General features: G+C 39.2%; 2 protein-coding genes across 2 annotated transcripts in view; both read right to left on the reverse strand.

Annotated features, from left to right (window-relative positions):
• Window positions 1-1,603: 1,603 nt before the first annotated feature.
• Window positions 1,604-27,359, reverse strand: LOC139742664 (gametogenetin-binding protein 2-like). Its single transcript, XM_071653192.1, has 14 exons — window positions 27,060-27,359; window positions 19,850-19,994; window positions 18,164-18,259; window positions 17,014-17,126; window positions 16,599-16,745; window positions 15,636-15,734; window positions 14,322-14,432; window positions 12,106-12,309; window positions 10,344-10,518; window positions 9,358-9,600; window positions 7,673-7,913; window positions 5,649-5,800; window positions 5,075-5,182; window positions 1,604-3,015 (listed from the first exon to the last, which is right to left on the reverse strand). The coding sequence occupies exons 1-14, from the start codon at window positions 27,092-27,094 to the stop codon at window positions 2,800-2,802; spliced, it is 2,085 nt and encodes a 694-aa protein (XP_071509293.1). The 5' UTR covers window positions 27,095-27,359; the 3' UTR covers window positions 1,604-2,799.
• A 29,120-nt stretch (window positions 27,360-56,479) lies between these two features.
• Window positions 56,480-72,089, reverse strand: part of LOC139742658 (peroxisomal acyl-coenzyme A oxidase 3-like) — a 16,216-nt gene continuing 606 nt past the window's right edge. The window contains exons 2-15 of the mRNA XM_071653186.1: window positions 71,787-72,011; window positions 70,153-70,227; window positions 69,167-69,256; window positions 66,634-66,866; window positions 65,369-65,465; window positions 64,039-64,221; window positions 63,367-63,489; window positions 62,223-62,343; window positions 61,249-61,371; window positions 60,183-60,287; window positions 59,396-59,550; window positions 58,649-58,784; window positions 57,961-58,115; window positions 56,480-56,599 (exon numbers count right to left, since the gene is read on the reverse strand). Coding sequence (XP_071509287.1) covers window positions 56,480-56,599; window positions 57,961-58,115; window positions 58,649-58,784; window positions 59,396-59,550; window positions 60,183-60,287; window positions 61,249-61,371; window positions 62,223-62,343; window positions 63,367-63,489; window positions 64,039-64,221; window positions 65,369-65,465; window positions 66,634-66,866; window positions 69,167-69,256; window positions 70,153-70,227; window positions 71,787-72,011 — 1,941 coding nt within the window. The remainder of the gene's footprint in view (window positions 56,600-57,960; window positions 58,116-58,648; window positions 58,785-59,395; window positions 59,551-60,182; window positions 60,288-61,248; window positions 61,372-62,222; window positions 62,344-63,366; window positions 63,490-64,038; window positions 64,222-65,368; window positions 65,466-66,633; window positions 66,867-69,166; window positions 69,257-70,152; window positions 70,228-71,786; window positions 72,012-72,089) is intronic.

The following is a 72,089-nucleotide window of genomic DNA, read 5'->3' on the forward strand; positions in this document are numbered from 1 at the left end:
TCGTGAGAATGACAAAATGCCAAACTTGCTTTTAAAGCCTGAACACTATTTGGGAGCTGCCACTGAGAGTATCTGAAATATCATATCTGAAATATCAAACTTGCATATCACAATCACATGCAGGGAAATCGATGTTAGGTGATGTGTGTTGGGGTAAGGAACTTTTCTTTGTTGTTGACTACATCATTTTTTTTTTCATAAACGTGCTCTTTCCATTAAGATCATTTTCCTCTCATTGCAATGTATTAGTGTGGCTGTGAAATTGCAACAGTGATTTTTCATTGTATTTTGTTTTTTTCTGTGCCTCGACAGTGCCATGGAAACTGAGGACTTCTGCCACCAGGAAGGGTACACTTCACCCTGGATGAAAACTTGCATCACTTCATCCCCACTGCTGCTAAAAATGCACAAAAGATGTTGTCCCTTGGAGGTCCTGAAGCATGCATCCAGTGTATGCTACGTCAAGTTTTCATTCTGCCCCCCCCCCCCATTCCAAGTTCTCATTACATTACAACACAGACGACCCACTGACAGAATGACTGTGATGACTTCAAAAGGAATCAATCTGCTAATCACATAACAATAATCGACAGGCTTGCAGACAACTTTTAGTCCAGCTAGTGCAAGAATACTGCACAGTGTCATACCAACTATAAAAAAGTATCTGTTATGTGTTCCCTATCACTCTGTGGCCCAACTGCATCAAGGCTTACTTGACGAACGAATCAAAGGATGCATCATCTGAAGAATGCTGCTTTCTGATTGGTTGATTGAGGAGACAGGAATGGGCTCGCAGGCCATGCAATGATTGACACAAGAACTGTGCCTCCTCTACAAGTCGATAATGTGCTTCCGATTCTGACATCACTCATATTGACTATAATACTGTAAAACACAATATCGTCGGCTGAGAATGAGAAGGGCGTTAAGTTGTCTCGAACACTATGGGTACAGTGGCAACTTAACACTCTTCTCATTCTCACCCGATGACACATTCGCGGCACGAAATTTTCGCAAATAAGCCAGTTCGTAGTTCTACTCTGCGCATGAGCAGAAAAAGGTCATTGGTACCAAAACGCATGATGGTTTTTAAATTCACAGAGATAAGCATCTGTCATATAATGATTATTCATGCAATCCTTGTAAATGATACTTGCCATTACATCCACCTGACTGCAAACCTGGTATTTGGCATTACGAATATAAACATGTTTTAATGCATTCAATACAAAACAAAGAAATGGATGCTTCCCCCGAGGGTTGTTAGACGGACCATTCTGGTCACCTGGTCTCGCTGTGCAAGATCATTTTTTGTTTAACACGAATTCCATAAATTGTTACGCCGGGCAAACTCACTGGTACGCATTATGTTGCTTTGAATATGAGTGAAATGCCTAACCAACTAAGAAAATAGAAAGGTCATTTGTACCAACATGCACATGAGCTAACCACGAACTGGCTTATTGCCACTGGCATTCAATGCATACAGTGTAAGCAAGAACTTTCGCGTGCATTTTAATTTCATGAATCTTGGCTCTCGCGAAACTAAAATGCACGCGAACATTCCTCATTTTACAGTAATGTCTTGATGCTTGATGGTAACCACTGTAGACAGTTCAAGAATGCTGTGTGCGAAATATGCAGTCTGTCAACCTCATCTGAGTATACAGTGCACTCCCATTATAACGAAATGCTCGGGACCGGCAGTTTCCTTTCGTTATAACGAAATTTCGTTATAACCGAACAAATACAATATATAACGAAAACAAGGAAGCCACGCTTATATCAAATTCGGTATGTTGAATACTCGTCATACACTGGAAAGCTACGTCAACAATAGAACAAATAGTTATTCAATTTCAGATTATTGTATTACAATTTTAAACGCAAGTTCCCCTCGGAAACTGTGCGTGACACACCAAGCGAACACACAGTGATGTGACGCGTTCGCCCATGCAGAGACGCTATAAATGCTTGTTCCGCTACGTATTTTCGAAAGCGATCCTCATTTCGTTATAACGGAGCACATTTCTTTTGTTTTTCTTTGTCAGTGGTGCTCGGAAAAGACTTCGTTATAACGAAAATTTCGCTATAAACATGTTCGTTATAAGCATATTTGTAACATAGACTTTAATGGCGATAATTTTGGGACCAGAAGTTTTACTTCGTTGTAACGAAATTTCGTTATAACCGTGTTCGTTGTAACGGGAGTGCACTGTACCAATACCACATCATCTGTGAATTTCAGTTAGCATGAACTGCAACAGTGTTATCTGTCTTGGCACCTCCTGTCGAAAAGAAGTCTTTCCATTTCTGTTATTTTTTAATCATTACCATGGATATTCAGGGCTCTTTTCGTTGTATATACTGTGATGAGTATATCTTCAGAGCAGTCAGTATTTGTATATTACGGTGCCAGGGAGTCAGCTTTACAGATTCCTGTGTATTATCTACCAGGTAGTTGCTTTCTTTGCGAAGTTGTTTGCCGTTTGTTTTTGTTTTAGCTTTTTCACCATCACAGCAAGTCTTCAATGCAATTGGGCCATTGAGTTTTTTGTGCTGTTGTGACATAATACTTGCGACCACACTCTTTTCATTATAGATGATTGTGAGGTTACCTAAATCTGTAGACAATAGTCATTAGAGAGCAAAATAGTAGGGAAGGGAGAGAGTGCAAAAATCTCCCCCTTGATGTGACAGTCTACTGGATTGGGAAGAGGAAAGTCCTTGTTTGTGGCGCGCTACAATGGATCAAGTCTCTCTCTTAAAGCGTTTGTCCGGCAGTGGGTGTGTGGACGTCTAGTCGATGGAGATGGCTAACTGGCTGAGGCGGTAGTCCACAGCACAGTTGCCCTCCAGTCCCTTGAAGCGGCGGTAGAAGCGCTGCTGGATCTGGGCCCGCAGCTGCTGCCTCTCGTGGCTCACTGTCTTGTGCTTGGCCTGGAAGTTGCGGATGTCCTCCTGAGAGATACGGAGGTCCTCCTCCTCCTCGTCTGGCTGGTGACAGTTGGGTTGCTAGGCAACGGAGACAAAGGGAAAGAGTGAAATAAAGGAGAATCTCTTGACAGTCAACTTCCTCTTTTGTTCAATTAGACTCAAATAAGCAGAACAAAATCTAATAAACAAACCAGTCACAATTTCCATTAAACTTTTACAGTATATGTGACCGTGCACCTCAAAACGAACATAAAGTCGCACACACTGATTTTGTGTGAGGACTGAAAATAAGTGAAATGGGTCAACCTAGCCAAACTTGACTTTTTCATATTTTCTGAAAGAGCGGGTCTTCTTTTACATTATGCTAAAATTTGGTATCATAAGACGGGCAGGAAAGTGTGCTTTTTTAGCAGTTTATCTCGAACATTTTTGGTAGAATAGTGTGATTAGGTGTGTATTTAGAATCCCTTTTTCATTTCTGAAAAACCTTGTCCACACTCTTCACTTTCAACTCTCATAACTTTTGAAAGGATAGTGCTACTGCTTTGAAAGTTGGCATTAATTATGGACAGAATGTGTTAATGAGGCATGCTTAATTTCAGTTTAATCTGATAATCCCTTCATTGTTGATACTCTGGTGGTTTACTTCCTGTTTTTTGTCCCATTCATCGCACAGCCAGCACGGTTTGGTAAAGATTAAGCGCTTGAATAGACACTGTACTTCAGAGCCTCTTTTCTCAGTTCACACTTTTCCTGAGTTTGTGCTTTCTCTCCAATATTTAGATAGGTTAGGAGAGTCCATTTGATTTGAGTTAAACATCATTTCAAAGCTTAAAATCTGCTCTTTCAGAATATGGTCTTAACTAAAAATTCATGTCTGGCGACTTTTTGTTTGTTTTGAGGTGCAGGGTCACATATAAGAAGTAAACTTTTCAAATTTGTCCATATCATATTCAGAGGAACTCCTCATTTCATGACCGTTTGTTTGATCCATAAAGTTTTCATTCTCCCGTTTCTTTAATTTTACTCTGTAATTAATTGCATATGGAGTGGATATATCAATGATTGGCAATATGCAAAGCTTGATTTTCAAATGGTGCCTGCTCTGTTCTGTGTAGCCAGAAACTTCCTATGAAATCATCATTTTTCTGACATGTATGCATTTACAGACTTGAAACAAGAGCTTGCTCTGTTGATGAATCACAATATTTAGTTTGCAACATGAAACTTGAAGGAAAATCAGTTCCTCCTGCATCCCTCCACATATGTGCACATGTTACTTGTAACAGATATTAGATATTCATACTGAATTGTAATACTGTAAAACCACAAACACTTGCGACATCAAACTTTTGCTAATTGGAGACATCCGCCATTTTCACGGCACGAAACTTTCACGAATTTGCAACTGGCATTTGATGCATTTTGTCTAGACAAAAAAAAAATTCCTATGCATTTTTCTCAGCAAATCTTGGCTCCCTGTGAAATTCCTGAAAGTATCGTGCATGCAACAAATTTCTGGTTTAATAGTACTGTCAAGGAATTGTAAAAGTATCAGGTGAACTCTGCCATCGGTGGTGGTACTGTATACGCTATAATTTTTGCGTACATAAATTTTCGCGAATTACCGCTGTCACACATTTTCGCGAGTGGCTAAATTCACGTTTGGGGGACCAGAGAAAATATGAAGTGGCAAAGAAAGTGAGAATTTTTGACTTACAAGCAAATAAGAATGATATTAGTTATACACTGATTGAAAAAAACTTACCAAACTCTGCGAACTACTAAGTTAGAATTCAACATTTTTGAAGTGGTTAAGTCCATCGCGCTAGATTTCTGACGAGTGGTCCCCTTGCGATAATGGATTGGCTCTCTACAGTATTCGTAAGTAGATGTGGACGTGCGTAAACAAGCTTAGCCAGTATGGTCTGTTCGGTAAGCCGTGACATGGTATACTAGTACTGAAATGTTCATATCATCAAGGCAAGGGATTCATTTTGGGAGGTAATATTTTCGCGTGTTGTTAATTTCACGAATAGCTCCTAACTCGCGAAATTCGCGAAAATAAAACCCCCGCGAAATATATAGCGTATACAGTAAGTAACTGGACCAAATCTAGATGAAGCTTGATCCTCACCTCTGTCAGCATGTCTTGTAACCGGTGAGTCCATCCCACCGCTCTCCGCAGCTGGTCTTCATTCGCACACTGACATATCTTCCGAACCTGTGAGTTGCCCACGTCATCCTGATATTGGGTATGGTGGAATTTAATAAGAAATAATAAAGCAATTTGAACTGGATTTAGAAGTAACTGAGAGAAGGAGAAAGAGTGAGACAGAAACAAACAAGCAAGAAATACAAGACACACACTACAGACAAAGATATTCTTCTAGACTCTTTTGTATCAGATAAACACGCTTGCCAATCATCTGAAAACAGTGTGACTAATACATCAGGTGCAATATAATCATTGACAGTCATAATTCTGAGAAATGGGCATCAACTTCTGCCCCCTGTCTTTTCATGTCAGAGCAAAAGAAGCATAAGTGAAACATTTTTTAATATGCCTGCTGACTTCTGACCATTACAATATTTCCACATCTCTCCCTGGGTCACTCAAAGAATGTTCCTCCACATAGTCTTGCAAACTGAAAAGAAATGAATTGAAAGATGTTAACTTTACCAACGACAGCTGCAATCTAACAACTCACCTCGCCGTTGTGCTGCAGTGGTTTCGCAAGTGGCTGACCCCCGCTGCATTTCCCCCTCCCCGTCCGCACAGAATCCCCCTGGCCCTCTCCCTGCGACACCTCGCAATCCGCACAGATTTCGTCTACTGCTGCAGAATGATCTACATCCTCGCCTGGAGTAAAACAACAATTTTGTATTTTGGTCATCCTCATTTCAAAATTGAAAGGTTATGAAGGTTACTATGGCTCACAAAGTGTATTTGACGTCAGTTCGTCAGAACTGCCACAATTGCTCAGTCATCAACAGAACAAACAATTTGCAAAGTCTGCCAAAATGGAATGCCTGTCTCTATCAATGTTCATGCATATATTACGCATATGAAAGTTTGAGGCAAGACAAACAAGGGTAAGAGACCTAAACATTTTTTGTCCCACATCCTTTCGCCTCTGTTTTTGGTGTGAAATGTAAAAATACTAGGAGGTGAAATAGTTTAGGCTGTAAGAGCACAGTCGATAAACTCCTGTCTTGCAGTACAGTACTCTCCGCATAATCGGGTAGGCTCGGGCAGAGGGTTTCTTACCCGATTAAACGGAGTACCCGATTAACAGAAGAACACGTCTCATTCACAATTGACACACACAATGTGTATTTACATGCATTGTATACTGCACCAAACACCTACACTGTATGCTTACCCGTTCTTGCACGGCACATTATAAATACCTTACACTTGCTCAGTCACGAGCAATATAATTTACTCTCTTTTTTATGGACAAATATGTCTTCAGAACACTTTGTCCTTTGACTATAGCCTCCTCGCTAACACACAGACGTTTTCCGAAATGAACACGTCTCTTTGCGTGCACAAGTCACGTGGAAAGTTGGGTTACTTTTCAAGAAGTGACTTGGGAAAAGCAAAATTATATGGAGCTAGCCAGATGGTGCATGGCCTGATTTTCGTTGCAAACTTCTCGTATTGTGAGTGTTGTTGCGGAGCAAGGCAGGAGCGCAAGTGTGCTCAACTCCTGTCTGTCTATGCAGTTGTGAGTGCCAGCTTCATTTGTAATGTTCGTTTTCGTGTAGCAAGTCGGTATGTGTACAAGTGTTTGCATGTTTAATTACTCCCAAAACGATCGGTCTTCTTTGCAAATTAAGCAGAAAATGTGGTTAACTGTGAAAGATTTGACATGCATGATTTCTTAAAGTGTTATATCTTATAATTATATATAAAATGTGGGTAGAAATTAGATTACAAAAAAATTTTTTACCCGTTTATGCGGAGAGGCAACCCGATTATCAGGTAATTTTAATGTGCATTGGAACTGACTCTGACAATACTACCCAATTAAACGGAGTACCCGTTTAAGCGATACCCGATTACGCGGAGAGTACTGTACTTCCATTCTGAAGCAAAAGCTTCCTCTAACAGTATTGATTCATTGGACCCAAAGTTATCAGCATTGGACACACATGTCAAGAAAATGCAAAAACAGACTACACAAGTGCGATATAGGCAAACCTTGTACAATTATGCGTTCATAATTGGATATCTGTTGATGTATGCTATGTGTCATACCCATATAACCCAATCATGATTTACATAATCCCTGGACTGACTTACACTGCCTACATGAACTCAGGCTATTCTGCCTGGCTCAGTTCACACTTGCAATTTCCAAAATTTAATCAAAAATCCAATGCCTTATAAACATGTAGACCATCACACTTATGCCATTTTGTCATGACATGACACCTATGCCCTTTTGTCACAGTATTACACTTATGCCCTTCTACCATGGCACAAAGGGGGAGAATTACTGTAAAAGTGGCTATTTTAGCACAAGTAATTTTTTGTGCTTGGCCGGGCAAGATGGATTTTGCGTGTTTTTAATTCTGCGGAATCAGGACATTAACTACTGGAATATATGGCATGCAAAATATTCGCATGCCTTTATTTCCGCGCAAGCTTCTGGTTGCGCGAAATGCGTGAAAAATTTCCACTTATACAGTTACACGATGGGAGACAAGTCAGCGAGGAACTCACCTTGCATGTCATCGTTCTGGCCCCAGTCGTGGTTGCACATACCCTCTGAGCACGCCACCTCGGAGCTCTCCCGTGAGCTGTGGTTACACTCCTCCCCACACTCCACTCCGCTGGAGTAGTCCCCATCACAGCGGTCTGCCGACACGAAGGCGTGGAGCACAGAGCCGTCCTCAGCCAGTGAACACTCATTGCATGGAAGGACCGCCTTGTTCTCGTTGAGATCTGCCTGTTGCTCCTCACACTGCAGTGAGCAAAATGTTGGCAGATACACGTAAAACAAAAAGTGTTTAATATAACACATTCTGGGATACCTTACATCGGAGAACTTTCAAGTACATCATGAAATAACTAAGTCCAAGCTCTTGTCCAACCTAGGAAATATCTAACTGACATTAGATTTGTTTTTTTTTCTCTTAATTGAAATCTAAAACCAATCATCTTATGACAAACTGAAAATACCTTTAGTACAGACTGAAAAGAAAATAACACTCATTGCCAAACCCCTGGGTACACTGATCTGATAATTCTTCGCACTGAACAGTTCAAAAAGATATTTGCGGGTTCTTGAATTCGACCTGCGCAACTGCTTTACACTGGTATGTTTTCATCCAATTCACAGAAAAGACCAAATATAATTTTACATTTCCCTGCATAAAAATTGTTGCCTGATCAATTCGAATGCATATTACTTGCATCTTACTGTAGAAGGTGGTAGGAGAGCACTCACAGATGGCAGCCCCTGACACATCACTCAAAAATTGCTGAGTCCTTTTCATAAACACTCTGTTTTTCAAAGCCATGTTACGTTTATGGAAGCATTCATGCTAGCAAAGCAGCAAGTCATACAGAAAATGCAAACTTTGCTGTGATGTGAATTTTTCTGACAACGTTATTGGTTTGACAGTTTTCGTGTGCTTTGACATATTACAATTTATTGAGCGGTTTGTATGCGAGTGTGTGGATTTGTGAAAAATATGCAAAGTTGGCAAGAGTCAGGCATGCCAACCATGTCACACAAAGAGTCAAAAGAAAACCAAAGCAATATGCATCATAGTGCCTTATAGGACAAGTTCACCTTCATATACATGTGGATTGAGTGAATGCAACAATATTAGTAGAACACATCAGTGAAAGTTTGAGGAAAATTGGACAATCCGTTTGAAAGTTACGAATTTTTTAAAGTTTCTGCGCAGTCACCGGTGGAAGAGAAGACTACAACTGCCTATGATGTCACAAGTGTAGAAAGACATAAGGAAAACAGAAAGAGAATTTCACAAAATTTCATTTTTTGAAAAAAATTACACATTCCCTCAACTTGTTCCCAGATGTATGTTATGAATAATATCATTCTCCATTCCTTCCGAAAAAGCAGAGAAAAGTGAAAATATGTTGAATTTTCTATCTTCTTTATATCACTCTACACACATGACATCACAAGCTTTAGTAGTCTTCTCATCCAGCGATGATAGCACGAAAACTTCAAACATTCATAACTTTAGAATGCATTGTCTGACTTCTCTAAAACTTTTACTGGTGTGCTCCGGTATTGCTGCATTCTCTCAATTCACATGCATGTGAAGGTAAACCTGCCCTGTAACTCCAACATAGCCAAGGGCAAGACCAATAAATGTCTGTGGCATGGAATTCTAAGACTTTGGCGTTTAGAAGGCTAAAATCAGACTGACCTCACAGACGTTTACTGGTGACCTCTCCTTAGGAATGACCCTGACTTCCACCTCTTCCACTGCGGCCGTCCTAAAGCCGCCGGTCCTCCCGCTGTCCGGTGGACTGCCGGCCTTGTTCTTCTTTCGGGCTTTCCTCCTCTGCTTCTTCTGCTCCTTCTTCTCCCGCTTGGCCCGGTCCGCCTCGTTGATCTCCTCGCAGACGATCTCGAGTTTGGACATACCCTCCTTGGACTCTAGCGCCATCTGGGGAATGGGTATCAGTTTTTACAGCATTTACACTCAAGAACGTTAAAATGATGACAGAGTTTGACGTAAAGACATTGCATAACACTGGCTTTTAAATCATGGGTGGCAATACACAGAAAATAAGCCTGTACGCCAACTGCAATCCTAATCCTATCCACACTTTTAACTCTACCTGTTTCCATATCACTGAGACTTATGTCTGAACTAACTCTTTTATAATCCAATAAATACCCATAACATTACCACCACCTATATCTCTGACCTGAACATTACTCTAAATGAGTAATAATCAAACACAAAAGCCTATAATTTTGCTCTCTGTTACCAGAGATCTCATCAAAGCAGCAACTGCCTCTGAAACAAATGCCAATCAGTCGGGACAGGGAACTCATGAGATTTCTTTAGGATACCCCCAACTCTCATTCCAAGATACCGTAAAACCAAAAATTTTGTATGCATGAAACTTAAGCAAATTTTGTGAGGAGCCAGGATTCCTGAAAGTAAAATGCATGCAAAATTGTTTTTCGACACAATGCATGGAATGTCAGCCGCGATTGGCAAAGTTTCATGCTGCAAAACAGGCTGTAGGTTCCAATCAAAAGTTTCACGCTGTGAATTCTTCTGCTTTAACAGTATGCAATCACTTAAACGCAATCACTTAAGTATCAACCTCTGGTCAAACTAGATACATAATCACCATGGCAACCGTATCCTGAGTGTACAAACATGACAACACTCACCTCAAAGGACTTCTGGAGGCGGTTCATGCCGACGTAAAGCAGCAGCCGCCATGTCTGCTCCTCCGCCATCAGCTTCTGGTGGATCTTCTGCAACCGGTCATAGAGGTGTAGCCCCAGGCAGGTCAGCACTTCTTCCTGGGCAATGTCCACTGTCTTGGCGTGACGTTCTCGCCTCCTGCAGGTTTTGGTGGGGGGGGGGGGGGGGAACAGGGAGAAGAACAGTCAGAATCTGAATGAGGTGTACGTATGGGGAACTTTCTTTCTCTGTTATGTCACTGTCACATACTGAGTGGTAGTTCAATCTATCTTGCAGGTTAAAAAACAATATCTGTTCTTTAAAAAAGACATAATAATCGAAGTTTTTTCTACCACATCATAGCACCACGGTGCTACATACATAACAGAAAGTAACATTTCAAATAAACTGCACTCTGGTCATGTCATATATTCACAAGTACAAAATTTAATAGGCTCTACATTTGCAGGGACTTGTAAGACAGCTTTGCAAAAGGTTGAACTCTTGAGAACCCCACATATGGAATGAAGAAAGAAGTATGATCACTATGCAAAAGCAAAGTATGCGCTTTCCCACCTTGCAGAGCATATACATACAGTGTGTACAATGCATTTTTGTTACAGGAGGCAATATATCTTTGTGAAATTCAGAACAATTGCAACACTGTACAATATACAATGCATTTGTGTTACATGAGGCATTATACATGTACAACACCTCAGAGTGATGTTGAATTGTGACTGGCTAAGAACATGTCACATGACATTCAATAGAAAATACCTATCAAACTCATTGACAGTGAAAGCCGTGCATTAGGCCCCTGGCATGGGCCTAATGCACGGCTCCCGCAGGTACTAATGCACGGGCGCTCGACTTCACGAGCAAAGCGCCTTAACCGAGCAGCAAACTACATGCTGGCTGCGCTGCGGTAAGTTCATTCACACAGCAGGCGCGGCGCGGCGCGGTTGTCGGGCGTGTTACGTACTGCAACATTACGTGTACGTGTACGTGTGCGCCCAGCTGTCTTACCCGGCCTGTAGCTGCATGTATTGCGTATTATATTACGGGTTATGGCTGTGTTTTTACTTTTGACTGGCATCTGCTACATGGACTACAGTGATCTCAAAATCAAGACTTCAATTCAAGTTGAGAAACTGTAATTCGATTAGTTTTCCGTGTTTTTATACAAAATCATAGTCGGAAATAGACATAGTCTAGACCTCTAGTCTCTAACGTGGGAGATCTGTAGTCTAGATCTACTGACATTTCAGATCGGCCTAACGTTAGGCCTAACATTAGAACGTTCTCGATCTAACGTTAGTGTAGACTGGGTACAGACCCTGCAGAGTTTGCTTTGATTCCTGTGTGGTCGAATCATGGCGAGTGTTTGAATACACTGGGTGGTTTAGAATTCTTGGCCTGATTGTTACATTTATTTTTGGGCCTTCCCGAGTTGCTGGTCATTGATTTACTGTGATTATGGACAACGTGTTGTATAAAACGAATAATTTATGAATTTGGTCATGCATTGAGGCACGTAATATCGCACTCAGCGCGAGATTTGCCACTGGTCTATTCAACGCGGCGCTACGCGCCTTGTTGAATAGACCAGTTGGCTTATCTCGCGCTTCGTGCGATATTCGTGCCCAATGCATTCACAACTCATAAATTATTCGCATAATATCATTGTGAAATTCAGAAAAATTGCAACACTGTGCAATATCCCACATATGCAGTCATGCTTACACGCCATTCAAGTCGGGCTCTGCCCGGCTTATGAGCCTGGCGATGAAGTCAGTCTCTGTGGAGAGGTGCACGTGCCTTTCTTCACGGCACAGCCTGAGTCCCTCATACACCACGGGGTTGTAGCCTTTCTCGCAGCAAGGGTCAATGTCTCCAAACAGGATGCTGAAGGCAGTCATCACCTTGGCCTTGCAATCCGTACAGAACCTGCACAGAAAGTGAAGCGAAGCATAACGACAGTATTGCTTATTGATTTCTTTCTTGACTTTAACGATAATCTATTGCTACTGATTGACAAATTGCCCTACATCGACGTAAATAAGCACTGAACGATGTAGGGCAATTTGTCAATCAGTTGCAATGAAAACATCTCGATGGAAGAATTTCATGAATTTGAATAATTACGCACTAACCGCTGCATGCTATAAGGATTAGAACCAACACTTGCTGTCTGGCGAAAGCTTGGTGGTCTAGTGGAAATGACGCCTGTCCGGTGATCAGGAGGTCATAGGTTCGAATCCTGCTCGAGTATGTACACCCATGATTTTTTATCATGGCTACTACTAAAACACTGATCAATTCAGTGCTTATTTACGTCGATGTAGGGCAATTTGTCAATCAGTTGCAATGAAAACATCTCGACGGAAGAATTTCATGAATTTGAATAATCTATTGCTAATTTGAAACCTTTTACAGCATGAAATCTTGAAAATTTGCAAATAATCATAATGACCTCATGAAAATCTGTAAAACAATCACAACAAGGTCAAAAGCATGAACACCTAAACCTATCACACTTTGTCATGTAGGGTGATATAACTTATTGTAGAGTCACTTCATTCTTTTCATACAAAAGAGCAAACCCTTCTTTTTCCGTATGTGTTCTCAGAAATTCAATTTCTTGTGTAGATTGTTGACACCATGTCCTCGACACATATGAAAGACGATTAAAGAAGTATTTTGTCTTTTTCTGAGAAACAAAAATTTTAAAATTTTCTTTGTGCATAAAAATTTACGACTAGAGTCACCTATGTGACATTGTACTTTTGTGACTTAAGCCTGATTTCAAATTCTTCTGAGCTGCCATTAATTACATACTAACATTCACTAACACTCATACTGTCCAAACTATCTTGTGTATGAGTCTCGACTTCACTTGATTTTGCTCCAACCACGGCAGCGTTTCATGAAACTTGTCAGTCACTGACAACTGTTCTAAGCTACTGAAATTCTTGCATGTGATTGGCTGGGATAAAATTTGTCCATGAAAAAATCTGACGAAAAGTGGTTGAAATGCTCCTCCTGGTGAGTTCACACTACAGTGGACTCCAGTAACACCAAAGTCCTCGGGGCTGGCAGTTTTCTTTTGTTAAAACCATACAAATAAACAACAAAAAACATAAAGCAGATACTGTTATGGTCTGAATTTTTACTTCAAAACTGTAACCGGATTTTTGTTATAACAATGTTCGCTATAACGGCAGAGCTGCCAACTTTTGTAGAAGCCTTTCAGTACTTTGATGGCTGAAAATCAGTAATTTGCACCTTTTTTGAGTGAAAATAAGTAATCCTTAACAGTGTTATAGAATTTATCACAGACAATGATTTCTAAAATCAGTAATTTGCTTGTAACCTTCAGTATCCTTGTCCAATTTCAGTAGAAATTACTGAAAATCAGTACTAGTTGGCAGCTCTGTAACGGGAGTGCACTGTACTCCCATCCTTCGAAAAGAGTTAAGCCATTCGGGGAAGATGTTTGATTTGTAACTTTGTGTTTTACATACTGTGCACCCTGTCCTCACATACAAGGAGGACAAGCTGTCTGCAGAGCTACCAAGTCTCACGCGTTCTGCGTGAGACTCAAGCATTTAGGGTCTGTCTCACGATCTCACGCATGGCACCTATTTTTCTCATGCATCTGGTGAAGTCTGCAATTTGGGCCAAAAATAAGGAGCATAGCTCAAAGGATTAGAGTGATAGTTGCAATTGAAGGTATATTTCCCTTTTGCCTTTCAAAATTAGTAAAAAATAGTCACTTAAGTATGCACCCGATTGCATCATTAAAAGCTAATAATTGAAAAACGCTCCTTATCATGGGAGGAGGACACCCTCCTCGTTCGCGTGCGCATGCGCGTGAGCGCCGAGACGCCGAGTCATAAAAATCTCACGCATAAAAGTTTTTTGAACTTGGCATCTCTGTGTCTGCCGAATTCTCTGACCTGTGTTTCTGGAGATATCCCTCTGTGGTCTGCATCAGACCAGCTTCCGGTACGATGGTGATCTCTTCCCGACATGCTTGCTTCATGACCTGCCACACGTCCATCCACACTCTGCAGCGGGTGACAGGATACAACAAAATCCCACATCTCAGGCAATTTACACGATAATGCATGATAAAAGTGTCTGCCAAAGGACCCACAGAAATTGCTCTATTAAAGGGGCATTCCAGACTATTTTCATAATTTCACATCATGTAGTACATAAATCAACAGCTCCATGTATAGATTTGTAGAATTTATTGTAGTCCTTGAGCTGAGAAACCAGTACTTTGAAGAACCTCAAGCAAATTACACTGAACAATGATGGTGACGTAGGAGGCTCACATATTTCAGAAATGAAGCAGTCTAATACCATTACAATACCGCTTGCTTAGCAAGTTCACTTGTGTAGAATCTATGCATGCCTTCTTCTTTTGTTCTGCTTCTTGAGCCCCAACTCATTCATTCTTATGGTGAGGCTGCGAAGTCATCATCCTTGTTCATTGCAATTTGCTATAAATTTTGAAAACATTCTTATTCTTCATCCAAATCACTATAAATTCTGAATCTCTGTACTCAGTATGACTGCTTTTTGCTTGTTCAAATGTGAAAGTCTGAAAATCATCCAGAGGTCTCCTTTAACACATGATCGACTTCAATTCCCTTCAGCATTAGACTCGTTGTCTTGCAGGCCTACCCAAAATATCGCAGATGTTGTCGTCTATTGATCAGTACGGGTCAGATGTGAGAACGCATCACACACACCACGAAGAAGACAAGAGCATTGGTTTGGCAAAAAATGTGAAGAAGTTCCTTGAACTATTGGTACATCTCTCTAAATTAAATCCTGGAGATTTTCCATCAAAGAACAGCATATTCTGTATTTCTCCTGTCCACTAGACATGAAGACTGTATCTTCACTGCCTCAAATCATTCGTTCTGTCCATCTCTTTCTACTCTCCAACAATGTACCATCCACTCCTTCCCCCTCTCTGGACTCTTCTCTATCCTGTCTATAGTCACCTTGTGATTCTGTTCCCCTTTTCCACTTCATCTGTTCTCTTGCTTACTTGTGCATTCTTCTCTGGCATCATGTTAACTTCATTTTGATAAAAGATTTGCTTCTTCTTCTTTTTTTTTTAAATCAAAATCACATACTATGCCCCCATGCCCCTACTACCCATGCCTCCAAAAGCTGTTACTGCAACAAAAGCAACAATCCAAATGGGATCCTCTAAATTTAAAGCTCACTCATGCAGCTGGTACAGTACTTACGATATCTGCTTGGTCTTGTGGCTATCAAGTGAATGCAGCTGACACCGACGACTCTTCTTATTTTTCTGCAAGGTCTCCAGGATGTTATCCAGTTTGGTCCTAGGAATGCCATGAGCAAAACATGTGGAGTTTCACATGAAAATTGGTGCACATTGCTGTTGTAGGCTCTCACACAATTTAAAAAGGCTGAGTGAAAGCTTGACAAATGGTTTATGGTCATCTGGTTGAGTAATGTTCCATTCCAGAATATAGCAGTTTCCCATTATCGTAACTTTCTGAATACTGTTTGGGACTTCCCAGACAAAGGTAATGACATTACAAGAGCTGCTTACAAATGTAAGCAACCTCTGAATATCAACACACTGATACACCATAACCACACATACACACGCACATATATTTCATAGTTATCACGAAAAATTAGATATTTAACAAATATCAATTTTTATGGGAAAATCACTTTGGTTCCAAATGGGAAAGAATGCATTTATCATGCTAAATCAATAGAAAATAAAATCACTTCAAATATGTTTGTTTTTAATTTTGAGGAAGAAACATATACTAATCCAGTGTTCACACTCCTCAAAAACCATAATGTGAATGCTCGCTTCGACTTGTCCCCTCAAAGCAAGTCGGGTCTGGGGACAAGATTTGGAGGGGGGCAGTGACCTTGGGGCAAAATTGATAGCATCCAGCTGTATTCATGAAATGTGCGCATGCGCTATGCCTGGTTTAAAGTGGCAGAGCTTGCCCCATGCCCCAATTGCCCCCACAGCTTGGGGACAGATGAGATAGCAGTGTGGACGGTCAGTCGCAAAAAATAAGATCTCTGGTGACTATCCCCGCAACGCGGAGTCTTATGTGAACGGGGGTAAATATTTCATAAACATACTATTTGGCAGCTCTCCATTACTCAAGGGGGTGTAATATATTTATTACAGCGAGGTAAAAAACTACACTGACCTGTGTGTATAGAGAATGTTGTGCAGCAGTCGGACATCATACAGGGTGCAGGATGTGACGGAAAGTTCTGAATTGGGTGTGATGACCAATGGCTCAAGCACCCGCACATGTCGCTTGTTTCGTAACCTGGTAAACATCTCCTCCATACTGTTTGAGGTAACATAGAGAAGATAAAAAGATTGTCAATGATTTCAACGTAACATCACATTTTCAAGGACGAATTTAAAAGAGCATTATTCGGATATATGGGAGCTAAGCCTAATTGCTAGATGTAGCATGTCATCTCTAATGTTCACAATTTCTACAGTTCTACTTTACATTTAACTGACACTACTTTCACTTGCAACTGTGTTGTTTTCAGCAATGCGCTCTTGACCATTTACTGATTGCCATGTTGGAGAAGCATGTGACTTACCTCCTCCTGCAACCGACACAAGGCACACAGTCCTGCAGGGACTGGCCAAACATTTCCTTGCTTGGAACCATGAGGGCAGCAGCCAGCTCATCACGATCTAGAACACTGCATTTCTGATTTTGGGGAAGAAAAACAAACCCATGGATGTGACTGTCATATCACAGAACTTTTCAATCATACCATCTGACAAAGCTCATGTATCACAGGTAAGTTTAGTTTAAACATTTTAAGGTATATGAGCACAACAATCAAGAGGACTTGAAAACAGAAATTCAGTGAAAGAAATAAATTCCATGTACTCAGAACTCTGCCTATTTCTGGATGTAAGCTGACCAAATATGAGCTCATATACTCAGTAAGTAGTATCAAATATACGGTCTTGAAGAGTATTTTTTTGGCTTCAAAACCATGACTGCACATCTGAAAACAAGCTAAGTTAGTGGGTCATGCAAGGTGAAGCCTGAAGTCACATTGAACTTCGTGGTTTATTGTCTCTAAGAGACTACAAGCACTGATAAGTAAATAGCTATTAAATCTTAATGTTGCCCGCATACACACTATCCATGTATCTGCTGTGTGTAAAAACACCTAATAAATTACTCTCCCATAAAACACTGCATTTTGTAACATTAATAAACAATAAATGGACAACAAAAGCTTGCAAGTCCAGCTTTCTCTTTCTCTATGACCCCTATATTGATGAAATGCACTAACAAATAATGTCACTCACATATCAACATTTAGTGTAGATCACAAATTTCACATCATCTTTTACATCACTGAAAAATGCTAAAAAAAGAAAGCTGATTCAATGCACCTGTTTCGTCTCTTTTTTTTTTTTTTCTTAAGCAGATGTAATTCCAGTAGAACAAACCCTTTCACTATCACAGTTTATCTTTTGGACATCTTCACATTATATACTGTTTCTGATGACAAGGAGGTTTGCCTGACGTAAATGGGTTAACAAACACAGAAACGACTACATGTGAAGTGTGGGAAAGCTGTGCTGATGTGTTGAAACACAAAAATGAGGACAAATTAATTGAATGACTTGTTTCCAACTTCTCAGGCGGTTGGGGGTAGGACAAATATGCATAAATTTGAATACATTACCAAAGGTCTATTTTGTTTCTCAATGAATCTGACTTACCTCCCGGAAGGCATCTACAATGGCATGCTGAGACTTGCTCTTTCCCTTGGAATGATCACATGTTGGTTGTTCCACGTCGGGAAGCTCCAATACCATCTGAGACATTTGAAAGAGAGAAATCAAAACATGCATTTACAGACCCGACAAAATTTGTTTGCTTCAGCAAGTAGTATACCTGGTATGCTGATGACTCGCTCCATAGTCCTCTTTCTGATGGGCTTCAAATTTTTAAAGGAACTACAGTGTATGCCTTCAAAAACTTCCTGTTTTGCGGTCCGTTAAATCCACATACGTGTATATGGTACCTATATGCATTCATTAACCCATAAAGTTTAAGTCAAATTTTTGTGGTCCATTGCTGCATCTTGAATCTTTTTTTTTATTTCCTATGCTCACACTCTGAAATGTAGGATAGAAAGTGGTCATGCAATTGAGCACTTGTTTGGTAATTGATATCAATGTTCATATCGGACGCAGAATCATCGAAAAACTTTAGTATATATTCCAAATTTACAAAAGTAATTCCAAAACTGGCAACACGGTTTTCCTGTAATCAGTTATTTCCTACATGATATGATAAGCTCTATTCCTGCAGCACCTAGCAGAAGAAAGAAACAATGAATTTTAAGTCCTTGAAAAGGTTGAACTCACTGTTTCTCCCTAAAACCTGCATATTTTGTATACTATATGCCATATTTAGTGAGTCTAAATTTTAGCGAATCAGGACTTCCCAACGATTCTGCAAGTGGTTAAATTCACAGTCATGGAGTACAGTACGGAACAGAGTATATCTACATGTACATCGTACGTGTGTGTCACATTCATATTGGGATCAGAGTCAATATTTTTTGAGAGTCATTAAATCCACAAATACATGTAGCACCTGACTCGCAAAATTTGTGAAAATAAAAACCTTGCAAAATATTCGGCGTATACAGAATTCTATATAGTTACAGTATGTATATACATAACTATTGAATCTGTGGAGATTTCATGAATTTAATCAGTCTCATTTAATCTTTGTCCAGTGGAAGATATGGAAAGAGTTCCGAGTTGCCAATTTGAGGAGGCAAGATGATGACTGCTGCAACAGAATTCCCAAGAACTTGATGGGTTAAACTGACTCATTGAGGCAAACATATCAAATAAGACGGTGAAGGACACAGTGTCTGCAAAAGTCAATACACCTTATATAGCCAGCCTGTCGTTTCAAAAAAGTAAACATTCCTGTTCACACTTTGACAGGACATAAGTAACCAGTACTCATTGAATGAGGAAATATTCACATGCACACATTTCCGTTTATTTTGTTGAACACATTACAGTGTACAAAGTTTTGAAATTTCTATTATTGCTTCTTCCTTCTTTCTTGGGTGCTGTGTGCTACAGGAACAGAGCTTATCATCTCATGTAGGAAATTACTGATTAAAGGGCTTCATTCTGCAGAGCTTTGGGGCAAATTGTGTTTTGAGTGCTTCGAAGGACTTGTATGAAATGACAAACAGACAAAGTTTCAAGTTTTCTTGAAGTGATCTTTCTGCCTCCAAGAGTGATAGGTGGACCACAATGCATGAATACATGGTGCATTAATAGATGAGTCTTGAACAATCTTCACGATTGAGGCAGAACTGAATGCACAAAATATACTGATCATCAAAAAAGCAAGGAACTGAAAGAAGAACTCACCGTAATTTTGCCCTCCACTACAAACGGCATCTGCCTCCGTTGATACTGGTAGATGGCCTCAGAGCCTGGAGGGACAACTGCTACAAGTTGTGCCATTTCTTCAGTCGATGCACCTTTGGCGCAGTCAGACTCAGGGCACCTATGACTGAATATCACAATTCAAATTGGGTAAACTAATTATTTCATAAATCAATTTGTACATTGATCCACATTCATTTTGTATTTATTTGCTTTTTTATAATGCTGTAAGTCCCGAGTTCAATGGTACTGTTTTTTTGTTTGTTTGTTTGTTCGTTTGTTTCTAACAATCAACATTAACAACACACACTTCTGTTAATTGACCTGTGGGCATTTCATGAAGGAACTTGTCGGATAAAATGTCTGACAAGTCAATTATATCCGACAAGTTCAGAGAAATCAGCCAATCAGACTAAAGAATTTCTCAAAACTTGTCAGATATAATTGACTTGTCAGATATTTTATCCGACAAGTTCTTTCAAGAGATGCCCCCCAGATATGTAATGACGGCACAAAACTGCCGACCTTATCATGCAAATCATAGCAAAAAGGGATGGTACAGTATTGGTGAAGATGAGAATTGGGCTTTTAACTCTTTGCGAGATACCAAGAAACCACTTACATTGTATGACATAGTACAGAACATACCATTCTAAGAGGAATTGAAAGTTTATTTGATGAAATTGAAAATTGAGTTTGGTATGACTGAAACACCAAAAAACAAAGTAAAACAAAGCGATCGTTAAAAAAGTGTGGGTCCAACACTTTATTAGAATTGCTCTGTTTTGGATATCTCAGCCATTTCAAAACCAATTTTCATCAAATAAACGTTGAATTCCTCATGGAATTACATGCTCTTTCATATTTCATAAGAGGTTTCTCATCTCACCAAAAAATGTTAGAAACCTGACATTAGGTCTCAACCAAAACTAAACAATCCCTTTAAAAGAATGCATGCCATACCATATACATGTACACCAATTGTAATGTATACTGTAATTACACTCTAGAGGTATCCTTGTCCGTGAATATTTAGATGCAAACTACAAACTGTATGAATTTTAGCTTTGGGGCATTAAAAAAAAAGGGGAAAAAAAGATGACTGCACCAGTTAACAGTGAAAAGGTCATTACAGAACCTGCAGAACTACAGAACTTGTGGAGTAAACATGGTCAGAGTCTTGCAATATGCTCAGTAGGGAAGTCATGACAAACAGGATACTTCACGCATTCCTGGAGAGATACACAAAACACACTGAACTCTTCCACACCTAGTTTTTTCATACTCACAATTTAAGTAGTACGATTATATTTCTGTGTACTTGTGTTTGCTATGCCAATCAAGCTAAAATCTGAGAAAACTGAAAGTGGGCCTCAAGAATACTACTGTACATGTGCATTCTTTTACAGTGTACAACCAGGAGGGGATTTCTCTCACTAGAACAGGCTTGCTCTCATAATAAACCAACATTTAATTCCAAATCCAATTTATCCCTCACTGAGGTCCACTCCATTCACACAAGATTTCTCTGTTAAATATACCCTTTTCGACCATCAATACATTAAATTCATTTCACAGTTGAATCTCAGAAAACTAATTTGGTTCTAATCTAATTTGGTAAATTTTAGTGTTTTACTGATGCTACCATGTAGATGCTGACCTTTTCTTTGAGAAAGAAAAGAGGGAGAAGAAAGTTGATATGCTCTTGTTCTGTTCCTTGTTGACATAGACGCTTTGAAAAACACAAATGTAATGTACAAATATGTTCAAATGATACCATACCAGGAAACTTTCTGTAGCATGAAACTTTCGTGAAGGGGAGCCCACAGATTTGGGGGGGGGGGGGGGGGGGGTTTGGTGGCATGAAATTTTTGTGAATTGCCATTGCATTCAATACATTCTGTAGACAAGAACTTTCACATACATTTCACTTCTGCGAATCCTGGCTCCTGCAAAATTCAAAAAAATTTCATGCACATGTTGTGTATGTACGTGTAATGAAATTTTCTGGCTTTACAGCAATCTGAGTATTGATGTGACAGCACTGGTTGTGATACTCTTGTAATTTGTATGACCTGTAAAAATGTACATTCACATGGGAAAGAGGATTGTACAGTGTACATGTATTGTACAGTAACCAGGTACAGCATCCTTGCTATTTTTCAACATGGTTGAAAGAAAAATGATAAAAAACCCTACATTTGTTATTTTGTTTTCCTGTCCAAGGGACAAAGGCTTAACACCCCTACCTTTCAGGCATTGTGTAATAGGTCACATGAATGCATGCATGTTCAAGCTCTTGAACAAAGCATAAAATCATAACAAGGAACTCCTTAGACATTAACAACGAGAATTTATGATTCAACTTTGGACTCCTGAGTTAGTCACAAAAAAAAACCAACTCCTATTTCAAACAGTAAAGAAAGGGGGTATTATCTTTCATTATTCATTTAAACTAGAACTATCACTGAAGGTGATTGATACCCTGCTCCAGCTGGCATTGCTACACTGACAGTTGCTACATGTAGTCAACTGCAGGTATACCACAAGGGGTCAACATCAATTGCCAAGTTTGTGGTGTTCAATCACAAACACACAATTGTACATTGTATGATAATGTACACGTGTGTGTGTGTGTGTGTGTGTGTGTGTGTGTGTGTGAGTGTGTGTGTGTGTGCACAGCAAAAACTACCCAGTATTGTACTTTTGCCTACAGAGCTCTCATTTCCTACACCATGTTATATTTCTAAATTGCCATGCATGGGACTAACTTACTGTATACGCTATAATTTTCACGTACATACATTTTCGCGAATTGCCGCTGTCACACATTTTCGCGAGTGGTTAAATTCGCGATTGGGGGACCAGAAAAAATATGAAGTGGCAAAGAAAGTGTGAATTTTCAACTTACTAGCAAATAAGAATGAATCAATTGATACTAGTTATACACTGCATGCAAAAAACTTACCAAACTCTGCTAACTAGTAAGTTAGAATTCAACATTTTTGAAGTGGTTAAGAGTATATCGCGCTAGATTTCTGACGAGTGGTACGAGGGGTACGAGTAAATTCAGCGGCAACCAGCTGGAGCATACGAAGCCCCGGCCCCTAAAGTTGACATACAGTACTTGTAAAGACGTAGCGGCATGCAAACGCATGAGCTATAGCGCACATGACTGTAATCAAGGGTGACACGCCGCGCGTTTGTAACGTGGTGGCGCAATGAAAAAAACAAAAACAAAAGAAAGTGGAATTTCTCGCAGAAATAGTATTGCGCCGTCTACTGTGTGCTGTGCGAATGCTACTTACAGCGACTGGGCTGTGTACTAGTAGTTCGACGTGGACGTGCTATATGTACGTAAACAAGCTTAGCCAGTTTATATGGTCTGTTCAGTAAGCCATGACATGGTATGCTAGTACTGAAATGTTCGTATCATCAAGGCAAGGGATTCATTTTGGAAGGCAATATTTTCGCGTGTTGTTAATTTCGCGAATAGCTCCCGACTCGCGAAATTCGCGAAAATAAAACCCACGCGAAATATATAGCGTATACAGTACACTTTTGTAACCATACTATTAATGCCCATGGATCGACATACTGTATGGTTGCGCAATACCTAGGCCTACACTCTACTCAAAAGCCGTGGGCCAACACAAGCATAGAGATAACTGTATATAAGCTGTAATTTTCTCGCACAGATATTTTCGCGAATGAGTAGGCCACAGACATTTTTGCAAGATGTTGCTTTCACGAATTGACACCGAGGTTTGGAAATGTGCACTGGTAGCCTATAGCACATGGCGACATTTTCACATGTTGTTAAATTTGCCGTCCAACAGTGATTTGAGAAAGTCGCGAAAATTAAACCCCCGTGAAAATAACAGCTTATACAGTACAGTAGGTTGATCTAAAACATTATACAGTGTACATTCTTGTCCCGTGTTCCTGAATGACACTGCAATGTGGTGGGTACACCATATACTTGCTCATGATATAAAAAGAACATCACGAAGTGATGTGTAACTTTTATGCTGGAAGTACACTTGCATGCACTGTAAATGTGGAAATTTTTGTGGTGTCGAAATTTTTGCGCATTTTGCGCAACCAGAGATTAGCGCAAAAATAAAAGCACATGAATATTTTTGCTTGCCATATGTTCCAGTAGTTGATGTCTTGATTCCATGTAATTAAAGGTCGCTAAAGCCCGCCTCACACTGCAGTTTTGACTGGTGACGGCTTGCTACGAGTTTCAACAAAATACTGAGCAAAATGGTATGCCGTTGCACTCTGTTAAGGATTATCTAGCTTCACAATCACATGCCATCATATTATTAACATAATAATTACAAAAAATTTGCCTCACGCTTTCGATTTCTTGCAATAAACCCAATGTAACTTTGTAGAAGATTGACAGCTGTTGCACAGTGTGAGGTCTTCGATACGCTAACCTGTAATTTTTGAACATCCTAGCTACAATGTGTAGCTATGTACCGGTATGCCTCCTTCATTATTCATCTGCTGCCGCAATTCACATAACCCACTGCAGGCAATAGTGTGTACAGTGGTGTATGCTGACAATTGTGTGTGTGTGTGTGTGTGTATGTGTGTGTGTGTGTGTACATGTGGTTGCTGCCTGCACATCCAGATGATAGTCACGTTTATGTTTTTTTTTTTCACTACCGGTATTTCAAAGAATAATCTTGCCAAGGACAGTAGACATACATTTGTATGTATGCCCTTTGCAATACAGAACGTGGAATCATCTCCCCAAACTCTCTACAAGCAAACTCTCATCTTATTCTTGAAAAAAAAAAAATCATCTAAAAAACACACTTGTTTTATTCAAAGGCATAATTCACCATTTGCAGATAAAACAAAAACCCAGCATTAGTGCTTCAAAATAGTTCTAAAATGTGAGTTCGGGATAGAAACAACCAATGTAAAGATTTGAACCAGTATAATTGATGTTTATTGTTAAGTATTTTCAACCCATTCCATACTGAATTCCGGATTCCCCATACCTGCAGGTTCCCGTATGGAACAGGTTAAAATCCAAAATGTGAACAATAGTTAAATAATAAAAATGTTTCCAGATTAAACCTTCTACAGTTATGGTTTAATGAGAAAAATGGTGAATATTTCCCTATATTTTAGGCTTTATTGCAATAATTTTATGTGGTAGGATGTTTTGTGATACATCTACATATGTAACAACACATTCTTATGCATCAAAAGTGATATCTTCAACATTTTTTAAAGCACTGCTCCCAAAGGTAAACAGGACATTTGATGATCCAATAAGGCAACGCGCATCCAAGAACATGTGTGCACACATAATGGAAAATGCCCTATATATTATATGTAGATTAGTCAGCCAATAACTTGAGACATAATCTACGACTGTATTCTTTACGAGTCTAGGTCTATATGAAAGTGTGCACTGCATTGCATTGTTGAGTTGCATTGAGCTCCACAGCATCCTATTCCTAGAACTAGATCCTGTCCCTGCTCATATAATGCAGCATGCGACACATGGCCCAGCATGACATGGGAAGGCATTTAGAGCAAATGCGCAGCATGTACACACATAATGCACATACAGATTCCATATCTGCCAACATTTCAAGATGAAATATCTTACTCGTGGATTGCAAAAATCTTATTTTATATGCAAACTGAAGTTAAAAATCTTACTTTCAGTCAAATCTTCAGAAAATACACATGAAAGGTATATCTAAATATTTTTAAAAAATCTTATTTCTCTGACAAAAAATCTTATTTTGCTATTTTTAAATGCAAAAATCTTACTGAATCTGATAAAATCTTATTAGTCAGCAAGTATGAGATTCACACTGACACACGTGTACACAAATTACACACACTACATCCCAACATGAACTGACAAACACACTCATACAAACTTGTATCGAACCCGCGGTGACTGATGATAGAAGGTACTCAAATTCACATGGACTGATTGTCGTGCAGGCCTACCGATACGTGTTGTAGGCCCTTGCTCGACTAAGTTTAATCACCGCCGCCAATGGGGGAGGTTATGTTTTCGTTACTGTTGGTTTGTTTGTTTGTTCGTTCGTTCGTTTATCCGTGCGCAAAATAACTAAAAAAGTAGTTAACGGATTGGGATGAAACTTGCAGGAAAGGTTGAGAATGACACAAGTACCAAACGATTAACTTTTGGTAGTGATCCGAGAATTTGGGGGGAATTTATGAAGGATTTTTGATATTTTAGCAGGTAGGGTCAATGAACTTGCGAGTTCAGGCTGCGCGCATTTGAGGTTTGCATACGCGCACTAAAGTGCGTGCTCTAGTTTCTGTTAGGGCGAGGCGCGCCGTGCAGCTGAGTGTTTATGACGTAACAAAGGCTTCTATATTGGGATTCGGGCGACTCTGCACACAATGCAGTACGTATGGGTGGAAATAATAGAAGAACAAGATCAGTGGTGGAAATGAGCTGCATGCTTGGCGGAGGTCTGCGCTCTCAGAGTGCTTTTCTAGTTTACACTGTCACTCAAATGTTAAGTGCGCAATGCATGACTGCTAATGAATGTTACACCCGCCTCTGCAAAGCAGAGTAGTGTCTTGACTGAAAGATCGGTCTGTATCTGGTCGTCGGGGAAATGTTCCGCGGAGACTGCGTCTGGCTTCATGGATCCCGTCCTTATACAGAGGAGAGCGATAACGTCAAAAAAATAAAAGACTTCTCCGGACAAACAGATCAGTGTCATCATGAATGGTCATGGTTATCCAGGATTGCCCTGTAGAAGTGCTGCCCCTACACTAGCTCAATAGTCGAATATAGTCTGGCTGGTGCAGTGCCAGTGGCAGTGGTCTACATTTCAGTACACAGCCCTGCCCTGCCTGTCACTGATGGAGTGGAGTGTGGCCTAACACAGAAATGTAAACTTACCATAACATTAACAACATGTCATTGTCCATTGACATTTCAATTTGTAACACTTAACACGCTAGTTAAGTAGGAAGGAAACACGGTAACACACCATCACACTAGTCACAGTCATGCCTCCTTCAAAACTCACTGCCGCATTTAGAAACCGTGAAACAAAACCAAGACATGGCTGTACATCCTGTAGAGATTAATTAGAAGATTCTAACTGTTAAATAGTGTTAGTGTTAGGCCGAATTCTATCATTAAAGTGAAAGCGCCACTCACTTGCCACCACAGCTTGCACACGTTGCAAGAGGCATGATGATACACAGTCACACAGATCACAGACAGAAGACTTGTTGACACTGTGAGTGTTACACTCAGTGGACAAGTCCGGTACAGAAATTCTCCGAAGGCTTCCGTTGCAGGGACTTTCCCAGCTTCTCTGAGAATTCCAGCTCTCCTTTAAGTCTCAGGTCTATCACAGATATAGACTCTAATCTGTCAGTGCAGTATGTGCTGTTTCTTCTGGCAGAGAAAACAAGACTGTCGGTATTGACTAGATCAGCAAAACGGACGTCTGAATGGCTGGGCCTACGTTAACGAGATCAGAGTCGAGTTTGTACGTACACAGTGCAGAGTGTACAGACAGCAAGTTCGCTACGCTGTGTATACGTACGTATTCAATAGCCAGCTACTAGCTGGTCACAGGCTAGGCGCAGGCTGCTGGTCCAACAAGCAGTGTAAAATCTTTATACGTGCGTGTGTGCGTTGCGCCTGCGTTGCGTATTTTGATTTTGTTCAAACTGTACAGAAGTCTCGTACGTACAGTCTAGTATGGCGCTCTAAGGATAAATCATAGATATTTACGTGCGTGCATCATCAATTCTTTAGACCGCGCACGCACACTACCAAACCGGGGGGGGGGGGGGGGGGGGGGGGGGAGGAACTCTACTGGAATCCATGAATTGTGCCCTAGAAAGATGAGATGAATTACAACAACAAACTTTGTAGGCTACACAGAAATGTAGTGTATACAAGTGAAATAACACCAATCAGAGAATTGATCACACATAGATTGTTCCTCACGCGGCCACGCTTACAAGATGGCCGCCAGATGCGCGATGTCCACTGAGCTCTAGCATTTACTTACCATCGATAGTACTAGTACCTGGATGGGACGCTACTGTATGCGATACATGCACAACGAGCGTGCTTCGAGATAGCCTTTTGTCAAGGCCCTCTCGGTGTAACGGGCGAGCGAAGCTAGAGTTCTCTGAGCTCAGCTGAGCGAAGCGAGCCCGGCCAGCCAGGCGCGACAGCGCAACCCCACTCGGCTGGGCTCTCTTCACCATACAGCGAGAGGGCCTTGACAAAAGGTTAACTCTGATGTTGTCCCATAGAGCTGTATTTTTTGTTTACCATTTTCTTATTTGTTGAAATGTTTAAATATGTATATGCATGTAAATATATGACATCTTTTCATTTTTGAAGCGCCATTTAGCCACTATTATTATTATTATTATACGATAATTATGTTATTGCAGCCCTATATGTTGTCCCACCGTGGTGTTCTAGCCAGTTCAGTGGTTATGGCTGGTTGAGAGCTTATGTACGCCTGTATGCGAACGGTCTAAACGCACACTTACTGGGCGTTGATAACAACCGGGGGTAACAACATAGACCTACAAGTCTGTAGTAACAAAGACAGCTCTTCTGCATTCCCAGTGTATTACAAACGTACGGGTATCATAAATAGCCCTAACCATTGGTACTGAAGGACAGAAATGCCGAAGTTTGTTAGGTGTAAATATTTGGTTAGCACTTCTGGTTGTAAGTGGAGCTGGCGCTGGCCTGGGAATCTAGCCAGCGAAAGTGACCGCTGGGAAATGCATTCATGTCACAATTTTATAAAACAAATATTGCACGTAACTTGGCCTGGCATAAGTACTATAAACACTTTCCACTCTCCGTAAATCTGGAACCTTCCAAAACACACTTTCCTTCTCTCACGTGTCAATTTTTCCAAGCGCTACATTGTTGATGGGTGGACAATATTCTAAGCAACTTCGCCCTGTGTATATAATGTGAATTAATTTTGCAGTGAAATTCCGTTTAGTGGGCGGGCCCCGGGCTGGGGTCAGCGCTCATTTCTTGGGGGACTCAAAATGGGGGACATTGCCCGTCCGTCAGCTTCATCCAGCTGTAGGACGACCACTCCACGTCGATAACGTTAAAAGAGTTCATGGTGGCTCCTGAATTGCGGGGGGGGGGGGGGGGGGGGGTAACACCCTCTTTTAGGGAGCTTTTGCTGTGTTAGAGTAAACTCATAGTTCGGAGTTTCCTCATAATTTTTCATGGTACATTGAATATCCTTTCTTTTTTTCCCCCAATATTACTGACTGGCACGCATTCATTTTCAAAGCAACATAAAATGCATAAAGCTTGCTCCGACCAAAGTAAGGAGGTTCAAGAAATGGAGTCACAACAGTCTTAACTAGAAAAGCACTCTGAGAGCGCAGATCTCCGCCAAGCATGCCAATCGTTTTCACCACTGATCTTATTCTTCCGTAGAGATATCAGTGATTTCCATCCATACGTACTTATAGTGTAATGTATAGTTGTGTATTATTTCCAGAGAGGTACTCGCAGTAAAAGATGAGCTCGTACAACATCAAGTTCTTCGTTCTGAAGAGAGCTATTGCTCCTTTATTGAAACGCAATGTGTATAGCCGGTGTATAGAGAAGGGAGCAACTCAAGAGAGCTTGTCAGACGGTGATTGAGAAAGGACCGCTCTCCTGAGTTGCTCCCTTCTCTATACACCGGCTATACACATTGCGTTTCAATAAAGGAGCAATAGCTCTCTTCAGAACGAAGAACTTGATGTTGTACGAGCTCATCTTTTACTGCGAGTACCTCTCTGGAAATAATACACAACTATTATACATTACAATAGCATTGTGTGCTGAAAGTTGCCAGATTTCCCAATATAGAAGCCTTTGTTACGTCATAAACACTCAGCTGCATGGCGCGCCTCACCCAAGCAGAAAAGCACTTTAGTGCGCGCAGGCAAACCTCAAATACGCGCAGCCTGAACTCCCAAGTTCATTGACCCTACCTGCCAAAATGTCAAAAATCCTTCATAAATTCCCCCAAAATTCTCGGATCACTACCAAAAGTTAATCGTTTGGTGCTTGTGTAATTCTCAACCTTTCCTGCAAGTTTCATCCCAATCCGTTCACTACTTTTTTAGTTATTTTGCACACGGACAAACTAACTAACAAACCAACGGTAACGAAAACATAACCTCCTCGAAGCCGCCACTCAAAAATATTTGAAGTATAATGTGTCAAACTGGAGCTGTCTCACAGATAGGGAGACAATTGGTTCATGTGGCATTGCATCATGACTCGTCACTCTCAATGGAAGATTATGTCTTTATGATGGTAATTACTTTTCGCTATCCCTACTTACGAAGGATGGGCGGTAGACAATGGTAAAGGCTCCGGGGTGCGCGAATAGAAATATATTGCTCAAATATTGCTGAATAGATATCCAAATTACTCGACTGTACGTGTCTGTACGCTAATCTGACATATTGTTATTCATAAAGAACTATACTTGAAGATGATATACCATATTAGTTTCATTTGGCGGAAATAAGGAGAAATGTGATAAAACCGGCTTTCCATGAGGGTAAAATTTGAAACACTTTCACAAAATACAGCTCAGATTTACACTTTTGCACATATTTTCGAACGGAATTGACTTTTGTTTCATATGCTTTATCATTAGGTGAAATTTCATTGCATTGATAATTATATAACCGAGCAGCATATACCCGATTATGTTAGCATTAAAAATGAATCTTCAGATTGCTCAGAAAGATGGCGGCTTCAAGCATCAAACATCAAAGGCACAATGCACTTGTGGAATTCTTTTGTCCATCCATAGAAAGCTGACAGCTATAGTCAGTTGTAACTCCATCTCTCGAACCTCCTTGCTCCGACTTGACATTTTTTTTTTTAAATTCATGTTCAAACAAAGAATGAACTTCGGGGTACCATCGCAGGTGACCAGAATGCATGTCCGTCAATCAACAGAATCATCTACTCCATTGTTTTGCATTGAATACATCAATTGACTTTTTCCATTAAAATTTCAAATGATAAATAGGCCTATGTGGCTTGGTGTCCGATGGAGGAATATTATTTGTCGATATTTCATGAATAATCATTACATCACTGGGAATGCTTATATCTCAGCGAATTTAGAAACAAAATATGCCCGATGCAGTGGCGGCTCCGCAGGGGGGAGCACATCGGGCGCGCGCACCTTTATCCTTTATTTTTTGTTTAAACAAAATGTTAAATTTTATTTTGTATGCAAAAGGCGCCCCGGCCTCTTTACGGAATTCCTGGATCCGCCCCTGCGTTGGTACAACCCCCACCCCACCCCACCCAAAAAAAAAAAAAAAAAAAAAAAAAAAAACTCCTTTTCTGCTCATATGTGCAAGGTGGAACACCGAACTTGCTTTTTTTTTTTTTTTTTTTTTTGATAATGTGCACGACCTGGTGCACTCTTGCTGTGGAGTACCGGTTTTACATGAAGTATATACTTTAGAAGTAGGCCCTATATGCATTATTAGCTATAACGTTCCCTGATTGGCCGTTTGTTTGTGTTCAGCATTATAGGCTTGTATTCAATTTCTGTAAAATATTCATATGTTTCTGTTGGAAATGAAAAAAAGGATGAATGAATGAATGAATGAATGAATGAATGAATGAATGAATGAATGAATGAATGGATGAATAACTGTATTATAGGTTTTTGCGGTATATTTCGCTATAAGTTCGCCAGTCAAATTGATGTCATGATATTTCGATCATTCAATTTCGAGGGTTTCGGCTATATACGCGGCCGTTTTGTCTTTCAAATTCATTTCCGATCAGTCGAATCAGCATTCATGAAAATGTCACTCAAATCTTGAAATGTTGTCATTCAAATTCGCATAAAGTAGGCCTTCTCCAACTTTGAGAAACAGACAATCAAGTTCATGAGAAATGATGGAATGACGCTGTGTTGCGCAATGCCGCTTTATAAAGCATTCAAATTCGTTTCGGAAGTATTTCGAGCAATCAAACTAGCTCGACAGCAGTGATAGTCCTATCTCATAATCATAAACATAATGATGTGTTTTCATCTATTATTTATGCTTTAAGCGCTCGCAGCCATGTATTTTTAATATTTTCATTTATTTTTGGATATAGGCACATGTAATCTTATATATTGTTTAGACCTAATGAAATGGCATCCCGTCAGTATTTACATTTTTATTCACAATAATTGAATAATTGCAACAAAATAAACAAATGCTCACTGGAAGTTTCGCGCCGTATCAGGGTATCCCCCGACAGATGCCCGAGGACGATCCTCCGGCTAAATACTGGTAAGTGATCTAATAATGTTAGAGTAAAGATTGGGGTTAGGGTTATGTTTAGCACTTGTTTATAGTGTTAGGATTAGGGTTATGTTTAGGGTTAGAGTTTGGGTTAGGGTTAGGATTACGTTCAGGATTAGGATAAGGATTGGGGTCTGGTTTATGGGTCAGGGGAAAATTACGTCTGTGGCGCCGGCGTAAATCTATACCGAGGACTGGGGGGGGGGGGGGGGGGGGGGGGGGGGGGGGGGGGGGGGGGGGGGGGGGGCTGCAGCCCCCGCCCCACTTTTTTTTTTTCACAAGATAAAGGGATCGAGTGTTTGCCCCCCCCCCCCATTTTTGTTTTGTTTTGTTTTTTTGGTTTTTTTTTGCATGAAAATACGGTGGGAGGGAAGTGGCAGCAAAAATATGAAGACTTTATTTTCTTGTCAGCCAACTTTCGGCGGAAAATCACACCTCAAAAATATGAAGACCTTTTTTGTTGTTGTTTCTCTTTTCTTTTGCTTTTCTTTCTGCTTGACAGACGGTTTTGACACTCCCCACTTTCAAAACGTATAATTATATTAATAGCGTCGCCCTGCATAATGTGCAAATGAAGTCAATGGTAATTTGGATATCCATTTCTCTGTGTGTAATAATGTAGTAGATATATCCTTGATTATTATAGTAGCCATTGCGTTTCTCAACTTTCTTGATTTAAGCCAATTTAAGAAGTCATCCCAGGGGCATCGTTCCGTGTTAATGATGTGGGTGGGGCAAAATATGGAAAATATGTGCGAGAGAGCGGAGCGACCGAGAGGGGAAGGGAATGGGAGGGGCATGCAGGGGGTATAAGATCAGTTTTCACGATTGTTAGGGGGGACTTGGAGTTGGACTATCTGACGAGGGAGCGGAGAGCTGGGAGAGTGAAGGAGGGGGTATCCCCTACCCTCCTTCACGAGGAAGATTTTGCATCTTTTTCAGACCTGAAATTCAGCGATCTGGTGCATATTTTGCTGAAATTCTAGATTCGTTTTCCTGTCAAAAAAAGGGAGAAAATATTCACAGATAATTAATTGAACGACTAAGTCGCGGTATCTCGGCTCTTGTTTCGCTAGGAGTGCGACATCATTGTGTAGAACTACAATGATACATAGAAGTTGTTAGGGGGAGGGTGTGGGAGGGATAATCCCCTTCCACATGCACGACGTCCATGCTTTTGCATCTTTAGGTTTGACATAGACCTATAGAACGATCTGATGCGCATTCTTGTGGGATAATCGGAAATATTGTCAATCCCCAAAGTGTGCAGAGTCTAAATGAATTGATGGGCGGGGGAAATGTAAATTTAAAGAGGATGAGGAAACTTTTAAATTTATTAGAATTGAAGTGAGAGATCTTATGCACACTTAAATGAAACATTTTGAAATCTGTAAACCTTTCTTTTATGTAATAATATACAATAATAGTAAGGTCTTATTTACCCAGGGCAGCCTCTTCAGTGTAACCACTGCTCTACCAGAGGGCTCTGCTATTATTATTACCCTATAGCATTGCCAGGTACCCATTTATACACCTGGGTCGAGAGGGACATAGTGGGTAAAAACATCTTGTCCAAGGACGTATAAGCACTGGGCGGGATTCGAACTCGGGTCCTCCGATCAGGAGTCGAAGTCTTATCCACGTTATGCCACAGCGCCCCCACATAATAGGAAAAGGACCGAACGGGATGCGGGAGAGCCTATCCCCCTCCCACACAAGGGAGATTTTGCACTGGGTATCAGGTATCTGAAATTCAGAGATTTTATGGTGCACACTTTTAGTGAGATATTCGAGTTTTGTTTCGATGAAGAGAGTAAGAATTGCAAAATGTAAAGTAGAATAAGGAGAATGGGGGGGGGGGGTGACTGTGGTGACTCCCACAAGAGAGAGATTTTGCACTTTCAGAATTGAAATTCAAGGAATAATTGATGCATAATATTGGTGAAATATTTGACAGTTTTCTATCAAGAAAGCAGGAAAATGTTCCTTATTTCGGGAATTATTGGGGTCATACTGAAACGTTTGCCCCTAGCCCTCCAGGATCGACAACCCTGCATACAAGGAAGCTTTTGTATTTTTAGAATTAAGATGAAAATATCTCGTAAATAAATGTATGATGGAATTAGGTAAATTTTCATTCCCACAAGGGAGTGTACTATGGAGGGAAACCCTCCATTTATCAAAGTATCTATCTCCCACCCACCGACGGAACTTTCGTCTTTTTTCACCGAAGTGACAGACCTGGTGCACATTGAGATGAAACATTTGAAAATCTGTCAATCTAAGTGCATCAAGTAGAACGAGGACCAAACGGACAGGGTATGGAAGGGGTAAGCCTATCCCCTCTCCCTCTCACGCGAGGGAGATGTTGTATTTTCAGAATTGAGAGTCAGCCATCTTTGGCTGAAATATTTAGACAGTTTTCTATCAAAAAAAAAAAACAGCAAGAAAATTTCCACATCTCACAAATTATAAGAGGGGGAGCAAAATGACATGTTTGCCCCTAATACTTTAATGGGGGAACCACCCCCTCCCCACCCCCACCCCAATCGACGCCTTTGCATTATGAGGGAACTTTTGTAAGTGAAAGATCTGCTGCACACCCTTTGATAAGATATTAGGAATTATTACCCATATTATAAGGTAGTTTTGCCGGGCAATTGTACTTCGTATTTTGAATGGCCGGGAAACCACCAGTTTCCAGGGGGCTGCACACTCTTTGATAAATACAATGTTAGGAAATACGTCAAACTCAAAAGTGCTCATATAAAGAATGTCGAGAGGGACCTGTAAGGAAGCTTTTGCATTTTTACGATTGCAATTCAACGATCTGGTGCATAGGCCCCTATTGTACTTCTGGTGGTATTTTGACAATTTTCCATAAAAAAGTTTGAGATTTGTCCTCATCTCGGGAACAGTTTGGGGGGGGGGGGGACACAATGATTTGTTTGCCCCAAACACCATTTCCATGGGGGCGGGACAAATGCCCCTTTGCCCCCCCCCCCCACCCCCTCCGTAGGATGACATGACTGTTGCAGCTGCCCGTCGCTGACCCTTCGCTGCTAAATGCCTGTCACACCTTTCCGTGTTAGCTACGCGGGCTTGTTGCGAGTAGGGATTTTTCAAGCACGCAGGAGAATAATGTTGGTGAGTTCCGTACTTGCGTTTATACTGCTAGACGCGTGCTATTCACCTGCTACTTGCGTGTATTCCGTGTGACCTGCGTGAGAGCTTTGAAACCGATCCATTTCACAGCTACGAGTGACGTATACGGGGACTGCGAAGTACCTACGTTACAGCTGCGAAGTACCTGCGTGGGAGTTGCCTGCGAGGTACTGCCGCTAAGGCCTCCATACTGGTGTTCTGCGTGGAACTCTGAAACCTCTCAAACCCCCGCGATTCATCCGGAACGAGTTTTGAGCATGTTCAAGGCCTTGTCACACCGTGTCTTGGGAAGCCTAGCGGGTTGACTTGCGGGGGAAAAATGTTTGCTACCCGGACCTCCCAGTATAGTTGGTCCGCGTATATCTCGCCTGTAGTTGCCCGGGTCGAGGTGCGCCCGCAAGTCCGATTTACCCGCACCCAAGTTTTGAGCATGATCAAAACTCGTTCCGGGTGAGTCGCGGGGATTGCAGAGATCCACGCAGAACGCCAGCAGGAGACCCTTAGTGATAGCAACTCCCACGCAGGTATTCGCAGCTGTAACGCAGGTATAGGCCTACTTCGCAGTCCCCGGGATGCAGCCAAGATGATAACATTCTGTGGGACTTCTGCCATTCCTTCAGAGGGATTCCATTCCTTCAGAGGGATTCCTTCACCGAGTTGTCAGACCTCACTCGCCACCCATGCGCCTGACACGCAGGTTACACGGAAGTAGAAAGTAGCACGGGTCCAGCAGGCAAGACGTATGCGACACTTGCCCAAATCCTTGCACGTCCACCTACAAAAATTGTCCTGCGTGTCGGAAAATCCCCTAACGCAACAAGCCCGCCTATAACTTGCCCGGAAAGGTGTGACAAGGCCTATGATGGCTGCGGGTGAATAGGACTTGCGAGAGCAACTCCGGGTAACTACGGGTGAGATACGTGCTAGGAACTGTCACGTGCGGGTCATCTGTTTTATGCAGGGACCTCCGGGTAGTAAAAATTGTTCTTCGCAAGTCGCACGCAAGGCTTGCGACCTATTATCATTATTTTATTTCATTGCAAACCGCTAGAATTACGAAGGGGGGGGGGGGAGCCGACAGTTTCTGCAGGCGTATGAAAACTGTTATGAGCTTGTGGGATTATATTCTTGTGCGGCTAAAAGCACATGCAGTATACCCCCCTCCCCCCCCCCCCCCCCCCCTCCAACACCCCCCGATCCGGGAAACCAACTATCGAGTTATTACTAAAAGTACTAGTGCTGACTTCCGACCGAAATCAACATGATGGAAATCACAGGTAAACATGTACAATATAGGGCCTGTACAATCGAAAGAAAGCGTTCAGATGAACACAGCCAAAACTAAATTTGTGCCAGAAGTGCCTACATTACACCAATCAGAGAAGAGACCACGCGCATCAGTAAGTTCTTTAATAGCGTACATTAATGTACCTTCTTGCTTACATTCAAGATGGTGCATGGTCAAATGCCGGCAGCTTGGAGCTGCTGCTGGCCTGAGATTCTTGCGGAAATGACTATCGAGAAAGTTCAATCATTCACCATTTTATAAAACAAATAATGGGCATCGATTATTTGGCCTGGCGTTCGGTGGAGATCGCGGTGACTTGGGTCAATGCCCACCCAATACCCCAATTCCACGGCTCCTATAAGACAGACACAGGAGGACAATATCGATGGGAATCCCTGGCTAACCCCTGGCCCCTTGTGCGCTTTGAGCCGATTGGCACAGATGAGCATACTGTCCAACACTAACTGTCCGTCCCTATAGCACAGAAAGGGTTAAGGGACGGGTTTAGGCAGGGATGTTGACTGACAAGAATATACAGAGTTATCATAGATATTGAATGGATGCCCTTCATAATATGGCACATAAATCTTACAGGAAGATTGATCATTTTCCACACACACACATGACAAAATGGGTTAAATTACAGTTAATCAAACATGATGTTGAAGTTACCTTTGATAGTCTCGTCGAAGACGGGCTTGGCAAATTTGACAGTACATGTAGGATCATAGATCTCCACGTTTGCTGCTAGACCTCACACTACCCAGATCCGGGGAACCTGTCTATCGAGCTAGCTGACTTCCAACCAAACTCAAAGTGATGTACAGTACACAATCATGTAGCCTACAGTAAAGAATTAAGAAGGTCAGATGAACAACGGCCACAAACTTTATACCCCAAATTTAGACATCACACCAATCAGAAGTGATCACACTATACTAATTGTATAATAGTTCTTCAAAGCCGCGCGCGAGCTTACAAAATGGCTTCCCAAGTAACGTGAGCCATCCATGCACTAAACTCTATGGTACCAGTAGCTGTATAAGCAGGGAGGCGAAAGGTTCTCCCCGGGGGCCTTCCTGCAGGAAGGCGCTACCCATTGTACACGCTGTAAAATAGTGATGAATTCCAATCATATGATTGGATGAGAGCTATCAGGTGACCATCCTTTCTTTTTTGCCTAATCGTCCAACGCTATGCTACGTACTTTTCACCGGGCGTTGGTATCCGGTACTACAGTAACTATTGTCTACTTACAACATAACCTTTTGTCAAGGCCCTCTCGCTGAATGGTGAAGCGAGCCCAGCCGAGTTAGGTTGCTGTCGCGCTCGGCTGGGCTCGCCTCGCTTACCTGTTACAGCGAGAGGGCCTTGCAAAAACCCAAGTACAACGAAGCTCTATGTGTGTGGTTCTATGAGCTTGCGTGCTCCTGCATGCTGGCCTGGGAATCTCTAGCGAAAATAACCGCTGTGGAATTTCAGACTCGTCACCGTACTATAAAACAAATAATACACATTACTTGGTCAGCGTTCTTAAAATTATCGATCCTCCGCAAACTGTTACAGCCATATGATAATTCTCATTGGCTTCGTCTCATACGCCTGTTCGCGAGTGTTCCAGAGTATCTGTCATGTCTGTGGGGGTTATTATCTTACACGTAATACCTATGTGTATAGTGTGCATTGAACACTATAGAGTTCATACTCAGGTCAGAGGGCTGGGCTTGCAACGCGCCTTTTCTCAAAATGGCGGACAATGGCGCGCGTTCGCTAGCTTCTTCACTGAACTCAATGACGACATTCCATCACAGAATTATAACTCTGCATTCCACGTTGGAAGAGTTCGGTGATGGCGCCCTGTCTCTCCTGTATATAGCCGTCAGAAGGCTCTGACACATGTAATGCATGGTTTCCTTACATCTATGGTTATGCTAGTCTGCGTTCGCTTACGATTACTAGTAAGTTGGTAATCCCATATGGGCAAGAGACTATAAGGAAGTACCGGTAATGACAAAATTTTTGTTTCATGATTAATGCAAAATTGTCCAAGACCTACTTAGTAATCAGGGGCGGATCCAGGAATTCTGTAAAAAGGGGGGGGGGGGTGACTAATATTTCTGGTGCCACTTCCGGGTCTCATTCATTTTTTTTTTTCATTTTTTTTCCTTTTGTTTTTAGCGAAAAATAAAGGGGGGGGGGGGTGCGTGCGCCGGTTGCGCCCCCTCTAGATCCGCCACTGGTAATTGCATTATAAATTAATTTGAAATCGCTGCTTTACTACGTATTTCACTCTGGAAATACACACCCTGCACGACCCGCAGAACAATGAATGAAGGAAAGTTAGAGTCTTTACAGATCACAGTGAACCAAAGAGCTATTCTCAGTTAGTATACTATACAGTGTCAGCGTCAGCGTACCTAATTCTATCATAACACACCCATAAACTCACACATATAAAACGCATACACACACACACAAAAAAAAAAACCCCGTTATTCCTATATTTAGGGCCTACACTAAGCTTATTTCACTATTTGGTAATATATGGAAAGCTATTGTCAAATATAAAATTTGAGGCTGGTACATCAAGGCTATGGTCCTTAAAACACGTTAAATACAAAATTAGTGATGTTGATAATTGATGTTTAATAGAACGAACAGACCGCTTTTTTTTGGGGGGGGGGGGGGAGGGGGTATATTATGAGTCTTTGCCTTTTCTTTTGTAAGTTTGTTCACCTCCTCTTTTTCTTTTCCTTGCTCTGCTTTTCTCTACCTATCTCTGACTATTATTGACTCTTATACTGTATCAATTCGGTATATGATTTTCATGATTTTTCTTATGTTTTGTATATGCATTGTAATTGTATTATTTTTGTATTGTATTGTAAATTCGGGACCCTGTGGAAGAACAGACATATTTTGAAAATATGACTGAACAGGCAATTCCCCGTTTCCTCTGTACGTATATGTAATGTTATATGCAACTTGTAATATGTGAACTTTTATATGCAGACGGAAATAAAAACAAACAAACAAACAACCGCTATGATCTTTGGTAGCAATGCAAAAATAATATCACTGCCGCGGAAAGAAATTCACTCAGAGAGAAAGACTGTATAGATAAAAACGTATTTGACATGCATTGTATTACAAGACAGGGACAACGAAACATTCTTTTTTTAATCATTCCATTTTTTTAGCGTATTGTGTGGGGTAATGTGTGGGTTGAAGGTGTATATTGCTCGTATATGGACCATGGGGCTGGGCTATACGCTTCATGTATGGGCAACTACCTTTTATAGGCAAACCTTATAAGGTTGTGAAAGATAACTCTTGAGGTGGATTTTCGATTCACACAGAACATGAATGAACAGTTTAATCTCTCATAATTGAAAAAAAAAGGATCACAATTATGTACAACCTAAAAATAAGTAATATTTCTATGTCAATGTTGGAACCTGCATTTAGGAAATAGCGGCATGTATTATGAATAATATGTCAAGGTTCGACACAAGTCATGGCCGGTGCCACGTTTTCAAAGTGGGGGGCGGGGGCACTTCTGGGTTTCATTTCATTTCATTTTATTTCAATTTATTTTCATATTTCTCACATTTTACATTAAAGTATATAAATACGAAAATTATACAGAACATAATTTAAATGGAACTTCACCGAAATGTTCAAAAGTTTGTCTTGGTATAAACACAAGGTCTGTATACATGCGAGTTAAACTAAGGTCATAATGCGAAAAATATGATGGGGCCTTTGTAAAAGCGAGCTTGTAGAGCCGCAGGTCCCGTGATAGAATCAGATTCGGGGAAGTATGAAATGCAGTTTGGTTTTTTTTTTATGTGTTTATTGGAATAAAAAACAAATCAATACATGAACATGTAAATAAGAACAATCATCGGGAAAGAGAAAAAAATAGAAAGAAGAAAAAAAAAGCAGCACTACTCAAGCAATAGCAAATGGTTCTAGATGTGATTTAAAAGCAGCCACTTTGTCTCATACAAGATATTATCTATGTACAATGTATAACAAATATGATACGATATACATTCTTCAAAAAAATTTAAAGTAGATAACACAAAAATAACATGGATTATAAATTTGTGTTACGTACAATTGATAAGAGGAAATAATTATAAAATGCCAAGAGAACCATTAAACAACACCAACAGGAGGGCACGGGACTGATTTCTATGCACATTTTATCACAGAACTGAACAATTATATTCAAAACACGATTAATTCTAATACATTTGGATATATAAATGTGTAACTGAAAGAACAAAACAAAACCCATATCACTTGAAAGGAATCTCAGCCCATACACCCCCACGCGTGGTGTCCCTTGGTACATCAATTCAAATAAATAACAAATTGAACAGCGTAACGATTATCATTATACATATATTCAAAAAACAAATCTCCATTTCCGAAATGAATAGGGAGCTTATTATTTTTCTTTGCGATACAAAATTCAAGTTCTTTATTGGTCATAACAAGGCATTTATATCCTTCGAAGCTTAATGGTTTATTTTGAAATTTACATACATAAATATAATATTTAAGTAAAAGAAACAAATAAGTAATAAATTTATCATGTTCAAAACCGAACATTTCTTCAAAAGTTGAAACATTTAGCGGTTTTTGAGTTTTCTGAATAATGATGTCTATAGTTTCATTCCAGATGGGTTTAACTAGAGGACATTCAACAAAAAGATGTACATAGGTTTCAGGGTCAGTGTTACAAAATGAACAGTTTGGGGAGTCATTTCTTTTAATTTTATACAGAAAATCATTCAAGGCAATGGCTCTATGAAATAACTTGAAATAAAAAGAACGCATTCGAGTACTTATTGTGCATTTAAAGTTATTTATATGAGTCTTTTTCCAATCAACTCCATCATGTTCATGGAGGGTATTCCAAAATGAAATTTGTCGTTCTGGAGTACATGATTCTAACATAATATCATATGCATATTTCGAAATTTTGGGAGTTTTCAAGAGCTTGCTTTTAGCGTCGTCAAATATATTGTCAGGGGTTAAGTCGGATGTGACTAGCCAATCATCTGGTATATTTCGCAATAGGAAATTGTATTTGCGCCTGTCTTTTTTACTAATATCATAATCAAGAATAAGTTCTTCAAATAATTTGTAACCAGGGTGGGGAGGATTAAGTAAATCACTAATATATACAATTCCTTTGTCTAACCACTCTTCATACAAAAAATACTGCTTAGACTTAGAGGAAATATGTTTATTAAACCATATGCACTGACAAGAACCAAGTGCAGAGAAAACTGTATCAAACTCGTTTTTAACAAAATTTTCTCTAAATATGTACCATGTTTGAAGAGATTCAGCTAACTGAGTTGATCTTGCTTAAGGCACTTGTCGGAGCATGTGATTTCCATAATATATATTTTATAGTAGAAAAATTATTTAAACTTGACAATTCAATTGACTTCCACATGCTTTGAAAGTTGTCATCAAGAAGCATTTTGACCCATGACATTTTTTGAGCAACTGAGTATGTGTATGGATCAATCATTTTCAAACCTGCTAAAGAGTAGTCATTACACACCAGTTGTCTTTTGACCCTATCACTGCCACCATTCCACACAAATTTGTACAGTGTTGTATTCAGCTGTTTAAAAAAATTCTTAGGAATTCTAGTACACAGCACTGAAAATAAATAAAGAATTTGTGGCAGCAATAGGGTCTTTATGACACAGATCTTCCCAACTAGAGATAAATTTCTTGCGCGCCAACAATTTTAAGGTATTTTCAATGGATTTGAGTTTTATCTTATGGTTAAGTTTATATAACTGGTCTGAATTTAAAGAAAAATGAATGCCTAAAGTTTTAAAAGTAAATTTATTCCACTTAAGTCCTTTCTCAGAAAATGGAAATCTTTGAGAACCTTTCGTAGAGCCAATCCATATTGCTTCGGATTTAGAAATATTAAGTTTACAGCCAGAGCACTCAGAAAATACAGTAATAGTGTCAAATAATGCTCTAAAGGAGTTATCTGAGCCATCAATAAAACAAGTAGAGTCATCTGCTAACAAAGATATTTTCAGTTCGTTTTCTATAACTGGGATACCTTTGATATTGGGGTTCTGACGAAGAGCAAGAGCCATACATTCAATAACTAACAAAAATAAATATGGGGATATGGGACACCCTTGGAAAATACCTCTTTCCATATCAATTGGTTTGGTCAAATATCCATAGTTTGAAACATAACTTTTTCTATCTAAATAAAAAACCTTTATCCAATCAATGAAACCATCACTGAAATTAAATTTTCTAAGTACATGAAAAAGGAAATTATGGGAAACACTGTCAAAGGCTTTTTGGATATCAAGGAGAAGGATTCCACCAGGAATTTGATTCAATTCTGTATATTCAATAATATCGATAATTAGTCGGATATTATTTCCAATATGCCTTCCTTTCAAAAAACCAGATTGGTCTGGGTGAATCAAGTCTGAAAGATATTTTTTGAGGCGATTTGCTAAAGTTTTGGCTAAGATTTTATAATCTACTGTTAAGAGAGATATTGGTCTGTAATTTTTCAAATAGGAGACATTCCTGTCTTTTTTCGGTATCAAGGTAATAACACCATTTCTTTGTGAGCTGGAAATTCGTCCATTTTGTAAAGAAAAATTAAATGTGTTAACAAGCATATCAGAAATATCTTTCCAAAACACAATATAAAATTCTACTGGTAATCCATCTAAACCTGTTGATTTATTGTGTTTCATTTTTAGAGATGGGTTTATCAAGTAAGACCTTATCGGCGTCACACAGCTGGGGGAATTCAACAGAGTCTAAAAAATGTTCTATTTTATTACTCTCCTGATCACACTGTTTTTTGTACAGGGTTTGATAAAATGAATTAATTTGTTCTATTATAGTGTGTTGATTAACAATTATATCATCATCATCATTCTTTATTTTAAAAATACCTTTTTTCTCTCCACTTCTTTTTTCTAAGTTACAAAAATATTTGGAGCTCTTTTCCCCATCTTCAGCCCATCGTAGTCGTGAACGGACAATTCAACTGGCTTCAACTTCTAAGATATCATTCAAAGCATGTATCAAAGATTCTTTTTCATTAATAAGATCATTGTTATTTAAATCAGTACTTAATTTTTTCTCCACATCTTCTATTTCTGCCAAAAGGTGTTTTTTTTTTGCAAAGTCCTTTTCCTTCTTTTTACGTGTACAGTATTCTATACATGTACCAGTAATAGTGCACTTTAGAGAGTCCCATAATACATTCGGATTGCAATTGCTATTAGAATGAATTAATTTAAATTCTTCTATTTTGTCCTTAACCATTCTACTAAAATTTGCATCGTCATGTAAATATTTACAATTTAATTTCCAAAATCCTGGACCCCTTAGTGGTTGGGCTCCTTTAAAATGCAGTGTAACAGGGGAATGGTCCGATTGAATTCCTGGGATTATTTTTGATTGCAAACAATTTGTAACAAAATTATCTGACACTAAAATAAAATCAATCCTGGACAGTACTTTAGGGTTTTTTTTTGATGTCTTGTATATTGCTTTAGGTTTGGATGAAAACTGCGCCAAATGTCACAAAGATTAAATTCTTCCATTAGTGTTATTAATGTTTCTCTTGCTTTGACATTTGAGTGTGTTTCCCTACCCCCCCCCCCCCCTTATAATCCAAGGGCCCAAGAACTGAATTAAAATCCCCGGCACATAAAATAGAGGTATAATCGAATTTATCCATTTTACTAAAAACTTCAAGAAAAAAAATTTTGATCATCACTATTTGGACCATACAGATTTACTAAAATTACAGGTACATCATTAATGATAGCAGACACGATCAGGTATCTACCGTTAGGATCAATATAAGTAGAGTTAACGACCAACGACACTATGTTTCGAATTAAAATGGCTACTCCTCTACTATTTGATGTGTGGCTCGAGAACCATGCTTTTTCACCCCATTGTTGTTTCCAAAAATTTTCATCAGATTTAGAAGAATGAGTTTCTTGAAGAAATATTATGTCACTTTCAATACTTCTCATATAATGAAAAATTTTACGTCTTTTTACATGATCTTGAATTCCCCTGCAATTAAATGTAATGAATTTAAGATTTGATTTGCTATTCATATTTTTTGAATGGGGAATAAGACCAACATATTATCAATGTTGTAGACAAAACTCAAACAACAATGAGCTAGCGACAAAATAAGAGATAAAATGACTGCCACTAAGTGATCATAAGTTTCAATGTAGGTTACCATAAAAGTAAATAAAGGCTGCATAACATTGGAGGCTGCAATAGCATGACTGAAATAATAATAATATTAAAAAAAAGAAAGAAAGAGAGAAAGAGAGAGAGAAAAAAAAGATTAGAAAGCAAGCAAACAAGAGCGCAGGTGCACAAAAACGCAAAATCCAGGGCTTCAAATCACAACACAGCCCTGGACAAAAAGTGCAAAAACCAAATGCAAAAAGCGCAGCATTCGGCCAAATTTCACATGTATAAGTTTTGAATTGTGACATCAAAAAAAAAAAAAAAAAAATCTAACCTTCTTTCAAACATGGATAAAAATAATAATAATAATAATAATTAAAAAAATGATGAACTAATAATGAAACTATACAACTTGTAAACCAACAACATACTAACGTGTAAACTGTCAACACTCACACAGTGGAAAAATGTGTAAGTGATCATAGTAAGAGTTCATCTTGCCAGAGTCACCTATAGATAAAACTTAAAATGGAAATGTCTATCATCAGTCACCTCATTTGTAGGGAAGAATAATAATAAACATGTACATTTAGTAGCTACTATGATTAATAAGAGAGACTATAAGTAATAATCATTGAATATACTAGTACATTATAAAGCTTAATGAAAATGGCTATCACCAAACCTCTAGAGTTCAGGATTTATGGTAATTATCATCTGAAAATACTCAGATCTCTTTTAAGGAATGTTCTTGTCCGCTGACTACAATGTAGGGACTGTAGTTTAGGATTTTCATTTGAGTTTCTCAACTTACTCCTAAATTTTTACTTTAATTACTAAATAAAAAAAAATTCATACTCTCTAATCATCTACGCTACAACATCAATAATATATCATCTGCATAACTACATCATTTCTTGTATAAACTAAACTGATATAGGAAAAAAACAAACAAAAAAACAAAAACAAAAACAGATTACTTCATACAAAAGTAGTTCTCTGTTTTTTTCACTGTAGCGTCTTTTATGCTCTTGTGATATCTGAGTTCTTGTATCCACAACTCAATCCTTTTCCTTTTCCAGAATTTTACTTTACTTGAATGAGTTTGCCAGCAGGACTTCTGAAGCACAGATTGTCAGGGTATGTAAAGAAGGGCTTCTTGCCCTCCTCTTTCAGCTGTTGAAACTTTGTTTGCTTCTTTTTTCGGAGTTGGAGCACTCTCCAAGAGCGCCCTCCCTCATGCAGTTATTTTTTAAAGACCGTACTATAACTAGGGGAACCGATTAAAACGAACAAAATCAGATAATAAGTGAAAAAGATACACAAAGACCATATGTTGCAACTATAACCTACTATACAAGTAAGGACATTGGGACAACAACGACTGAGATTGTAAGGATGCAAGTGGGTGTGAAGGTATAGATGATGGCGTAACAATTTGGCATAAATACATAAATAGAAAGTGGGATAATAAGAAGTTTATCATGAATGTTTAGACAATACAAACAAGGACAATAGAGCTCAGGAGTCAAATTCCAGCAGGGGTCGTAATCCATACAGGCCGTGTGACCATGGTAACAGACAGCTGCCACGCGCAAGAATTCCGATAATCTATCGAGTGTAACAATAGTTGATAGAGAGCGCAACAGGCAGACTGATAAAAAATAATGTACATGGTTAGGATCCCGTCGGACTTCTAATAAAAGATAACAAGACAAGGGGGAAAATACAGAGCAACAAGTACTTGGTACACTATGCATGCCGTAGCTGCTTAAAAGATATTGCTTCAATTTTCGTTTGAATGAGGTTAAAGTGGTGCAACTTATAAGTTGTTCCGTATAGGGAGTTCATTCCAATGCTTATATATATATATATATATATTTTTTTTTTTTTTTTTTTTTCGCGAAAATTGTTCGGGTACGTGGAGGGTGATACGCATGACGTTGGTGGGTTGGATAATCATGACTGTGTGATTTCCTATAACCTTTGGGAAAATACATCTGGTAATTGCCCAGTTAAGAATTGAAACATAAACAGGACAACGTTGTAAAAAATATCTCAGAAATTGTCAAATTTTATTACTCACAAAAAGTCCATTCGTGTGAGATCCCAGCGTGGTTTACAATTGAAGACCTGAATAGGCCTATAAGAACGACCCAAGTCCAATTTTTGGCCACATTCAGTTTGACATGGGAAATTGTAGCTTATATGCATTGACTCATCTTGTGTATAAATGATAAATCCTAATTACCACCGAAAGTGCCTGAAATGAATGAGTGAAATCTTATATGAATGTAAGAATGACCCAAGTCCAGGACTTGGGTCATTTTTTACATTCATATTATAGCGCCCTCTATCATCGCTTCTCTCATCTCATAATAGCAGCCTATCATGTATATATGATTCAAAGAACGACCCAAGTCCATCACATAAAATGGCCTCTCCACAATTAATGTAAATGTTAATTGTCATCACGATATATATGTTCTAATTTGTATGTACAATGTTGCCTTCCCATCACAGTTGAAAGGAATATTATTGGACAAATAAAAAAGATATGAAGTTTTTTTTTTAAAAGTTTACTCGAAATGGCCTTCCATGGACTTGGGTCGTTCTTCAGGCATATATTCAGATACTCAATTCTAATAGCGCGTTTTTGCACAATAAATAAAGAATCGATAAGGTTTTTAGAAGCATTTCCCCACGCCAGAATCCCATGATTAAGATAGGTAGATATAAAGGTTGAATAATGTATACTCTGCCCGTCCGTAGAATATTACATGGAAAATAATAGCTGAGTTTCATTAGAACCCCTGTATTTTTAGCAATAATTCTATACTTTATACATATTTATACTAACATGGGTTCTCCAAGATAAATCACTATAAATATAAAGACCCCAAAATTTCGTACTATTGGCCTGTGGCAGATCAATGTTGTTGATATTGACAGAGATAGGTAACACAGGTGGGGAATTACTAAACAAAATAATGAGTTTTTTCAATGTTTAAGGATAGTTTATTTGCAAAAATCCAAGATTGAGCAGAAACAAGTTCTTCATTTATTATGTTTATTATAAGCGCATCAGGATTTTGATGAGAAAAGAACAAATTTGTATCGTCCGCAAAACAAACGAAGGAAAGGATCTTAGCTGAGTTCTGAATATCGTTAATATTATACAAGATAAAGAGACGTGGACCTAACAGGGAACCCTGAGGAACACCGCAAGCAATCAGTTTAGGTTGGGAGTCGTGACCGTGGATACTTACAAATTGTTTCTATTTGTCTAATAATCAGTAAACCATTCTAGCGCCTTTCCCCGAATTCCGTAATGATTTAACTTATAAAGTAAATATCATGATCTATTGCATCAAACGCTTTTGATAAGTCAGGTAAAACACCAACAGTATGAGATACATCATCTAATAGCAAGAGCTATCTCACCAATAGACTCATGAGTAATGCGTGAGTTGTACTATGTCTTTTGCGAAATCCAAATTGAGAATCAGTAAATATTTTTGACTGAAGAAGAAAATTGAGGGTACGTTTATACACAAGTCTTTCGAGTGTCTTTGAAAAGGAAGTGAAAAGAGAAATGGGACGATGATTATTAACAAAATCTTTCGCCCTTTTTCTTTTTAAATGGGAGCAACTCTGGCTACTTTAATATCACAAGGAACTTTACCACTAGATAAAGATTGATTTAAGATAAAAGTAAGAAGTGAAAATATTTCATGAATCACATTCTTTACCCAAAAAAAAAGTAATTCCATCATACCCGAACTTTCATCAGCTAACAAGCAAAAGAAAAAAATGTCTTTCGACTTGTGGTGCCACTTCCGGGTTTATTCAGCTGACAAGGAAGGGAAAAAAAAAGGCTTTACAGCGCAAAAACAAAGCCCATACCGTGCTTACACTTCAAGTTGCATGGCATTCTATTTCTAGTGCCACTTTCAGGGTTAAAAAAAAAGTGGAAGGGGGGGGGGGCAAAGTGGTAACACCCTATCTATTCCTGTGGCTTGAGAGGGCTATGTAGAGTGGACTGATATTAAAGCAAACGTAACAAGCATTTTTTTTCCGAATAAATGCTGTCCAATAGAGCCACAGACCAAAAGACACACATTTTTTGTTGTTGAAAATTTGGTGGTCCAACATCAATTTTAGTGTGTAGCACACACACCCATTACTCATGCAGTTCGTGAATAGAAATGTAAAAAAAACAAAACAAAACAAAAATATATTTGCTAGTATAGTATTATGTTGATGGTTCAGATAAAGGCCCTTATGCTTGAATAAAGACGCATCTATATATTTCATGTGCATATGAATTGCTATGCGTGTACATTGTGTGCACGTTTGTGTTGTGTGTGTGCGGGTATGTGTGGGTGTATGTGTATTTACAAATGTAATTATGTGCACACGAATACGTATAATTCAGAATGTACGAAAAAAGTGATACAATAAAGTACAATTCATGTTACATAGTATAATGTTTATGGCTTTTGATGTTACTTATAGCATCTCGAGTCCGACATATTAAACAGCCTCTACTAGCATCAACATTTTTGCGCCATCAACGTTGAAAACTTTGTATTCACACCTCCACACTACCCCCACAGAACTCTCAGTTCAGTGACTATACCCCTTTTCTTTTCTTTTTTTCTTCCAAACACTCCAGACACACAGACACACAGACACACACACACCACCACCACCACAACCACCACCACTACCACCAACAACAAAAACAACTACTACTCAAATCAGCCTACACTTTCCCAACGCCCCAAGCAAGACAAACAGTTTGCTTAGTTAAGCCGTGATTCAATTACTTTTATACTTTGATATTATTTCATTGCAATTACCACCATGGATTTATGTTATATACCGTAGCTGTTTATTGGTGTTGTTGTGGCATGTATACTTGCAGCTGTGCAATATGAACAATACACAAACACACACACACATACACATCTATCCTCACTAAAGTATAAATGACATGGCATGACATAGTTACAACACTGGTCGAAAGCGAATAGGTAAATGCGACAGTGCGAACGGTCAATGGCGCCCCCTGCCACGCCCCGCCGATTAAAAAGGCAAGGGACCTCCAAGCAGTACCCCAAAGGGCGCCAATCAACAACCACGTGACAGAGAGGCGCCACGCTTCTGACTGCATAAATGAAACAATGAAACACGATCATCATCGGCATACATACTTGGGCGGCTACATGTCAAAGATTAGATTTCAATAATTTGCACGACACTGTACGGCATGAACACTTGCCAAAACTTTTAATTGTCTTTGTATTTTTTCGTCTCTGTACAGCTGAAGAGAAACTTTGCAAAGTCATGATATCCTCAACATCAATTATGTTGCAAAATGCATGCATATCTTAATACGTAGAGTACGTACCATAATAATTTTGAAATTACAATAAGTTCTGAAGTATTTTTTCTTCAGATTACTGGATACGCCCACGAAAAACAAAACAAACAAACTAAGATTCTGCCAGTGACATCATCAGTCAGTCATTGCTAAAGTAATGATTAACAAAAGACCTTGGGATGCACCTTTCGCTATAGACTGAGCATAACTTGCACATGTTGGTAACATTATTGACAGAAGATATTGCAGGACAAGCATATTATATAGATTTGCATTATTTCGCTTTGAAAACGAGTGAAGTGCCTATCCAAGTTTTTAAAAAAATGTGTGAAGAGTTGAAATATGAACATGAGCTGATTACTCATACAGGAGTGTATGACTATAATGATATCTTCGCACACATTAATTTGTTTGCCTGCGTACTCTGTCTTGTCATAAAGGGGAATGAAACCCAAATATGGATTGAGTGAATGCAGTAGCATTAGTAGGACACAGCATGTTTATAGCCCTGTTTTTTTCTTACATTTTTTTTTCTCTTTTTTTGGCGTCTCAACCTGTACGTCAATGATTATTTTCTCAAATTTTTGTCACACGGCTTAATGAACAGTATCTGTACTATAACATTACTTTATTCTATGTTTAAAGCTTCTCGTACTTTGTATCAATAACCATTTATGATATGCTTATTCATTAGCACAATATTTATGATATATCAATTTCAAATACTTTAACGGAGATTTGGATAAAGTTGGTACAGTGTACACATGCACGTTCAATGGAGCATGTTTATATGGATATATGTGTTCATAGAAAAAAAAAATAGAGGAAAAGAAATCCTTTTCAGCATCCCCTATTCATGTTCGTTTTCTATCCTTTTAAGTGGCTGTGTGCAAGTGTATTTTGGTGTGTGTATGTGTGTGTGTGTATGTGTTATTGGATATTACAAACATTTATTTTCTATCCATTTACGTGGGCGTGTACATATGTATTTCCGTGTGTGTGTGTGTGTGTGTGTGTGTGTGTGTGTGTGTATGTACATTTACAAAAATGGGAATATTTTGAGACTTCGTTGAATAAACCAGTCTGAAGCTACGTGCAACGTCTGTGACTTTTATGAAAATAGTAAGGTTTCCATAGTATTCCACTCTTTCTTTTCTTCATTTTTTTCCCTTTCCTTTATTCCTCCTCCTCTTCTTCTTCTTCTTCTTTTTTTTTCTCTTGTGTTGTTTTGTATTTTCTCCCCCTCCTTTCCCATGCGTTCCTGTCAGCCTGTTGGCGGGCTGATTATATAACTATATTTACTATATTGTGATGTGTAGGCAAGAGCAGTTAACCAAATTAGGTGCATGTGTATGTGTGTGTGTATGGGTGTGTTTGTGTGTTGCATGTGTACAGATAGGGGTGGGGGAGGAAACAGGAAGGGAGGGAACTGGTGGGGGTGGTCATAGGGACTCAGTAAGGGATATGAGTTAGTAGGTGGGCGGGTATTGGTTGATAAATAATATGGTTCCATTATTTATTACTGTATAATTTTGCTGCATAATTCATTTGGATGATTATTAAGATTAATGCTAGAAGAATTGAATTATCACTGTTAAATTTAAGCAATTTTTTTGAGAGCATAGGGGAAGTGACTGTATGTAAATTGATAATTGTTCATGAAAATGTAATTTTTGTTATGTCATTATGTACAGCAATAGCAAATTTGCTATTATGATCACAAATGTATATTTTCGTCATTTCAATTGTAGCAGATGAAAATTGTTATTTTTTTTCTATTACTTTGAATGGAACAGAATAAACATCGTTGAAAAACAAAAAAAAAGTGTGTTATTGAGTATAACAGACATCTATTTCCCTGGAAATTTCTATAAAATATTTGAGATAGATATATATGATATATCACATAGATTTATGAGACACACAACCATTAGGGAGACAATTTGTGCATGATTTCAGAGAGAGAGAGAGAAAATTAAAGAAAAGGTTGACATGGAACTTCAGCAGGACTCATTGAAAAGGAGAAGCATGGTAAAGGTCCTCCTTACAGGTAAGAATTCTATATTCAGTGTTCTATTCAGACAGAGATATGTGTGTGTGTGTGTGTGTGTGTGAGACAGAGAGAATATTATACAAAATTACTTAACCAGTTACCCCCCCCCCCCCCCACACAATGCTAAAAAGGAAACACTAACAACGATTTTGAATAAATTTGTACTACATGTACCTAATTCAAGAATTACCATGACTAATAATATCACATTTACCACATCTTGCATAATTTTCTCATTTTATTTAAAGTTCATTGACCAACGAATAGAGTGTATAATGTGATACTAGTAATTGTATTTGAACATTTCATATCAATGAATGAAAATATGAGACATTTGATTTATCATCTTTGTAATATACATCCTAATATTTCACAAAGGTGCATAAAATATTCATGGCTCACAATCCAAGTCACTTATCGATAACAGACACCTTTAATCAAGGTCTCATTATTTCAGAATGTCTGCAGCATCATTGAACTTCAAAGCAGTCATGCAGTTGGTGGATAATCATTTGTAGTTTGACATCGATTTTTTATATTACAGTTCACAATGTTGCACATACACTAGACATATCTTTGGTCGGCGGTCATTTCTCAAACCAAGCAAAAACATCACGGTATGAGACATTGATTATACATATACATTATGACACTGATTTTTACATTTACATTTCATGCATACTACATTTGACATCATACAACAAAAATGGAATTTTTCTCGAAAGACAGTACAGCTGGATATGGTAGCAGCATTATATTACTGCCTGCACAATTAAGGCATCATTCCTCAAACAATAACTAGAGGAGCACTCAAAAAGAGCAGACCTCCGCCAGCAGCCATGATTAATATATCACCATTTCATAGGCAGTATCTCTTTAACACAAACCATAGAGATATAGGGACATCTACATGTACATCTGGTGAAAATTTGATCATCCATTGCTGAGTAATTTGAAGATTAAGCTTAATTTATGACCTATACGATACCTTTAACCTCATGACCCCAAATTTAATTGTTTCTTTCATACTTCATTCCTTCATCATTTGTTCAGTTTTATGGAGCAAACAGTGGCGTTATATGGAACTATTTATGAGCAGCATGAGATGTTAATAAACTTAGCAATCACTTTAACATAACTTCGGCCTCATGCAAAAGGGCACTAATAGTATACAAAGTCTATGGTGTTAAGGCCCTTTTGGCATGAGGCCGACGATAATCTATGCTGCAGTAAAAGTCCTTTTTCCACCTGTCACTTGAATGCCAAACCACACACCAAGGCAGATGAGCAGCTTAACTTAGCAGATAAAGATTTAAAAAACAAAACAAAACACCCAAAGGTTTGAGAAAGAGATATTATGATAATTACTCAATATCAGTATGAGACCACGGCCAAGGAGTTTTGGATCTTCCCACTAAATCGGAAAGAGATAAGATGGTGGTGAAGGTCTCCTACAATGAAGAGCCTTGCTCTGAAGATGAAGGTGATAGTTCAAGCACAAAGGAAGCCAGGAAAACAAACAAACAAACAAACAAACGAACAAACAAGCATAAGCTACAAATTGCCAGGGATGAGATGATAGATTCACAAGCAGGTCTGGCTAAGTTCTGTTCAACTGCTTTTTGAAATCTGGATGTAGGTCTTTGTGATGGAACTGAAAAAATGGATGACAGAATCTCAACATCACATCATCATGAAGCAAATACTTGAAGTACGGAGGGGATTTCATGAAGCGTTTCAGTCGGATACTATTTGACAAACTGTTACAAGCTGCTGAAATCCTTGCATCTGAGTGGCTGAGAGCAAATTTGTACGACAACTTTGTCGGACAAAATGCTTCATGAAATGCCACCCTGGACCTCTGTTTCATCAAAGTTGTCAGCCCTGACAAGTTGTCAGTCTTTGACAATCACCATGGTAGCAGTCAGTGACAAGAGCTTCTCAGCCAATCAAAACCAAGGATTTTACTAAAATTGACAGAGACTGACAAGTTGTCAGGGCTGACAACTCTCATGAAACGGTGCCCTGATCGCACTCAAAGAAGATGATAGTTCGACAAAAAGTTTGAACTCATGTCTCTTCAAAGAAGCCTACGAAGTCTTATCATACGCCATCACCAAACCAGACAATTGTCAGGATCAGGTTGAAGAGAGAGTCCAACCAGAACACCCCAAGGCTGAGCATGAAACAGATGATTAAACCCGTTGAGGACAAGTACCGAGTATACTTGGGCAGGGTGTCTATGTGAAATGTGTATTGTAGTAAAATAAATCCGTCCTAAACGTATTAACTCCATCAAGATGATGGTCAAACAATGACTGCACTGATGTGCTGATAGAGCAGATGAGGATGACAATGCTAAATTTACTGGAGCCAGCAGTTTTTGGAGGAGATCCCTTATCCTACCCTACATGGAAACATAGTTTTGATGTTCTCCTTGAGCACAGTGGGGTCAAACCAATGGACAGATTTTCTACCTGTGGAAGCAACTGAAAGTCCAACCACTTGACTTGCTGAATACAAAGAGGCAAAGACGTCAAGCTTGTAAACAGCACTACAATATTCTAACAAAGGCATAGGGTCAAAAGGTTTAAAGTTGCAGGGTGTATCTTTACCTATCCTGCAGTCAACAGGTGAGGCAATGCAATTTGTGAAAAACATGTTGTTTTTTTTTCATGAAAACAGCAGTATTCAGGGAGAAAAAAAAACATACAAAAATATTAAGAAAAAGAAAGAGTTGGTATCATTGGAAAGGTCAAAACTTCACTGAGTGCAAAATTTTCATACAGAGGAAAGATAAAATGACATTCACAACTTTTTCTAATACATCTCATCAATCAATTAATCAAGATGTCACAAAGGAGTAGAAAGAGCAGAACGATTGTACAGGTACCAGGTATGGCTGTTACATTCCATTTTGACAATCAAAGGTTTCACGACATACAAATGCATCTTGATTTGTGTTGATACATGATACCTCAACATCTGCAGTCTGCAGTGAAACGAATATCTAGAAACAATCCATATATTTTTAAACAATTTTTCTTCTTTTTTCTCTTCAGATTACTTGGATATGCCCACAACAAGAAGAAAATTCCAAACCGAGATTCTGGTTGTAACCTCATCTGTCAATCATTACAGTACTAATATGATTAACGAAAGACATTGAAATGCACCCTTCCCAAGACAAAGCATAACTTGCATGTTCCCTCGCCATGTTTTTTGTTAGTCAAATTAATATCACAGAAACATGCAAGTAATGCTGAGTCATAACACACCTACCCTACATTAGCCATGTTCAGACGTATTTCTAGTCGGAGTAAGATTTTATCGCATAGCAATTAAAATTCTAATTGATACTTATCTTACCACTACCCTGTGTCCACACGATGGTCTGGGAAGAAACTCTGACCAATTTACCACAGCCTTTGCGGGGATCAATGTTAAGGGTTGGTGTAACTTGCGGAAGTGGTAGTGCCGCGCATGTCGACCATACAATTGTTTTTTACCAGCAGCATTTGCCTTGTCCATTCTTTTTGATGAGAATTTCTGAGCGCTAGCTTCTTCGTCGCGATCGGCTAGGTTAGAATTGTACTGCATGCGCACGTGTACTTACAAAATGTCAACATTACGATTTGACCCCGGAAGTTTTACCTAGGTCGTAAGGTATGTAAGGTCATAGATACTCGGAGGGCTTGTCCGCACGGGCAATTTACTTCGACCGGCTAGTTGTGGTAGCGAGATACATTTGAGAAAACTCAGGAGTATCTTGGTCTGAGGAAGAGGTCGTGGCAAGTTCCCCAAATCGGAGGAAGTTACCACGACTTTGTTCAGACGGGCACTACTCCGACCTTTCCTCCGAACAAGCTTCCTTCGACCCTTCCTCGGAAGTCACTCTGACCAAAACTGCCTTTGTCTGAACACCACAGCATCTGGTGGCAATATTACAAAGTGAGCCATTGTAACCCCCCTTCACCACCACCCCCCCCCCCCCCCCCCCCCTCCCAACTGAAAAAAGGCCTTGAATAATAGATATTATGCATATGCCTTGCATCATGATGACTTTACTACTGCAGGCTTGTAGCTCCATGTCACTCATAACTTGGCTGGAGCTAGCGAGCCAATCACAGGCTTGTCGAGGAATTCCTTCCACCAATCAGGTCGCTGCAGGCATTCCGGGGTTTGGAGGATAGCATTGTACAGCCGCTTGTAGATCTGTGTCGGGGTGAGTGTCAGAAATTATACCATTCATATGACAAGGAACTCTAATGAAAAAATAATGTTTCACTTTTGTCATCCGCTGCACCAAAAGGGAAGAAAAAGATGGGTGTTCTTTCGCAAAGAACATTGCAATCACTCTCAGTTTCATAACTTGCAATTACCACGGCAACAGTTAAGCTTCACAACACTGATTTGTTGTTGCCTTGCTGCTACCAAAGCAAATCACATGTTTCTTTGGAACAAAGTTTGCAGCGCTTGATTAAAATGTAAAAATGCGTGTGTGTGTGTGTGTGTGTGTGTGTGTATTTTTCAAACACCAGTAGTAAATTTGGACCGTTTTTAACTTTTTTTTTCCATAATTAAAAAAACCCCCAAAATTTTCTCTCAGTAACTTTGACAGCTTCAGATGGCATCTTTAGGGGAGCAGCTACTATCAAACACAAAGAAAGAATCACACTTCAAAAGGCATCTGGAGTGGCATTTACTATTAACGTGGTCTGAATGCAATTCTCATGGTGCTGCGTTTATCTAAACCATCATCAAATTGTGATTCGAGTGTTATCACTGCGCAGCTGCTTTGCGCAGTGCGACCCGGGAAGCAGAGGTCAACTGAGGCCCGTGTTGTAACCTGCGGGTTGTATACTGCATGGAAGTTGGCCTGCCAGCTCTGAGATACAAATGCCTTTCAAAACGACATTGCATTTATCCACTATCAGAGAGGCTGTGGTCTCAAACATTTTTCAAAACGCCCTTTGAATGGCATTTCAAATTAGCATTTCTAACTGGGTTTGAAAATACGGTTGCATTTATCTATCACCCAAAAATGCCTCAAATGGGTTTAGGATTGTGATTCTGCCTCAGAAAATTTTTACACAAACGCACGCTAAGATTACAGCAGGGACTAAATCATACCCTTGGACTGAAATGAAACCATTGTTACCCTGGTCCTTTGGTAAAATATACAATTATCAAACAATATGCAAATCTACAAGAGCCCACAGGTGACTGCCATACTTACATAATAAACACTACAACTCCACCAAGGCTTAATGTATCCATTTCCAGACAATAATATATGTGTACAAATAATATCAAGCACGTAAAAGCAGTATACATATTCTGAATATACCAAAATAGTATAATCATGAAATGGTTGTGAAGCCAAAATGCATTATATTTACTAAATTATGATGAAAATGGAAGAAAACTGTGAGGTAGGGATTGTATAATATGCACTCCCGTCGAAGCCACGTATCAAAAGCTCTACAGGAATAAAAAGTAAGAGATAACTATAAAGAAACAATTAGGTAACCGCTGCCCAGCAACTCCATTATTTTATCACATCACTGTATTACCTCTCCATCTGCACATCCAATGGGGGAGTTGAGAATGAAATCGGGAGGGGCCAGCACATCAACGAGCGCCACTGCCTCGTTCTTGAGATCCTTGCACAGAGCTAGGATGCCATCCCGGATTGATTGGGCAGGCTGCGGTCCAGACATGTACCCCCCTGAGAGTAAAAGACCCATGGGGTATGAGGAATACTTTGGTTAGTGTATGATCATGCCTTGCATGAGTTCCACAAAATAAAGTACCAGGTAGTCAGTACAAATGAGGAAGAGATGTGACAAATGTGTAGAAGATGAGAAGAGTCTGTGAGATAACTGGTTAATTACTAGAATGCAAGTTACAACTGGGAAAATTGAATAAAGGCGAGGGTTCAAGTTTGACCCTTTGAGCACTTACGCACTTATCATAGTTATCTTATCTTGCATGCTGTTGTTTGGGCCATGATGTAGCTATGAGGAATAACAGCACATTTTGAATACAGAACTCACTACTTGTCTATACACAGGAAATCACAGAGTAAAAAACATTCGGTACTAGTATTGTCGGTCATAACTTATTCTCATCAATTTCTTGAAACATGAAGTAATGATTACTAGACTGCAAAATTAACAACATGCAAAAAATGTTTGATGAGTAGCAATTTGCTAAAATATCTATTTGCAAAATTTGACCCCAGACAGTAAAAGAACATACCTTGGTAAAGAGTAGCCATGTGCTTCTCCAGCCTCCAAAGACCATAGAGACTACAGAGCTTGGTCAAAACTGTCGTCTGCTCAGGGAGAAGATCGTTGGTCCTGATGAAGTCCGCAAAGCGAGACAAGAACGTCAGCTGCAATGGATGGAGAAAGAGATGAACAGCACAGCGAGGAGAATAGACATTGTCATTTCCACTGTCTTGGAGCAAGAGGGAAGTCGTCACAAAGATACTGATAGAAATGATATATCTTAGTATCTCAACAGAAACACATTGACAGAAGTGCTATATCTTGGTAGAAAGATATTGACAGAAGCAACATATTTTGGCAGAAACAGTAAAAGCATATTGACAGAAACGATATATCTTGGTAGAAATATATTGACAGAAGTAATATATCTTGGTAGAAATATATTGACAGAAGTAACATATATTATCTTGATAGCAACATATTGACAAAAATGATATATCTTGGTAGAAATATATTGAAAGAAGTAATACATCTTGGTAGAAGCATAATGACAGAAATGATATACCTTGGTAGAAATGTGATGACAGAAAGGATATATCTTTGAAGCGATATATTGACAGAAGTAGCAACATATTGACGGAAAGATATATCTTGGTAGAAATATATTGACAGAAGTAATATATCTTGGTACAAACATATTGTCAGAATTACCATATCTTGGTAGAAACATTGAGAGAAATGATATATTTAGGCATAAAAAAAAGGCCTGAGGTACCTCTATGAAGGCGATGGCCAATGTGCGGCAGTGGAAGACTTGGCTTTCGTTTCTAGCAGTGAACATATCATTTCCATCCATGAGCTGCTTCTGAAACTTCTGCCCACTCTCCGTCAGTAGGTAGACCACCAGCCACTGGTAGGCATCCACGATAACTGGGGACATTGACAACATATGACAGGTAAAAATAAAACTTTATAGTTTAAAGGGAAAGTAAAACTCTATCCTACGCCATAATTGACTTTACTTAAGACAAACTTTCAAGTCAAACTAACAGAACAATGTAGATTTCAGTAATTCCGCACACGATAAGGTACCGACGCAGTCCGACTTTACTTACTTTGGCCATCACTTTTCTGGATCTCTCTATTATTCAGACGAGAAATGGCACACAATTGTCGTATACAACACAAAGAAAATCTCTTGTATACTAGGCAATAGGAAAGTTTCTCATACTTTGCAAATTTGGTACTGAATAACTGAAAAGGCAAGATGAGACAGAGATTGGACATTTCATGTATTTTTTACTCCTCTCTCCAACACAAACATAAAATAAACGAAAAGTTGCTATGAGTCAATTTCCTATCTGTGCATCTTCCCAGAGAAGGAACTAATACCAAATGAGTTTCATACTTTAAGCATCTTCATGAAACAGTTCAAATATTAAATTGATCCATGAATGCATTCTAGCAAGACACTGCCAATGACAGCCTGCAATATATATTTCTTCTCTATCCCATTACAACAAAGTAATAATAAAAAAAAACTGGACACAGAATATCCTCACCTTTTGGATTCCTCACATCAGCATCTGGGAGAAATCTCTGGCTAGTGATCAAGTCAATGGAGTTCAGGAAGTCCACAGACCCCATGGGAGATGTCACCTTCTTTCCTGTAAGCAGAAATTTATCTTTAGTACTTCAAAATCAATAGAACATAGTAAGGAAGTGAAAGTTGCAGATATTTACAGTTTAATCTTCTCTTCACATCATAATGATGTACTTGGATGATTCACTGTCAATTTCTTAGCGCTTCTTAATCTTCCCTTTATATTTCTACACTTTTTGCATTCATGTACTCATGTTGAAAGTTGCAATACTGTTACATTTCTTCATGTCATCAATGTGTAGAATGTACATCTTGTCATGATGCCTCTGTTCTTATTCCATTGGAATCTGAAAATCAATCGATCAATCGATCAATCAATCAATCAATCAATCAATCAATCAATCAATCAATCAATCAATCAATCAATCAATCAATCAATCAATCAATCAATCAATCAATCAATCAATCAATCAATCAATCAATCAATCAATCAATCAATCAATCAATCAATCAATCAATCAATCAATCAAGTTCATGTTGTGTATTTTACAATTCCGTGACCATGCACTAGAAAACGAAAGTTCAAAATGCAGTGAACATACTGAAAAAAATGAAAGTTGGTGATAAAGACAAGAGGCTACAAGGAAACATCTCCCTGCTAACATTTGACCTCATGGCTGAAAATACTGTTCTGATATCTAGAGTAGTTGCATTTGAGCATAAAAGAAATTACCCCCTGACAATTGAACTGGGCTAAAATGATAAGGCAAATCTCATGAATCCGTATTCTTGCACAAAATCAAATTATGCTACAACTGCAGACCACCACCACAGCCTTGAAAAACGTGCCCTGGTAAGCAAACATTACAAGTGACGTATCTGTATTCTCACATAACAACTTTTTGGCAAAGGCAGGCATATACTAAAGATATAACTACCGTATACAGACACTCTCAGAGACCCCAGCAAACAAGAAATGACACCCAGCTGTCACTATGCTGGTAGCAGGACAGACTCCTCCTCACCTTTCTGTAGCCTGAGAGCCATAGCCAGAAGATAGTTGCTTGTTTGTTGAAGCAGGACGTTGTTGTCGCCCTCGTACGTACAATTTGGATCATTATCATCCCTCAGGACACCAAATCTGTTTACTGCAGAGTTCAAAAGAATCAAAATACAGGCGACTCCTATTAAGAATATAGTTCTTGGGACCACAGTTTTCTTTTGTTACATCAAAATTTCATTTTAGCCAAACAAACAGAGTATAATAAGGTATATAATACACAAATATGATATTTTGGGGACCTGAATTTTTACTTCGCTGTTACAAAATTTCTTTACAATTGTGTTTGTTGTAAGGACAGCACCCTGTAGTCACTACTAACTCAATAAAGAACTAAAACTTTGTTCTTGGTTTCATTCATCCAGGGTAGCCTATGGTGTTAGCACTGCTGTTCCAGAGGGCCCTTTCTCTATCATTGCCTCAGCATTGCCAGGTACCCATTCATACACAGAGGTGGGACAGAATGGGTAACATATTTTGTCCAAGGATGTATGCAACATGCACTATATAAATGTATGCAGAGTTTGATACTAGGATACGCTGTTTACAAAGTCAGCGACTCATCCAGTTGTGTTTCCACTGAAAATCAGGATTTGAACTAAAAATCCCCTTCCTGCTAAAACTGCATCCTGTCAATGTTCTTACACCATTATACTAAACATAAAGAAATCCTATGAGTGACTTACTGCATGAACCATTGACAAGGAGGCATAGAAACCATTAATGAAAACTGTAAACTTTAAAGTTTAAAGCAGGAAAATTGCATAAAAATAACCAACGTTTAAGATCAAATCAATATACAAAGTACATGTACTAATGGCAGCAAAGTAAAAGCATATTTGTTTTTTAAATTTTCTTCCAAACATCCAACAGGAACCCACTTTGACCAAAAACTACTGAGTCCCTTTATGAGCTGAACACGAGTTCCATCAGACTTACCCCAGAGGTACCCATGACCCCCGCAGGCCTCCCTACACTCCTGGATACAGTCCCTGGCTAACCAGCTGCTCATAGGTTTGCTGGCAGAACTCAGCACGTGTATCTCCTTGCCAACCTCAAGCTATTACACACGCAATGAAACAGTGGAACTTTGTCATTTAACAAAGACATATAAAAACCATAATAACCTTGTTAAATCAGGGTATAAAAAACAAAACAAAACAAAAAACATATCAAGAAATAGGACCTGCACCTTGTTAAAAGAGGGGTTTCTTAAATCTGGCCTCTTTACAAGATTTCACCGCACACATACGACCATAAATGAAAAGAAACTGTTACTGGCTATGTCAACAAATATTAGAGCTACATTATTATAGAGATAAGACTGACTTTTGAGAAACTGTGTCTCCTGCCAAATACTTTCTTACACTGCTGATTTCAAACATTTGAATTTAAAATCAGCAAATTACAGCGAGCTCAGTGCAAAAGGGTGCTAACCCCAAAGACTGTTGGGAGTCAGAACCTGTCTGGTTCTCAGCTCATGACACGCAGTGTGACTGCAGTAAATGAATAGCCATGTAGTCACTTCCATCTTTTTTCCTGTAACATAATCACAACAGTAATTTTTCATGTAGTAGTATCTATAGATCTCATATTGTTTGTTTTTAATAATCTCCAAATGCTGCACTATGAGACATGAATACAATCATGAATCATGTTGAGTCATACATGATAACATCCCAATAGAAAAAAAAATGGGAAACACGAATGTGAACAAAATTAACAAACGTACAAAAACATTGACAAATAACTCATTCTTAGAAGTCTGTCCGAGGCTTTGGTTATTGTACATCACTTTCTATCACAAACCACATACAATTTCATAATGACCACTCAGAATTGAGTACAGGAGAATAGAGATTCATTAATAAACTACGCTACAACTGTATTTCTGTATTAAAACCATACAAAAGCTGTGATGTGAATGCAGTTAAATTGTGCAAAAATGTTCAATGTTTGTTTACCACGCACTATACATGGAAAATAGGCATATCTCCAATCTGTATTCATTATATAACTATTCTCATTACTGAATCTGTGTTTTTCTTTTCCTTGAGATGAACACTGTACCCTATGTACTCACAGCATTGATATTCTTGTCTCCTTTTGCCACAGCGCTGCGGAAACAAGCGAGCTGCTCCCCCAAGTCCCTGCTGAAGCGGTGGACAACGTATGCAGCTGCTATGTATGGAATCAGTCTCCATTGCTGCCAAGGAGAGGAAGATCAATAATTATTATCTTTTTTAATCACAAAATATATATTGACATATTTAGTGCATTTACAGTCAATTTCTCCCAAGTCACTAGTCGCTTCTTGGTTACACATGGCAGCTAATGACCCTCTGTTCATAAAACAAAGCGGGTTCTAAAATGGATCAATGGTTACACACAAACAACTGATGCTATAAACAGCTTGTTAGTATTTATTGTGTGGTTGCTTTACCTGTCTTCAAAAAGAAAAACTGGGATGAACCTAAGTGATTTTATCTTTAATACTCAATTATAGGCCAGCGTATGTTGACATCTCCTTTGTTCTAAATCAATTGCAGCTACATCACTGAACACAGACACACTTCATTATGACAGAAATGGTTCCAAACCTTTACAGATTTGAATGTTTATCATTCAGTTTCCTGATCATGTATCTCATTACCTTATTTTCAATGTTAGCAAGATTCCTTAAGAGAATCTATTAAAGCAAGACTACAATAAATGAGACCTGACATTGTCACTGGATTGCTAAAGGATGTCTGACCTGCATCTGGTATTCCAGCACGGGGAGCTCTTCATCGGGCGTTGGTCCAAACTGCCTCCTTGCAGCCGAGTACCTCACAGCAATGGCGATGGCCATTTTTAGGTTGCAGGCGGCCATGGCGGTGATACCTACCCTGCCACCAGACAGGGCCGCTAGGGATGCAGCAAACCGCTCCTTTGGGTCCTGGCAAAATATCAAACAATCTCCCTCATCATCTTTCCTCGAAGCAGCACTTAATACATTTACAAGTTCTGACTATGCACACTGACTGAATAAAAAGTCTGTAATTCATTATACACTGGTAGTAATGTTCTGCATAAGGATATTTTAAAGTACTTGTGTGAAATGAATTAAGCCTCTCAGTCCCACAGCTCAAAATGCCATTGCTATTTGATTGTGTAGAGACGAGTTGCAAATGGTAATGAAAGGGTTAGGTGAGCATGCATTGCATATATACATTCTGTACTAATCATTCTCCCCATATTATCATCCAGTCAGTCTTGTGTCAATTGGCTCTAGACCTTCCTTCAGACAGAAGGGGCACTCACTATCTGCAACACATTGACAATATTTGCAATTACCATTCAAAATAGAAGTGCATACCTTTGATATGACATGCTGTTGAATGAATCCCACACATTTCAGAAAATCCATTTTCTTGTCAATTCACCTCATTCAATTCAATCCTCTTTCTAGGTTCTTCTTCTGCCAAACAATGATCCGGTTAAGGACTACATAGATTACTTATGGTGTCACCGCAAATCTTTCTCCCTCCCTAATTCATAACATGTTTTCATCCTATTAACTTTCTTTCTCCATTTCCCTGTTTTTTCTATTGAATCATTTTAGATTTTGACCAAATCCTTGGAGCACTTGTCTCAACCATCTTCCATGCTACATGGGAAGACTTCATTCATACAGACAGATCATGCTGAAATACAGTCAATTCTGTGAATTGTAGGCCCTGAGTGTGTATCTCCTTTCTCTTCCATACATGCTACTGGAGTACACTAAATTGTAATGTTCTTGTATTACAATACAGCACATTTTGCAGCAGACCTAAATTTAACGAAGAAAAGAACTCACTGACACATAACACAACATAAAATTTGTAGTTCCTAGTTTGTAAGAATCCCTACATAGAAATGCAAATAAAACATTTCTTTCCTTCCTGATATTTTATCATACTTCAGTGAAAAAAAAAAATCAGCACAATCATCACTTGTCTCATTTCAGAATTCATGCTGTTCCATGTGAAATCTCATTTCAACTTCTGGGGTACCATCCATGTACAATAAATAGCCATCATTGTAAAGATTTGTATTCTAACCTCAATGGTAGTGACAAACTTGCCACTCTCGGTGACATCGCCGATCCGGTTCAAGAGATTCTCCCTCGGGATACGAACGTTGCTGAATGCAACAAATCTGACGGTCAATGGCATGGACATTTAGCAGTGCTCAGCTTCATGTCAATCAGTTTAACATTCACAAGCATGCATCATTATACAAATGACGCACAGGTCTGAGTGCGTCAGTCGGAATTGTGTGCATAAGGTAACTATGGAATGCTTAACCCACGAGGCGAAGCCGAGTGGGTTTAGGCTAAATTCCATAGTTACCGCATGCACACTATATTCCGACTGACGCACGAAAAGACATGTGCGTCATTTGATTTATAGAATGGGTAATTTTCTTGTCAAAAACCCAGTTTTCTATCGTGTTACCCGATGACAAAATTACTGGATGGATTTCCTTCTGGCTTTCCGTAAAGGGCATGCATACCCGTACTTACCGTTTTTACTGGATGCATGGCCAGCCATGCATAAGTTTTTACTGGATGCATGGCTAAGCTGAGTGCGCAAACGCTTGCTGTAGTGCGCGAACCTTTGTTACAAGTACGCGTACTCTTGCTAAGTGCGCGATAACATGTTTACCACTGTGACTCAGCGTGCGGCCAGTAAAAATGAACACATAGCTCTCGACCAATCAGATCGCGGGATTCTCGCTACCCATTCTATAAAAGGTAAATAACTGTCAAGCTTTACTTTGATAACTCCACTGAGCAGGAGCAATATAACTGAAAATATTTTTTTCTGCCCTGGTAGCATTATATAAAGCACTGCTACCCAGGATGGTGACAAAACATTTGCTCCTTGCTCCTGTCAATTTATGATGACAATAGTCATAACAACATTTCATGGAGCATTCTCAGATTGAAAAAGTAATGAAAGCAAGAGAATATAAAAAAAAAGAATTAACGTAAGATAAAGAGGGGGCGCGCACCTGGTGCGCCCCCCTCTGGATCCATCACTGCACCTGCATTCATAATATTTAAAGTAGTTGGTCCCACATATGCATGTTGGTGTGTGCACTCTATCAATGGAGCTGCATTGAACTTTGACTCTTGAATATGTTATGTAGAAATATGGCAGTCTTGATATAAACCTGTCCCAGGATTGTGGATTTCTTGCTTTCCTGAATCTGGAGTTAAGGGCACTTTGTTCCCTATCTTTAGGCTATATTCAGAAATTAAAAAATATATATCACAATAGTTCTCAACATTACTTTGTAACATTTAATGGCAATCACTCACCCATTGTCCAGTCCATTGGTACCAAGTTTTACCCCAAGGTCCCCAACGAGAACTCCAGGAAGGGCCTGGAGAGTGCGGGGATCTCTGACAGGCACCACAAACGTATTGAGGCCATGGCACACTCCATCGGGGGTGTAAAGCTGGGCGAAGACGATGGTGTGAGTGGCAGACTTCCCTAGGACTCCCACCCACACTTTGGTGGCCTCAAAGTCTGGTGTGTTCAGCACAAATTCCTGGTATTCAAAATTTGGTTTAAGAATATATACCAAAAAGAAACACAATAAAAACACATACAAATATCAAGAAAGCTTGAGTTTTGTCAATATAATAGTATCAGGGTGCAAGTATCTCATGTAACATACCTGTGCCAAATACTGCCAAAATCTACTATGAGAATATTCATTCAATCATAATACCAAAATGTGGGGCAGTTAGATAAATGGAGGTATGCCTCAAAGACTTAATTTCTTCCATTTCCCATTAGGGGTGGAGGCATGATGAACAAAAATGTCATAAGTGAAATGTCCTCGCTTATAGAGAGTTCAGAATGCTGCCTCTAGACTTGTGTACCATGTTCGTTCACGTTCTCATGCCACTCCTCTTATACGTCAACTCCACTGGCTGCCAGTCAAGGCAAGAATATCCTTCAAGCTTCTCCTACTGGTGTACAAAGTAGTCAACAATAGAGCTCCAGAGTACATTGGGGAGTGTCTGGTACGACACTCTCACTCTAGGCACACTCGTCTTTCATCATCCGTTACCTTTACTCAACCACACACGAAAAAACTAGCTGGTGATGCAGCTTTCTCTTCGTCTGCTCCTAGGCTGTGGAATAAGCTCCCTCCTCTTCTCAAATCATCACCAACACTTGCTCATTTCACACAAAACTTGAAGACTTATTTATTTTGATGTCCCTATATGTGCACTGGACTTGAACTGTCGCTGCCTGGTATTTTGTATATATTTTATCTCCTATGGCAGGGCTCGACACTAACGGTGGCCCGGTGGCCCGGGGCCACCAAAATTGAAAGTCGGGCCACCAAATTTCAAAAAAGCGCAAATTTTTTTGAAAAGTATGTCAATTAATTCGTAACTTTTTGCACCGGAAATTAGCAGTTATATTTGTTTAAAGGATGGATGAAAAGGACTGAATGAGTGCCTGAGAGTGAGTGTTGCGAGTTTGTTGAGGTTTATTTATGAGTAGATGTATGTCCAACTTCCAATTCTTACTATGACTGGATAAAACTTAGATATTTGACTCAATAAAAAAAACAGGACTTTTAATGTTTTTTTATTTATTTTTTTTTCGGGGTCACCAAATTTTTCTCTCAGGCCACCAAAAATTTGAAATTGAGGATTTTGGTGGCCCCATCGGGCCACCAAACAAAAAAGTTAGTGTCGAGCCCTGCCTATGGCGACCAGGGATGACATGTCACAGCGCTTCGTATCCAGTGGAAAAGGCGCTCTATAAATGTCTACCATTATTATTATTAACAGATAATAGTTAACCTGTTGACAACGAGTCCCGAGTATACTCGGTCAAGTGTCTATGGGAAATGCGTGTTGTAGCAAAATCACACCGTCCTCAACAGGTTAAGGGTATAGTTGCAGCTTTCATGGTTTCCATGCTTTATAGTGCGTGTTATAAGTGACACTAACCAAAATATTTCAAACGAAAAAGGCATATAAAGTCACATTTATCAGCTTCATCGCAGTTTAGGAAGTCTACATAATTAAATATCCTGTTTGACTGTGTGACCTTCTATTCATTTTGACAAGTATGGAGTGAACTTTAATGTACTTTGCTCTAAAGATAGAGCACAGAAACAATACACGATTGAGCTCTACAGATCCTGAGAAGGTCCTGGGATATTAAACAAGAAATAAACCAAACAGTCCAGGGCACATAAACAATTCATAGGAAAAAGAAAAATCTGTTTGATCTTGAAAATGAAATACACTTATATTTCTAAATATTTCACCTTCATGAAAAGAGTCTCACTTTTTCTTTTCTCATTGTCAGTCTTGCTCTTTTTCTCACTGTTTTTCTAGCAGATAGTCTAACAACAGAATGAGGTGGCATGGAATCATAAACTTTGGATTTTTTTTCACATATCAAATACTCTTGACTCACTATAGAAATTCAAAAAAGCAGCATTGTGCATAGTAAACTTAATGGACAATTAGTTGATACAACTCGTAATCTTGTAAAGGAAACATTTCATAAAAATTTGAGCACTTACAATACAAGAGCATCACCTTTAAAGGCCCTTAATCTCTACTTGACTTGCTATATCAAAATCATGCAAACATGGAATTTGCACAGTGTGAAGTGTTCATTCCCATCTTTTGAAAACATCTATAATACACAAAAGTGCAGAACAAGGTTTCAGTGGTTATAGTGCATAGAAATTCTGTCTATATCACTGATGTGTGCCCAACTTTATACCCATTCTTATCTCATGCAAGCTCATACAGTTCACAATCACACAAATCTTCCAAATGTTTGCTGTTTGATTGTGCTGCCAGATACCTGTGTAGTGGGGTCATAGGTCGCCGTTGTACGCATGGCCTTTGTGTTTGTTCCGTGAGATAGTTCGGTGAGAGAAAAACAGCCCATGGCCTGGAATGGGGATGAAAAAAAGTAACCCAGAAAACAAAACAACACATTACAATTTCAAATGAATAAAATTGTAACATTCTTGTCGTTCCTTTTATGTTTTTTTTTTAATCATTTCATCTGTTGTTACTACACAAACATGCTACCAAACCCCACAATCTACCTTATTCTTCAAGTACAGTAGACACCCTTTATAATGAAGTCATTGGGACTGGCAGTTTTCTTTCGTTATATCGAAATTTCATTATAACCAAACAAATAAACAATAAAAATACATAGAGTGGATAATGTTGCCTCCTGAAATTTTACTTCGCTGTAACCGGAATTTTGTTATAACCGTGTTCGTTATAACGGGAGTGCACTGTACTCAGTTTCAGTGTAGTCCATGACAATTATGGAGTGACACTTTGCTATCAAAAGCTATAAAATAATACATAAATGCTTCACAATACAAACTGTGAAACAAAAACAAATGTCCAAAGACATTCAGATTTTTCCAAGTAAAGACCTTAAGACCATGCCAGAGGCACTGCCTTTGTTATCCTTCAAATCTTTGAAAGTTTAACATTTGATGAAATATAATGACCATCATTAATCATTATTACATCAGCAAAACTATAAATCCCCCATCCCCCCCCCCAAAAAAAAAAAAAAAAAACATCACACAAAACAAAACACAACAAAACAAAACAAAACAAAACAAGCCTACTGCTATCAGAAGATTTAAATTATTATCGACACCATACAGGGAACAAAGGTTTAGCACTTTTTAGAGCCAACGTTCACATGGCTACATTCATCATTGGCAAGATGCCAGAAGCATTTTACCAAAGTATACAAACTAAAATTGTATTAAAAATCAATTCACTGTCGAAATAAAAAAAAACGGATCTACTTACCTCCAGCTTCTCACACTGTGCAGCAAACTTCTCATGTCTGGCCGTACCAGTGGCTCTCACTGTTTCACCAAACATCTAAATTTATAGCAAAGGAGGAGGCAAAAGTAAAAAGAGGGATGGGTGGGGGGGGGGGGGGGGGGAGGTAAGGGAGTAAGGACAGGGAGAGGGTTATCCAGAGGGAAAGACTGTTACCCCGAATGGCCCTCCCTTCTCACGGGTACAGATATTGGCACAAGGTTGAAAGTTTTAAAATGTTATCACAGTTTGATTTAAGATAACTAGTGCAGACAGGGAGGTGGAATATAACCTCCCTGGTGCAGACACCAGAAAGTTAAAGCCTAGAACATTGGAATGCTCCTTTATAGGAGAGGAGTAAATGCACATCAGATGCTGGTTTTGTTCCAGAGACCAGTCCAGGGAAATGAAAAATAATGCAAAGCCCTCGGGGAACTGAAATGAGTAAGAAGGGTACAAAATTTAAAAAAAAATTAAAAAATTAAAAAAAAAAAAAAAAAAACCAAAACCACTAGCAATATTTTCACAATAATTACATTTTACAGCATTTTGTAATTATATCATCACTAGATTGTTTATGACCATTTAATTTATTCCATACTTTTCTTATCATACATGTAGGAGTGCTACATACAGATGAAAACAAGTCTTGCAGATTTGAAGTCCTGAGGTGATTTATTCTGAGGCTGCTTGCCCTCAGCAAGACTTCCCACAATGATTTAATAGTTTACATAAAATTAATAAAATATATTTGCATATAAAATATCCATTTGCAAATTTGAAATAACTCAGAGAATAGCCAATAGAAATGAAAGAAATGGGGGAGGCCAACTAAAATGTAAGAGCCTAATTCACCCAAATTGCAATTGAAAGCCAAAGGATGAAGATGGCATCTAGCTGGGATGAATGCCTACAGGGTAACACAGAATATTGAACAGAAGAATCAGATGTGATAGAAGAGATGAGTGAGAGTGGGTGACTACCTCGAGACCTATACTACTTAACTGAGCTAAATATCAAACTGGAAATGGGGGGGGGGGGAAGAATTCAACTTTCAACTAATTGTCTTACAGTACATTATTATTGAAACTGGAAAGACATATGAGGAGGATTCGAATGAACACCAATTAGCAGGTTACAAAACTCGAGTTATTTGCACATGTAGACACACAAAATCCCCCAAATTAGCACTATCAGCAGCACAATGCTAAACCCAAGAAATCTTGCTTTTATTTTTGAATTAATCTCGCGCTAATTTGCCCAGCCGGTGCGTGTGAACGGTCGGGTTTAGAAACTCAGAGTTTTTACTGTATATCCCATCATTCAATGTGCACATCACAACAGTGAGGGCTCCGCGAAGAGATCCTTGACCTCTCTGGCGCGTCACAACAACAGGACACGAACCACACCACTTGTGACGCGCAAAAAAACAATGGGCAAAGAGAAGTGCAGGCAATGAAGTGTGCTTTGCGATTCAGTTTGCAAGTTTGGCTGACACCTTGATCTGCAATTAGCAGGTTATTTTTTTTGTACATGTGAAGAGTCTTTGCAAATAACTGGAGTTTCTGGGGTAACCCGCTATTTTGTGCGTGTGAATGCTATTGATGAGCTCAGCTCACCACTTTGTTCAAACCAAACTTGGCTGATACGGCACTATCGTAGCTGACGAGGGCCTCAGTCAACCAGGAGTGTCGCATGTCACTGTTGGACAGGGAGTCCGGGAAGCCATACTCCAGCAGACGACGGGTGCAGAGGAAAGTCTTGCGCCGAGCCTCGTCCAGAGGTAGCAGCGTTGGGCTGTGCTGGAACAAAGGATCTTGCTCAAGGGTCTTCCACACCCTGTACTGAGTAAGGAAAAATCCACACACCCAAAAATATGAAACATTGATACACATCAGTTCTATGGGCTGATTCAGCTCGTG

Source organism: Diadema antillarum, unplaced genomic scaffold, assembly GCF_040938485.1.
Source record: "Diadema antillarum isolate AM-2024a unplaced genomic scaffold, OU_Dant_1.0 seq00001012_RagTag, whole genome shotgun sequence".
NCBI classification, from domain to species: Eukaryota; Metazoa; Echinodermata; class Echinoidea; order Diadematoida; family Diadematidae; genus Diadema; species Diadema antillarum.

Coding starts and splice junctions, on each gene's coding strand:
- LOC139742664 (XM_071653192.1), bottom strand. CDS start 27,094: ATGCCTCTTGCAACGTGTGCAAGCTGTGGTGGCAA. Junction 18,260..19,849: donor TAGTGGAGGGCAAAATTACG/GTGAGTTCTTCT, acceptor CAAATGTCTCAG/ATGGTATTGGAGCTTCCCGA. Junction 15,735..16,598: donor AACATTCTCTATACACACAG/GTCAGTGTAGTT, acceptor TGGCATTCCTAG/GACCAAACTGGATAACATCC.